Raw genomic sequence first — 69,145 nt, 5'->3', positions numbered from 1 at the left:
GAGTCCATTGTTGTTAAGAGATATTAAGGAATAGTGATTGCTGCTTTCTGTTATTTTTTATGTTATTTTTATGTTTGTGTGGGTATCTTCTTTTGGGTTTGTTAGAAGAAGATTACTTTCTTACTTTTTCTAGGGTGTAGTTTTCCTCTTTGTGTTGGCATTTCCAACAATTATCCTTTGTAAGGCTGGATTTGTGGACAGATATTGTACAAATTGGTTTTGTCATATAATATCTTGGTATCTCCATCTTTGATTATTGAGAGTTTTGCTGGGTATAGCAGCCTGGGCTGTCATTTGTGTTCTCTTAGGGTCTGTATGAAGTCTGCCCAGGATCTTCTAGCTTTCATAGTCTCTAGTGAGAAGTCTGGTGTGATTCTGATAGGTCTGCCTTTATAAGTTACTTGCCCTTTTCCCCTTACTGCTTTTAATATTCTTTCTTTGTTTAGTAAATTTGATGTTTCAATTATTATGTGCTGGGAGGATTTTCTGTTCTGGTCCAGTCTGTTTGGAGTTCTGAAGGCTGGATGTTCATGGGCATCTCTTTCTCTAGGTTAGGAAAGTTTTCTTCTACAATTTTCTTGAGGATATTTACTGGGCCTTTAAGATGTAAATCCTCGCTCTTGTCTATACCTATAATCCTTAGGTTTGGTCTTCTCATTGTGTCCTGGAGTTCCTGGATGTTTTGAGTTACCAGCTTTATTCATTTTGCATTTTCTTTGAGTCAATGTTTCCTATGGTATCTTCAGCACCTGAGGTTCTTTCTTCTATTTCTTGTATTCTGTTGATGTTTGCATCTATGACTCCTGGATTGATTCTTTCCAAGTTTTCTATCTCCAGAGATGTCTCACTTTGTGATTTCCTTATTGTTTCTACTTCCACTTTTAGATCTTGGATGGTTTTGTTCATTTCCTTCACTTGATTGTTTGTGTTTTCCTGTAATTTTTTTAGGGATTTTTGTGTTTCTTCTTTAAGGGCTTCTGTCTGTTGACTCATGATCTCCTGTATTTCTTTAAGGGTGTTTTGTGTTTCCTCTTTAAGGGCTTTTACCTGTTGACCTATGTTCTCCTGTATTTCTTTAAGGGAGTTATTTAAGTCTTTCTTGAAGCACTCTATCAGCATCATGAGATACGATTTTAGATCCAACTCTTGATTTTCCGGTGTGTTCGGGTATCCGGGACTTGCTGTGGAGGGAGAACTAGGTTCTGATGTTGCCACGTGGCCTAGGTTTTTGTTGGTAGGGTTCTTGTGCTTGCCTTTTGCATCTGGTGCTAGTTGGTATCGTCTCTGGCTGGAGTTTGTTCCTCCTGTGGGCCTGTAAACCTGTGTCTTTACTCCTCTGAGCTCAAATTGAAAGCACTGTTGGGAGATCTCTCTCTCTCTCTCTCTCTCTCTCTCTCTCTCTCTCTCTCTCTCTCTCTCTCTCTCTCTCTCTCTCTCTCTCTCCCCTGGCGGGCTATGCACAGAAGACTGTGGAGTCTCCCATCTCTCTGGTGCAAATGGTGGCAGGCAGGAAGACTTCCATCCCAGATGCTCACTGATCTTAGGCCCTGTGTGCTCCTAGCTGGATCCCTTTCAGAGAGAAGGTAGAGATCTCACCTCTGTGCTCAAAAATGAAAGCCTGCTGGGAGATCACTCCCTCTCGGAGGGCTATGCACAGAAGGCTGTGGAGTCTCCCGGCTCCCTAGTGCAAATGGCAGCAGGAAGACTTTCATCCCAGCTGCTTCACTGATCACAGAAGGCTGTGGAGTCTCCTGGCTCCCTGGTCCAAATGGAGGTGGGTGGGAAGACTTCTGTCCCAGCTGCTCCACTGATCTTAGGCCCTTTGTGCTCCTAGCTGGGTCCCCTCCATCGAGAAGGTGTAGATCTCACCTCTGCACTCAAAAGTGAAAGCCTGCTGGAAATCACTCCCTCCTGGCAGGCTATGCATCAAAACATGGTTTATTCATGCATATTATACACATATGTTATCTTACTCTAGTCATCTTATTCATCCCCCTCACTTACTGCCATCACATATTACCCAAGCTACCATTGTCCTGATACTCTCCTCCAAATAGCCCCTCAATCTGTTTCTGTCATATGTATTCTGATACTCATTTTCCCTCACTGTCTCCTCACTTTATACCTCATAGTATAGATAGGTAGGCAGATGATAGAGATAGATAGATATATAATAGATAGATAGATAGATAGATAGATAGGCAGAGAAACAGAGACATTGAGATTGCACATGGTATTGAATTTTTGCCTTATTGTGTCTAATTTCATTAAGGTAGTGATCTACAGATAAAACCATTAGTTTTTAGATGCTATTATTTGTTTTTCTTATCACTGCATAAAATTAAATATGATTGTGTACCATATCTTGTGTCATTTTACTTGTTCATGGACATATAGGCTAAATCTGTGTTTAGGTCTTATGAATACTTTAGCAATGAATATGAATTACAAGATTACAATGTTTATCCAGCCATTAAGAAAGGGTTCTTTACTGAAATGTTTAACAACATAAGTCATGAGGGAAACACCAATCCAAAGTACTTGAACGTCTCATTCTACACACAGCAGAGTGGTTAATATCAATAAAGTAAGTAAGATCTCACACTGGCAAGGATATAAAGTAAGGGGAACACTCGTTCATTGATTGCAGGAATGCAAACTTGGACAGCCACTATGGAAATGAGTGCAGTAGTACCTCAGGAAGTTGGGACCTAATCTACATTAAGATACAGCTAAACCACTCTTGGGTATATACTCAAAAGATGCTTCATCCAATGACAGAGACAATTGCCCAAACATGTTTATCTCTGCTCTATTCTTAATAGCCAGAAAATGGAAATAACCTAGATGTCCCTCAACAGAAGAATGGATAAAGAAAATATGGTATATTTACAAAGTGAAAGCTATTTTTATAGAAATGAAATTATGAAATTTACAGAGAAATTTATGGAAAATCATCCCGAGAGAAGTATCACAGATCCAGAAAGACAAATCTGTTATATGGGGATATTAACTTTTAAGTCAATGAAAATCAAGCTGCAATCTAAAGAACCACAGAGGTTATGTATAGAGTTAATAGACCAGGAATTACAGATAGATTTCCCCCAGAAAGTGAAATAGAATAGATAGTTATTGGTGGGAGAACTGGAAGGAGGATCAAGTGGGGAGGGAAAAAGGAAATAGCAATCAGTGAGGGCATACAAGGAGAGACAGCTAAAAGTAATGGCCATTTGAGGAGTAGTATGGAATCCTTAATAGAGTAGAAGCTTTCTAAAAATCTATATACATATAAAGGTGATCTAAATGAAATTGCCAAGATAGGGGAGATAGAGCCCTATCTTACCATCTCTTGGCATCAAATGAAGCTTCCAGTAATGGGACTGGTTACATCCAATTGATTTGCTGGCTAAAGGTGTTCCATGGGAATTCCCAAACAACCCAGTCTACAAACTGTTGTTAAGGCTTCATTGCTGAAGATAACACCTACACAACTCATTAAGTATGGAGAAGTAGAACTGGTGCCTACATAGAACATTACTCCTGACATTCTAGTCCTTTAGTACAGGAAGATTTACTCTACAACTACCAAGATAGAAACATCAACACAAAACTACCAGCCATAGAAAGAAAGAAACTGTTCTTAAAGACTTCTTGCTTGGTTGCTCTCTTTCTCTTTCTTTCTTCCTTCCTTCTTTCTTTCCTTCATTCCTTCCTTCTTTCTTTCCTTCATTCCTTCCCTCTTTTTTTCTTTCTTTCCTTCCTTCCTTCTTTATTTCTCTCTTTATTTCCATCTCAAATTGTTCACACTCAGCGACTAGAAACAATGAATTCACAAAATTTTTAGGCAAATGGTTTGATCTGGAAAATATCATCCTAAGTGAGGTAACCCAATCACAAAAGAATACACATGGAATGCAATCTCTGATAGTGGATATTAATTAGCCCAGAAGCCCTGAATACCCAAGGCACAAATCGCATGACAAATGACTCCCATGAAGAAGTATGGAGAGGTCCTGATCCTGGAAAGGATTGATATAGCATTGGAGGGGAATACAAGGACAGAGAAAAAGGAGGGAGGTGATTGGAGAATGGATGGAGAGAAGAAGGTTTATGGGACATATGGGGAAGGGGGATCCGGGAAAGGGGAAATCATTTGGAATGTAAACAAAGAATATAGAAAATAAAAATATTTTAAAAAAGAAAAAAGTAAAAAAAAAAAAAGATTATAACAATTTAAAAAGTAGTCCAATGGAAGTATTAACTAGAAGCCTTTGAGAAAATTATTTTCTTTCATTAGATTCCAAAGTAGGAAGAGGCAAATGTTAGATTTAGTTGTTATATGAGCCATATATAGTAGAAAAAATTCTGCTATAAGATTTTACTTTCACACGTGTTTCAACAGTTTTTGCCACATAATGAGTTTAAAACCACCACTTTTTTCTTGGTAACTGTGCTGGCTAGTTTTACGTTAAAATGAAATAAGCTAGAGTTATCTGAAAGGTGGAATATCACTTGAGAAAATGCCTTTATAAGACCCAGCTGCAAGGCGTTTTCCTAATTAATGATTGATGGATGAGGGCCCAGTCCATTGTGGATGGTGCCACCCATGGACTGGTGGTCCTGGCTTCTATAAGAAAGCAGATGAGCTCACCAAGAGTAATAAGCCAGGGAGCAGCACCCCTCTGTGGCCTCTGCATCACTCCCTCCAGGTTCCTGACCTGTTTGAGTTCCTGTCCCGACATTCCAGAAGGATGGAGTATTACCTAGAAGTATAAGCCACATAAGACTTTTCCTCCACAACTTGCTTTTGGTCAATGTTTCATTACAGCCATAGAAAACCCTATCAAGTAACAATAACCAAACAATCAGGAACAAAAGTGCTGGTGACTTCTGAAACTGTAATAGCTTTGATCACCCATATCAAGTCATCGTTAATTATTACTTTGCATTTTTTCACTTGCCCTATCTGAAGCCCAGTTTTTATGCTGTTCCTGTACGACTATAATTGCTTGATTTTTTCCACAAAAAGTGCAGTTCTGATTTTACTATTATGTCAACAAGACCATTTTTTCCAATGTAGTCAGCAGCATACTGTTTGGGTGTGCTTACATTTCCCCAAAACCCTGTCATGAGATTGACAGTCATATCTCACTAGAATATAGTGATTAACAAGAAAATCAATTAGCTACTCTGAAGTGCATGAAGCCATGAGACCATTATTTATGAAGAACTATGATTTTATGTGTTAAACAGAAGAAAACGTTGAGGAAACAGAAGAGAATCTTACAGTCAATCTGTAAATGTTGGAAATTAGACCAATGGCACCTAAACTAAACAAACTTAACAAAATTTTAAGAATTTAGGCTGCTAAATAAACATATTTTGACTGGATTACTTTCCATTTTGTCCCTCCTTTCCTCATTCCTGACCTCTCTCCCTGCTTCCCATTTTCCCTCAACGGAGGAATGGATATCGAAAATGAGGTATATTTACACTATGGAATACTACTCAGCTATTAAGAACAATGAATTCATTCTTAGGCAAATGGGTGAAATTGGAAAATATCATCCTAAGTGAGGTAACACAATCACAAAAGAACACATATGGTATGCACTCACTGATAAGTGGATATTAGCCCAGAAGCTCTGAATACCCAAGACACAATTCACATATCAAATGATGTCGAAGAAGTAGGAAGGAGGGGCCCCTGGTCCTGGAATGACTTGATGCAGCAATGTAGGGGACTATCAGAACAAGGAAGGAGTAGGAGTTGATTGGGGAACAGGGGGAGAAAAGAGGGCTTATGGGACTTTCGGGGCGGGGGAAACCTGGAAAGGGGAAATCATTTTAAATGTAAATAAAGAATATATCAAATAATAAAAATAAAAAATAAACAACAACAACAAAAAAATGAGGGTGCCCTTGTGTTTGGAGCATAGATGTTCAGAATTGAGAGTTCTTCTTAGGTGTATTTTTCCTTTGATGAGTGTAAAGTGTCCTTCTGTGCCTTTTTTTGATGACTTTTAGCAAGAAGTCAATTTTATCCGATATTAGAATGGCTATTCCAGCTCGTTTCCTGGAACCATTTGCTTGGAAAATTGTTTTACAGCCTTTTACTCTGAGGTATTATTTGTCTTTAACATTGAGGTTCGTTTCCTGTATGCAGCAAAATGCTGGGTCCTGTTTATGAATCCAGTCTGTTAGTCTACATCTTTTTATTGGGGAATTGAGTCCATTGATGTTAAGAGATATTAAGAAATAGTGATCGTTGCTTCCTGTTATTTTTGATGTTATTTTTATGTTTGGTGGTTGTCTTCTTTTGGGTTTATTAAAAGATTACTGTCTTGCTTTTTCTAGGGTGTAATTTCCCTCCTTGTATTGGTGTTTTCCATCTATTATCCTTTGTAGGGCTGGATTTGTGAAACAATATTGTGTAAATTTGATTTTATCATAGAATATCTTGGTTTCTTCATCTATGGTGATTGAGAGTTTTGCTGGGTATAGTAGTCTAGGCTGGCATTTGTGTTCTCTTAGGGTCTGTATGAGATCTGCCCAGGATCTTCTTGCTTTCATGGTCTCTGGTGAGAAATCTGGTGTAATTCTCATAGGTCGTCCTTTATATGTTACTTGGCCTTTTTCCCTTACTGCTTTTAATATTCTTTCTTTGTTTAGTACATTTGGTGTTTTGATTATTATGTGATAGGAGGAATTTCTGTTCTGGTCCAGTCTATTTGGAGTTATGTAGGCTTCTTGTATGTTCATGGGCATCTCTCTCTTTAGGTTAGGGAAGTTTTCTTATGTAATTTTGTTGAAGATATTTACTAGTCCTTTAAGTTGTAGATCTTCGCTCCCTTCTATACCTATAATCCTTAGGTTCGGTCTTCTCATTGTGTCCTGGAGTTCCTGGATGTTTTGGGTTACATACTTTTTGCATTTTGCATTTTATTTGACTGTTGAATCAATACTTTCTATGGTATCTTCAGCACCTGAGGTTCTTTCTTCTTCTCTTATATTCTGTTATTGATATTTGCATCTATGACTCTTAATTTCTTTCCAAGGTTTTCTATCTCCAAAGTTGTCTCCCTTTGTGATTTGTTGTTTCTACTTCCATTTTTTATATCCTGGAGGGTTTCATTCATTTCCTTCACGTGTTTGTTTGTGTTTTCCTATAATTCTTTAAGGTATTTTTGTGTTTCCTCTTTAAGGGCTTCTATCTGTTGACCAATGTTCTCCTGTATTTCCTTAAGGGAGTTATTTATGTCCTTCTTGAAATCCCCTATCAGCATCATAAGATGTGATTTTAAATCCAGATCTTGCTTTTCTGGTGCATTGGGGTATCCAGGACTTGCTGTTGTTAGAGAACTTGGTTCAGAAGGTGCCATGTTGCCTTGGTTTCTGTTGGTAATATTCTTGTGTTTGTCTCTTGCCATCTGTTTATCTCTGGTGTTAGCTGGAGTTACTGTCTCTGACGGTGGCTTGTCTGTCAAGCAATCCTCAGTATCTGTGCTCCTGGGAGACCAGTTCTGTGTACACAGGTATGTAAGTACTCCTGTGAGACCCGTTCTCTTGTGGTTGTTTTGGGGTGTGTAGATCTGTGGCCCCAATCAGTTCTGGGTGTATGTGGAAAACAGAAGACTCATGTCCCAGCTTGCTCTTAGGTTCTTGTGTCCTCGGGGCTCATGGGTTCCTGTTACTTCCTCTGAGCAGCAGGGCAAAGTCTCACCTGTGCTGACTGTCCTCTCTGCACTGATGGGTGGTTAGCTATGTTCCTGCACCACTTGGAGATGGGGAGCTGTGGCAGAGGATATTCCCAAGCAGGAGATAGAAACCAGAAGTCTTCTGCCAGAAGGTTCTGGACAGGATCCTCTGAGCTGCAGGGCAGGTCTCACCTGTGCTGTCTTCTCTGCACTGATGGGTGGTTAGCTACCTTCCTAAACCACTTGGAGATCGGGTTTTATTTTTCTAAGGTCTGGAAATAAGGTGGCATGTGTCCTAGCCTATCTTTGTACTTACTGACTTTCCAACTATTTCTTTTATGATGAACAGACTGATGAGTTCACTGCATGACTGAAAATCCTGGGAAATCCTATGCATGTTCACCAGGAAATTTCTTTAGCTTCAGATCCAACCCCACCTAAAAAGATGCAGGATGCAGCACAAAAGACACATATCATAACCAGACATGGTGGTGTAAGCTGCAAGCCCAACATTGGAACTGAGATATCCAGAAATGGGTGCCAGTCCAAAGGACTTCCAGTTTAGGACAATGAAAGCAATAGTGGAGAAGTTGGTGTGTGTGTGTGTGTGTGTGTGTGTGTGAGAGAGAGAGAGAGAGAGAGAGAGAGAGAGAGAGAGAGAGAGAGAGTGGAGAGAGGCAGGCAGAGAGGAAGAGGAGAGGAGAGGAGAGGAGAGGAGAGGAGAGGAGAGGGGAGGGGAGGGGAGGGGAGGGGAGGAGAGGGGAGGGGAGGGGAGGGGAGGGGAGGGGAGGAGAGGAGAGGGGAGGGGAGGGGAGGGGAGGGGAGGGGAGGAGAGGAGAGGAGAGGAAAAAGAATGTGATAGTTCTGGTAGAGTAATGGTTTGAAATTACTAAAATAGATTCTTTGAAGGTCAGGATTTCATACATAAAGATTCAATGGGAACAAAAGCAACTTAAAACTCTAGTTAAGTAGACTGAATGAATTAGATATAGCATGAGGTTCACCAAGCCAAGGGGATTAGTTCTGTATCAACACAAGATGGATACATAAACTTATAAACAGACTGTGTATAAAATTACTGTCATTCTGGAGTTTGTGAAGAAGGAGGATATTTAAAGCAACTACACTTATGGCGTGCTTCTTTATTGTCCTGTATAAATGGGAAATCAAATAAAACTTTCAACCTAATAAAGCATACCCCCTATTAAGTATAGCAAACTACAAGTAAGGCTTATATTTCTCTTGAAAGAAATAAAATATAAATGTCTTTGCAAAGGCATAATGAGCAATAGTGATTAAACTAATCATTCTTGTCATCAGAAATGGGGCTACTGACAAAATTCAGTCAACAATTTTCCCACTGCGTGATATGGGACACCCTCCCAAAGCAACTATATCCATAAGTCTTAACAATTAATAAAAATTTTCTGTGTAAGAAGTCTTCCAGTGTACTAAACTCATACTATGAAGCACTCAGGTGCCTCCAACTCTCTCACTGTCCACTTGTATTAGAGAGATATGGGGTTAATGGTACAACTGATGGAAACTACGTATGCCACGAACAAATGATTGCCCTAGAAGGACCAGAAAGTAAAACATCCCTGTATGGTAAAACTTTGACAAGACCTCAAAATCTGCAACATTAAAGACCAAAGAGGCACCACTGGTTCCAGAGAATATCAAGTCCTAGGAGAATGAGGAACCGTTTTGCTCATCCTTTTTTTTTTGTTTTGTTTTTGTTTTTTGTTTTGTTTTGTTTTGTTTGGATTTGGTTTTTTCAAGACAGGGTTTCTCTTTATAGGCTCGGCTGTCCTGGAGTTCACTCTGTAGACCAGGCTGGCCTCGAACTCAGAAATCCACCTGCCTCTGCCTCTGCCTCCCAGAGTGCTGAGATTACAGGCGTGCACCACCACCGCCCGGCTAGTTTCGCTCATCTTTAAATCGTTAACCTCAGGCAGGGTGAAAAGAAATAACCCTGCATGACTATTCGGAAATAAGGAAGGTCAGTAAGTGTGTGATGAAACTAGGATTCTGAAAAAAATAGAGAAAAGCAGTGCAGAAACTGGCAGCTACCAGCATTTCCAGGCTCTTCAGCAGCAGCAGGATGGAAGGACGAATAGAAGTGGCTTCACGTAGGATGGGAATCTCATTGGGCTTACTGTTCCTGTGCCACCTAATAGTGCTCACCTATGGTAAGGCAGAACATTGATACATCATTGTTACCTCTTCTCCCTCTGGCAAAAATGTGAATGTAGACTTTGAGTGTTTACTGAGAAAAACTTATTTCTCATGGGTAGTCACAGTTACTTGCAATTCTGCAGGCTTTCTGAATGTTGGGCAGAAGGGGGAAGCAATTAAAGTCTGGTAAAGATTCCAGAAACTGTCTTGGATAGAAATTGAAAGGGTTCTTCTCTTAGAAAGTATCTGTATGACTTTCCAATATTTCAGGAATGTCAGAGGACTCCAGTGTCATGCAAACCTCCCATATTTTCCTTTTCCCTTGAAATTCTATAATTATGACTAACTTTCCATTTCGAAACTTTGATTCTTGCTACAATATACACCTCCCCAATGAATAAATGTTGTTGTGTAAATAGATGTGACCTTACAAGTAACCTGTAGCTAAGGATGGTAGAACAACTTTAATCCTAACTGTTGAGAGGTAGTGGCACTCTGATCTCTGTGATGTCAGGGAAGCTTTCATCTACATAGAAAGTTCCAGGACATGTAGGTTTACATGGTAAGACTCAGTTTGTAAATAAATAGATAAAAGTAACACATACCACTGATTAGAATTATTTACAAGTGCTCGGCACTTGATATTCATACAGTTTTAGAACACAGACATTTACTGATATCCGTGCTACTCTAGGACTTCTCACAATCAACCTAGAACACATTCCTTTTTTCATGTCAGCACTTCAAACATCTGAAGAATGGAAGGAACTTTGTCCTTTTAACTTTCTTCTCTAAGCTAAATATCTCTAACTTCTTTAGCTAAAGGATGTGGTACATTACTAGCTGCTGGGATACCTTACTTCTGTGTGGACATAATAGCCTAGTTGTAGGGTCTGTTTGCAAGAATCTAATTCTAGATACATAGCCCAGCAGAGTCAATGATATCTCATAGAAGCATTATTTCTGTGACTCTTCTTCCACATTAATTTACTATTCAAGGAAATGAAATGCCTTTTCAGGAAACTAAGTACAAGTTAATAACTACTTAAGAGTAAGTATAGGGTAAAAGGGATTCTTGCTGGATTTCTACTTGCTTCGTCTTCCTATGAGGTGACATTGGCTCAAACATACTTCGAAGTATTCAGCAATGCTAGGCTATGTTAATTTGCTTATTTTTACTGAAGTTGGCCTCTCTAATGGTTTAAATGTTACATGTGTATTCCAAGAGTTCCTGGGGAGACAAAGACCATAGATTCAACTTCAGTGTCCTCATTAGTAGATGTTCTGGTATTTAGCAGTGTATCCTGGAAGTTGGATAACATAACCTTACTCCATGCACCAGGCATCATATTCTACCTGATTAACTGAAATATATACTAAATAAAAAAGATTTAGTTGGTATTACCTTGCATTTTGAAACTGTATCTACCAGAAAAGACATCGCCAAAAAATGTCTGGCCCTGGCCCCGGTTGAATAAAATACAAAGCCATCAAGACTTACATATGAAAAACTCTAATGCACTGGGCCCCCCATATCTTTTCGCCTTTGGACTCCCTGCAAGTCCTCAGCACATCAAGAGACAATTTTCTTCGTTTTCACTTCACAATAACTAGTATAACCTGTGCTAAAGGGTTACTCGCATTCTTTCCTTTTCCAGACAATGCATGGATGAAATCTTTTCCCCCTCAGGATATCATTTTCTAATATCTTTATGATAAGAACTAAAGGAAATGAAAAACAAAGAGAAAAGAGAAATAAAGATAAAAGTCAGCTAGACTTACTTGCAAAGTACATGTTCCAAATCTAATAGCTAATGACTTGGTTAAATAGGAATATATCCAGAATTTTTGCTTCATCCTATGTTTCACCTTTAGCGTCTTCTATTGCTCATCTCTTTTATCCTGCCAGAAAAGAACTTCATTTTATGTCCCAATCCCTGAGCCTTTCTCTGGAGTGAGTCTCTTTCAAGCAGCAAGCTGCAGAAAATGAAGTACTTCAGTTTCCACTATTGACCATTTTTTCCTGCATTTCATTTGAAAATAGTGAAAGAAAATATTACAAATAGAATATTATAGAATTCCTAAAGATTAGTCTATCCTAACTCTACATAATATTTGTGGGAAAAATGGATCCTTCATGTTGGTAGTGACTTACCGAGGGTCACCTCCTAGTAACACAGTGACATAAAAGGAGCTTGAAAGCACTAGAGCTAAAGATTGGTAAAGTATTTGTCCTAGGGACTGAATCACATTGATGGGAAGGTTAATAGACCAAAAGAGCACAGGGATGGAGAGAGTGTGATGGAAGAAAGGGTGTTTCCCAGAAACCTGTTGAGCCTGTCACTCACACCCTCACTTGTCTGTGTTTGTTTTTTTGACTTTGTTCCCTGTCTTTAGGCCATCCCACCCTAAAAACGCCAGAGAGTGTGACAGGGACCTGGAAAGGAGATGTGAAGATTCAGTGCCTCTATGATCCCCTGAGTGGCTACAGGCAAGTTTTGGTAAAATGGCTGGTACAGCGCGACTCTAACCCTGTCACCATCTTCCTACGTGACTCCACTGGGGACCATATCCAGCAGGCAAAATACCGAGGCCGCCTGCAAGTGAGCCAAGAAGTTCCTGGAGATGTGTCCCTCCAACTGAATACCCTACAGATGGATGACAGGAATCACTACACGTGTGAGGTCACCTGGCAGACTCCTGATGGAAACCAAATAATGAGAGATAAGATCATTGAGCTCCGTGTTCAGAAATGTAAGTCACTGTGAAAGTAGAAATGCATTGGTAGCCGGGCGGTGGTGGTGCACTCCTTTAATCCCAGGACTCTGGGAGGCCGAGGCAGGTGGATTTCTGAGTTCAAGGCCAGCCTGGTCTACAGAGTGAGTTCCAGGACAGCCAGGGCTATACAGAGAAACTCTGTCTCGAAAAAACCAACAAAAAAGAAAAAGAAAAGAAAAGAAATACATTGGTAAGCAAAGAGATAGAGTAGTGTAATCCTAGACACCTCTGAGAAATTGAGTGGCCTTGGTTTCTATGTATATGGGTTTTCTGTAATTCTATTTGCTAATCACAGGCACCTTGGGGTCAGTACCTCATTAGAAATTTAAAAAGTGTTGAAAATACAACTGCATTGCCTTTTAAAATGCCACCCTATCTCTCCCATATTCACTAAATTCTTTCTTTCTTTCCTTCCTTCCTTCCTTCCTTCCTTCCTTCTTTCTTTCTTTCTTTATTTATTTATTTATTTATTTTTGAGGGACATAGTTCCCACCAACTGCACTTCCCAATTTACCACAAAACTTTGCAAACAGGAAAGAGCATTATCATCTACATAACAAAAGCTAAACTCTATCCATTTATACCCAACCATATGAAATTTTCTATAGCAGCTAACCCTGCTGCCCTTTCCTTTCTCTTTCTTTTAACCACTTTTACTTGGGTTTTCTACAGTTTGTCTGCATGTCTATTCCTAGATTACTTTGCTGACTCTTATTCACTACTTTAAGTGTTCTCGAAGTTTCTATTACTGCTGTTGTACACCTAGAGTACACGACTTTGTTCACTTCACCCAGCTTGAATATTTTCATTTCTGATCTTCTAGTCTACAGGCTGTCTCTCTCTTCTCTCTTTACTTATTTCTTTTCCAATACAGATACTTTTTAGTTGGATGTAATACCAATGAGAATTTAATGATTTCTTTCTGTGTGTTTTTGAGGTTGTTACCAGAAAATTATTACCTCTACTCATATATTGAAGCATTTCCCTGTGCTTGTTTCTAATAGATTCAGAGTTTCCAATCTCACATTGAAGTTCTGAATCCACTTTGGTTGATTTTTACACAGGATAATAGAGGTCAGGTTTGAATATTAGTCATATCCACTTTCCCCAGTACCATTTATTGAAAAGGCTATTGTTTGGTGTGATTTTGTACATTTACAAGTAATTACTTGGTTTCATACATGTTAGTTTATTTCCAGGACTCTGTTTTACTGACCTGTGTCTTTTTATAGCAGTATTGTGCTGGTTTTGCTTATTGTATGTCTGTGAAATGTTCCAAAATCAGATACTGTAATGACTTCAGCCTTCTATGATAATTGTACATCTAAATACTTTAGACATTTCAAAATTACATTCATCGAATTAATCTTGAGTTATGAGTGTAAATTGTTTATTTGGAATACTATAGTCTTATGAAATACATTATTTGTAAGTATTTCTCCATTATTCATATTGCCTTTTTATAATTTTTTTAGATTTATTTTTATGTGCTTGTTTTGACTACATGTATGTCCACATGTATGTCTGGTGCCTAAAGAAGTCTGCAGAGTGATCAAATGCTCTCTATCTGGAGTTATAAATGTTTGTGAGCCATCATGTGGGTGTTGAGAAGCAAATCCAGGCCCTCTACAAGAGCAGAGAGTGCTCTGGACTATTAAGCTATCTCTCCAACCCAAGATGTTGTCTCTTTATTTTCATGATAGTATTCTTTAAGGCCCTAAAGTTTCTAATTTTATTGAAGCCTAAACTATTTTTATCTTAGTACTTGTGTTTTGTAGCATGTCCCATCAATCATTTCTTAACATGAATAAAATCTGGCAGAACTGAGTAGTGGAGGCACTTGGGCTTGACCTTTTCTTTGTTAGCAGTTGTTTTTTTTTTTCTATTCTTTTTTTTTATTTTCTATATTCTTTGTTTACATTCCAAATGATTTCCCCTTTCCAAGTTCCCCCCTCCCCATATGTCCCATAAGCCTTCTTCTCTCCACCCATTCTCCAATCACCTCCCTCCTTTTTCTCTGTCCTGGTACTCCCCTACAATGCTAGATCAAGCCTTTCCTGGATCAGGGCCCTCTCCTTACTTCTTCATGGGAGTCATTTGTTATGCTAATTGTGTATTGGGCATTCAGAGCATCTGGACTAATTATTTATATATAATTAATTATATATAATTAATTAACAGTTGTTTAATTAGCAATCCAAATGTTTTTTTTATTTGTTTAAATTCTGTAATTGTATTTCTTGGTTCATCTTTAAAAATTAACATTTCTGTTTTTAAAGATTTATCATTTTATATATATGAGTGTTTTACCATCATGTATGTATGTCTTAGTTACTTTTTATTGCTATGATAAAGTAACAAACTTATGAAGTAAATAGTTTGAGCTTACAAGTTCTTTTTTTCACTAATTTCTTAATTATTTTATTTATTTACATGCCAAATGTATTTTATTTATTTACATGCCCCCTCCTGCAACATTTGTTGTACCTCCTCCCAGATCTTTTTACCCCATCCCCTTTGCCTCTGAGAGAGTGCTCCCCCCCAGCCCTGGGTATCCCTCTTCCCTGGATTAGAGTCCATGATAACAAAAGCAAAGGCATGCTGCAGTAACAGCGAAAATCTCATATCTTAATCTGAAAGCAGGAGTCTAAGAGAGAGAACATGGGGAATGGCACAAGTCTTTTGAAACTTCAAAGCCCACCCCCAGAGATATATTTCTTCCAACAAGTTCACACATTCTAATCCTTCCCAAGCTATTGCACCAACTAGCAATCACGTTTTCAAATATATGAGACCACAGGAACCATTTCCATTCAAACCACCATAATATGCAGGTACCAAGTGTCTGCCTGGGACCTAGATTCCCTGGAATTTGATCTATATATTGTGATGTGTACTTATGTCCATGCTGGAAGCCAAAACCAGGTCCTCTGCAATAACAAAACTCTTTTTTTTTTCATTCGATATATTCGTTATTTACATTTCAAGTGTTTTTCTCTTTCCTGGATGCCCCCTTCCTGAAAGTCCCATAAGCCCTCTTCCTTCCCCCTCTTCCCCAGTCCACCCCTCTAGAAGCTTGGAATACCCAAGACACAATTCACATAGCAAAAAGAACTCTTAACCGCTGAGACAGCAGTCCAGGCCTTACTTGTAGTATCATTTTATTCAGTTGGAAAGGATGCATTATTTCAGATAGTTTTACATTTTACTGGGATTTGTTTTATACAGAGAATATGGTCTTTTTTGAGTAATTCTCCATGTGCAATTGAGAATAGTATCTACTTTGCTATTATTATATCAAATGTTCTATATATGCCACTGTAGGTTAACAGTGATGTTCAAACATTGAGCCTGTTTCTCATAGTTATACACATACTTAAAGAGAGATATTGAATTCAAATTATTAGTAGTTAATTAACTATGTCTCCCTCCTATTCTACTAATCATTTCTTCATAAATTTTGGGGGCTGTATTAATACCAGCATATATTTACAAGTGAATATTCTCCTTCATAAAAAGAAACTTTTAGGATTACAAATTGGATTTCTTTGTACCTAATAGTGTTTTTGTCAAATTCAATTTATCTTGTATCAGTATAATTATTCTATCTATATCTTGTCTAAAGACTGCATGATACGCTTTTTGACATTCTTTTACTTTAAAACCTTTTTTCCTTTGCGCGCTAAGCAAGGATATTATATAGCTGGATATGATTTGAGATTCTGTGTTTAAATCTGAGATTTTCTACTTATATTTAATCTAATTATTAATAAAGTAGTATTTTGGTTACAATTTTCTATTTGTAATCATTATTCTTCATATTTATTTCTTTATTTCTCCATTGCTTCTACATTTGATGTTTAAGAGATAATTTCTTTTATACATATATTCTTTGTTTACATTCCAAATGATTTTCCCTTTCCTGGTTCCTCCCTCCCCATAAGTCCCATAAGCCCCCTTCCCTCTGCCCATTCTCCAATCAAGCCCTTCCATCTTCTCTGTCCTCTCCCCTACAATGCTACACCAAGCCTTTCCAGGACCAGGGACCTCTCCTTCCATCTTCTTGGGAATCATTTGCTATGCAAATTGTATTGGATATTCAGAGATTCTGGGCTAATATCCACTTATCAGTGACTGCATTCCATGTGTGTTCTTTTGTGAATGAGTTACCTCACTTAGAATGATATTTTCCAGTTCCAACCTTTTGCATAAGAATTTCATGAATTCATTGTTATTAATTGCTGGGTAGTATTCCATTGTGTAAATATACCAAATTTTCTGTATCCATTCCTCCATTGAGGGACATCTGGGTACTTTCCAGCTTCTGGCTATTATAAATAAAGCTGCTATGAACATAGTGGAGCATGTGTACTTATTGCATGCCGAGGAATCCTCTGGGTATATGACCAGGAGTGGTATAGCAGGGTCCTCCGGAAGTGTCATGTCCACTCTGTCCTTCACTCTGGTGTCCTCTGTGTACCTGGCTGAGCTGGCTGCTTTGTCACTGGATCCAAGATGGTGGCAACCTCGGACCAAGGCTCCATCTAACCACGGGACTCCCTGCAGGTCAGATGCTTCCCTGCAAGATATGTGCCCAGACAGCTGTAGAGCTGCACAGCTCCCGCGCACAGAAGGACCCAAGAGATAATTTCTAGTGTACATAGTTCAATTATTTTTTTAGTTTACTGTGCTGGATAGTTTTATATCAACTTCATACAATCTAGTCATTTTGTATGAGGGAAAATTAATTGAGAAAATGTCCCCAATAGAATGAATGATCTGTGAAGCCTGTGGTGTATTTTCTTGGTTGATGATTGATGTGAGAGGACTCAATTCACCACAGACAGTACCAGCCCCTGGGTTGATGGTCCTGAATCCTGTAAGAAAGTGGGTTGAGTAAGCAACATTCTTCTATGGATTCCACTTCAATTCTTACCTCTAGGTTCCTAACATGAGTCCCTGCCATGACTTCTCTAAGTGATATAGTATGACCTGGGGCTTGTAAACTAAAATAAACCCCTTATGCTCCAAGTTGCTTTAAGTCATAGTATTTAATCACAATATAAATCCTAACTAAGATATTTACTAAGTATTTTCATTATTTTCTCTCAGTGGGATATCAATACTTAATTTATTGGGTTTATTCCACTTTAGTTTTATAATATACAAAAGATTGTTTCTGTTCAGCTCAATTTCTTATCCTTTAATTCTACCATTACTGCAAATTACATCTTAGTGTATTATAATGGTATAAGTATTGGTTTTGAATTATTGTTTTGTAAAATATTTTTTAAGTTGGGTTACAAAAGTTGATTTAGACTCAACACTTAACTGTATATTATCTCTATTGGTGCTTTTTTATTTATCATCTTCCCTCAAAGTGATATCCATTGTTTTAGGCATCTGTGTGACAAGTATTCTCCTAGCCATAGGGAAAGACATTTTACTATAGGTGCTAAACAAAACAAACCTTTGAATTCATGAGATTTTTTTCTTCATATTAGTTTTAGATATCATCCACTGTCCCTTTTTATAGCTTAAAGAATGACTTTTTACATATTTTATGGGTTCAATCTATTAGAGAATATTCTCAAGCACATTATTTATGAAATATTTTTATTTTTTCCTCCATTTTCATCTGGTGTTTGTTTGTGTTTTGGATGGATTTTTTTTCTATGCTGCCCAAAGTAAATTCATACTTGCAGATAGAACTATAAGCACATGTTCGTCTTGTCTGTTTTTTGTTTGTTTAATTGACTGGATGATCAATTGATTGTTCAGAACTTAGTGATTTTTTTTATACATGAGCACCATATTTGCATCATAGAAATACATTCTTTAGAAGTTGATCATGAGCCTGACATCTGTCAGTCATTGAACAGTGTAACTTGAGTACATTCTTGGGCCACTTAATTTCCATCCTATGTTAAAAGGACTAAGTGATATTTCCATCACTGGGAACAATCAACTGAGGAGATAGTTGAACATATTTTAGGCAATATATCACATGTAGTGTGCTCTGTATCATGAGTCACGCTTTACAGTTATACAACATCACCTATTTTCCATTCAGTTCTAATTCTGCCATTCATGTTACTCATTCTATTAGAAGATACAGAGATTCCTTCATCAGGCAGACTTAATGGGTACATGAATATGAAGACTGGGAAGATGACTTAGGACATAAAGTGCTAAACATACAAGCATGAGGAGCCGAATCAGATCCCAAGATGTCATGAGTATTCATTGTATTCATCGAATACATTGAATGCATTATGAAATTAATGTATTCATTGTCATGAGTAGACACTGAACTCACCATTTGATTAACTTAGAGATCAGTTAATGACTGATTAGAGATTTTCTTAATTTCCAGGAGCAAATAAATCATGTATTATTTACTGGAGAACAATGTTGCTTGTTTAGTTAAGATACCAGTGTATAGCCACTTTACAATTATGGTACTCTTTTATTTTATGCTAATATGAAACCTAAGACTAACTGTGTGTCCTTATGCCTCTCAAAACCCTTATCAAAGGGTATTTCATCCTTCGCTGTAGGAAGACTTTTCAAACTTCCTGGAGAATATCTATTTGTGAACATTTCCTTTAAAAATTCTTGGTATCATCTTCCCTCAAAGTGATATCCATTGTTTTAGGCATCTGTGTGACAAATATTCTCCTAGCTATAGGGAAAGACATTTTACTATAGGTGCTAAATAAAACAAACCTTTGAACTCATGAGGTTTTTTTTTCAGAAAATAGTTAAATAGGTCAAATAAAGATAGTATTTTTGGAATTAAATGTTTACTCTTGTATCTGGAATAGACTGTTAATTTTTATTACCTCCGAGGTAAATTGAAATGCCTCAAAGCTTCATGTTGTTAGAAAAACAGCTGTTTCTCTTTCATAAATACCCCATAAGTTCCCATAAACCAATTTCTAAAATTCTTGGGAAAATGACAAAATCAAAATATTTCAGATATGCTTTTATTTCTGTGAGGGGATGAATTTTTGTTTGTGTGTGTTCTTTCTGCCTTTCATTTTCTTTTCTTTTTCTTTTTTTTATTGGATATTTTCTTTATTTACATTTCAAATGTTTTCCCATTTCCAGGTCTCCCTTTTGGGAAACCCCCTATTCCATCTCTCCTCCCCCTGCCTCTGTGAGGCTGCTTCCCCCACCCACCCACCATTCCCATCTTCCCACCCTAGCATTTGCCTACACTGGGGCATCAAGCCTTCACAAGACCAAGGGCCTCTCCTCTCTGTGATGTCTGATGAGACCATCCTCTGCCACATGTGCAGTGAGAGCCATGGGTCCCTCCATGGCTCTTTGGTTAGTGGTCCAGTACCCAGGAGTTCTGGGGGGTCTGGCCTGAGGACACTGTTGCTTTCTCCATGGAAAGTTTCATATTACCATAAAATTAAAGAGTGCCATAATTGTAAAGTGGCTGTACACTGGTATCTTAAGTAAACAAGCAACATTTTTCTCCCATAAATAACACAATTTATTTGAAAACCCCCTCAGCTCCTTCAGTCCCTTCTCCAACTCCTCTACTGGGGACCTTGCACTCAGTCTGATGGTTGACTGTGAGGATCCGCCTCTGTATTTGTCAGGCTCTGACAGAGTCTCTCAAGAGACAGCCATATGAGGGGGTAATATTTTTAATGTCATTGCTTCACCATTTTCATTGAAGCCACCCACTAACGCCTCCTTTCTTAGCCTTCTGAAGTCTTTATCAAGAATGAATCATTACATTTTAGTTAAAAGTCAGTGAAAACTAAAATACATTTCTGCCAAATTTTCACACTCTCTCCAGTCTAGATTCTGGTTTATTGAAAGTCTATGAACCTTGGCTTATGAACCCAGGCTTGGAGTGATGTGCAATGAATAATGAACAGGCAATAGCACTTGCCAGCTTCATGAAGGGAGGACTGAGAGGTTCAACCATGAACCTGACTATGTTTACTTGAAATTCAATTTTTTTCTAGTATTTTCAACTGTTTATCTGAGGTTACCAGATTCCTTAACCAGGCTTCTTTTTTCCTTACAGACCCCTATAATCCACCTAGAATCAGTACTGAAGCACTTACAACCATGCACTCCTCTTTGGAAGGTAAGTTACTAGGGCTTTGTCATAGCAGTGCTTTAAAATGATGCATGAAAACTGAGGATATGAAATTCCACTGAATTTGGGCAAAGAGATTACTGTCTTACTCAGGTAGATCATGATGATGGTGATAAAAGAATATAGCAAGGAGAGTGAAGAAGTAGAATCATGAAGCAAAAAGAAAGCATCATGGCTCTGTAACTGTGGGCATATTAACATCCTTATCTGTGACCACCCTTATAGTAAGAAAGTGAAATGTTTCACCTCATAGTACAGTATAGATCAATAATATGTCTAGATACCCTGGAGGCCCAGAAGAGGTCTCCAACAAAGACATAAAACCTTTTCTACCATCTCCTACCCTCACAGCTCTTCAATGCAAGGCCTCTGACCCTCATTCTGTTTTCATAGCAACAACTATAATGAGATCAACATCCGACTCGACCGTTAATAGGACTGGAAAACCCAATACTGAAAGAACCATTACTGGCCCAGGTAAGAGTAACATTAGAAATTCCATCATTTGACTTTGACTCTGAACATTGTGACTCATAAACTCTATGTGGAATTAAGCTCCACAAATCATCAATGAAGAGCCCAGAGCTGAATTAGGTAGGTAGAGTAGAAAGGGGAAGATAAAGCTACAAGAACAAAATGTCAGATTGTGGCCAAAGAAAGTAATAAATGTATCCTTAGTTTGTTTTCTATTGCCATGGCAATTTACTTCTCAGATACTGGAAAAAACAGAACTAGGGTTATGAACTCCTCCAGTTCTCCTAAAGAGACAGGAAATGGAATGGGTAAAGATTAAAGCAACCTCCCTCTCCCGCTACTTTAACTCTTGGTGAAAGACTTTTACAGCGGCTCATAGCTAACCATTATTCCTTAAAAGTTTCAAATATTCCCAAGCCAGGAACACAGGCATTAAAATCTCAGAAAAAAAATATTATGTACTTCATCACAAACAGATACTCAGGTAATTTACAATGGCATACCTAGATTGATTCTTAAAATAATGAACTTTTTCATAGTCTTAGAACCAGTTGTTAGTTCTAGATATACTACAAAACATATATGATTCCCGGTACCTATCACGTGTCTATTTTGATTATTCAGTGTGAAATACTTTGATAACTATAATTCATTCTTTCATGCTCTGCCTTTGTATCATTGAAGGCATATTTCTTTTTGTTATGCTGGGTATTGAACCAGTGATCTCAAACATGCTAAGCAAATGCTCTATTAATAAATATAATAAAATGTACAACAGAAAGCATCATAAACAGATAAGACAAGACAGAAGAATGAATTTCAAGGATGGATGACAAGGTAAAGAAAATAAAACATAATGATATACATAAAGAAAACATTAATGAATATGACTAAAATATTTGAGAAGTCATAGATACATTTAAGAGACATAAACTTAATAGTCCATACAGTAAAAGAAGGAGCAGAAATAAGTCAAAAGGCTCAGATCAATTAAAAATGATTAAATACTATATTCAATGAAATTATAGACAAATTTTTTCCAAACCTAGAAAAAGAAATATACATCCAAATAAAGTGCTAACTAAAAGAGTACATGGAAAATGCTACCTCACATACCTCAGTTTGAAGCATTGAGGCATAAATGTCAAGCATAACAACAGATCACTCATCAACAACACTAAAATCCAGAACACAGAATGATAAATTTTGGGCTCCAAAAATAATCACTGCCAATTGAGATAGGTGTAATCAGCAAGTTATATCTTACACTTGTTTGAAAATAAAAGATCCTAAGACCAGGAAATGGGTTGGCAGGGCAGTGCCTAAGGGGGTAACATGAATAGCCTAAGGGGGTAACATGTCCCCAAAATTACATTGTCTAATGCTATAAAAATGGAGCCTAAATGGTAATGGATACCCCGAGATGTTGGTGATGATAGAGCCATGAAGCACCTTCCAAGAAGAGCATCAGAGAAGTGTTCACAGTCCAAGAATGGAATGCCTGTGGCAGGGTCAGATAACCCCTGTGGCACCAGAAACAAGGCCAAACGATTTGCTATTTGCCCTGCTGTGTTTTAATCTTTGGTCCATTATTTTCTCACTATGCCCCAGCTCTTCCCTTTTGGAATATTAATGAGGATTCTGTGCCATTTTATGTTAAAAGTTTGTGATATATTTGATTTTACAAGAAGCTACAGTTAAGATTTTTTTTCTCAAGTCAAGACTGTCACATATTGTGAGAATTTGAAAATTTGACTAAGCAAATTTTATACTATGATGTGCCTTGAAATAAATCAGGGTCAGAGAGTGGAATGTGGTAGCTTGAATGTCAATGTTCCCCAGAGGTTTATTATTGTAGTTTTTGGTTCCCAGTTTTCTTTTTTTATTCGATGTATTCTTTATTTACATTTCAAGTGATTTCCCATTTTCTGGGTACCCACTCCCCGCAAGTCCCATAAGCCCTCTTCCCTCTCCCTGTTCCTGCATCAACTCCTTCCCACTTCCCTATTCTGGTATTCCCCTATATTGTTGCATTGAGTCTTTCCAGAACCAGGGGCCACTCCTCTGTTCTTTTTGGACATCATTTAATATGTGGATTATTTCTTGGGTATTCCAAGTTTCTAGGTTATTATCCACTTATCTTGATTGCACTATTTAGAGAAATGGTGTGATCTTTCTAGAGGAAGCAAACCACATTTCGAGTTTATAGCCTCAGCACAGTTCCAGATTTCTTTGTCTGCATTCTGCTTGGTGTGGAAGGATGTGATCTAACAGGTTCCTGCCCCTGCTACCAATGCTTGTTACAATGCTCCCTGCTGTGACAGTCTCTTTTCCTCTGGAACCATAAGCTACATTAAACTCCTGGTTCTGAGAATTGCCTTTGGTCATGGTGTTTTATCACAGCCAAGAGAAAAGTAACTATTAAAATAAGTCAACTGTATCTGTAAACTAATCAATTTTTTAATGTTTTCCAGTTTTTTATATCATCTAATGATCCTGATTTCATTGAAGTCTTTTTTTAATCATTAATTTTATTAATTTGAAACTTCTTTCTCTTTCTTTTGATTTGCTTAACCTAGCTTATTAATCTTAATCTGTTATAAACCAACTCTTTGGTTAATGCTGTATATTGTTCTTTCATTCTTTGTTTCATCTATTTAAGTACCTAATATTTATTATTTTTTGTTATATACTCGGTATGGGATTGACCTTTTGTTTCCCTAGAGCCTTGATGTATGTATCAGTTTTCTCTTAATAAGATGAAACATCATGGCCAAGCTAACTTACAGAAGGAAAGTTATAGTTTGAGATTACAGTTTTAATGGGTTAAAGTCTATACTAGTGGAATGGAGCCAGTAGCATACAGCAGGCAGTTGAGAGCACATCAGTCCAACCAAACAAGAAGCCAAGAGAATACTCTAGAGGTAGCACATGGCTTTTGAAACCTCAAAGCCCATCCCCAGTGGCATACTTCCTCCAATAGGACCATCCCTTCTAATATCACCCAAATAGCACCCAATTAAGGAACAAGTATTCCTATTCCCAAGTCTCATGGGGAACACCTCACTCAAGCCACCATATTCTACTCCACAGTCTTCATAGCCTGTTGGCCACATCATAATGCAAAAATTCATTTAGTACAACTTCCAAAGTCCCCATTGCCTTGAACAGTTAGAACACTATTTAAAAGTCCAAAGTCTCGTCTGAGACTTAAGGCAATCTCTCAATTATAATGCTCTATAAAATCAATATACAATAGCACATAATGATATATCTGCCCCTTGAGAGGCTCTACCAGAGCCTGACTGATACAGATGCAGATGCTTGCAGCCAGCCATCAGACTGAGCACAGGGACCTCAATGGAGGAGTTAGGCCAGGACTGGAGTAGCTGAAGGCATTTGCAACCCCATAGGAAAAACAATAACAACCAACAAGACGACCCAGAGATCCCGGGAACTAAACCACCAACCAATGAGAACCCATGGCTCCAGCTGCATATGTAGCTGGAGGATGGCCTTATCTGGTATCAATGTGAGGGTTGGCCCTTGGTCCTGTGAAGGCTCGATGCCCCAGTGTAGGGTAATGAGGTAGGAGTGGGTAGGAGAGTGCCTAGGAGAGAATCCTTTTGGAAGCAAGGAGGGTGGAGAGGATAGGATGGGGGTTTCCAGAAGAGGGGAAACTGGGAAAGTGGATAACAGTTGAAATGTAAATAAATCAAATATCCTATTAATTAAAAAAAAACAAAAGCAATTTTATCTGATATACAATAGAACATAATATAGATTACCATTATAAAAGTGAGAAATGGGGCAAAATAAGGAAATACTAGGCCAAAGAAAAATTGAAACCCAGAAGAATAAACTCCAAAATTCTGTAATTCCAAAGCTCCGTGTCTGATGTCAAAGGGTTTGCATGGCTCTACCAATACATGAGTATCTTTAGTGAAGAATTGCAAGGCAGAGTAAACCAAACCAATCAAGCTCCCAGTTTCTGTGGGGTCATAGTTATATTCCTTCATTACACATCTTTTCACGTACCTGTTATAGCAAAATATCCTTTTACCTGTGTCTGTTTCAGAAAAATATTCTTTCATATGTCTGTTTTAGCAAAAACATTCTTTTACATATATACCCCAACAAATCATTTGACATAACTGACTGTCCAAAGAAACAAGAAGTTTCCACTTCAAAGGCTAATGAGACAGAAAAGCAGGTGTGTGTGTGTGTGTGTGTGTGTGTGTGTGTGTGTGTGTGGTGTTTGCATGTATGTGTTTAGTATAATATACATGTATATGCACATAATGCACATGTTTGCCTGTATGTGCTCATATGGAGACAAAAGGTCTTCTTTAGATATACCTTCTATTGTTCTCTACCTTATTTTTTGAGGCAGAGTCTCTTATTGGCCTGGAGCTTACCATCTTGACTAGACTGACTGGCCAACAAGACCAGAGGATTCATGTGTCTCTGTCCCTGAACACTGTGGTTACAGATTCTCCTGACTATGTCTGATTTTTATGTGGGTGATGAGGATGTGAACTCTGGTATTGCTTAAATACTAAATATATTAACCACTAAGCCATCTCCCTAACCCCCACCCTTAAAAAAACAAGAAAACAAAAAAAATTACACTAGTTTAAGGAAGGAGGTAAGGAGGAAGTACAACACATGTGACATGAAATAGGAACTAGGAGGGGAGGGTACAAGTGGCAAGAAGGCAGCAGGCAGTGATGGAGAAAAAATCAATCAAAACAAAATATGATGAATCTGTTATTTTGAATGCTGATTATAACTAAATTAAAGTAAAAAAACAAAGTATATTGGATATCATTCAATGTGGCATTTAAGTTATGAGGAAACTAAATTCCAGTGACACTTAATGATTTGACTAAATTCACTGCATTAAGTTTCCTGTGACAGATGTAAAGCCTTACCTCAAATATTGTATATTAAAATAACAGAAATATGTTATCATATACATATGGTAGTTAAAAGTCTGACATAATTATTAGTGAGACAAAATCAGGTGCCAGGAGTACAATATTACTTCTGAAAGAATTGTGAAAGGATCCATTCCCTAATACTTTCCACTATGCGGAAGCTACTCACATTCCTTGGTTCATGACCTCTTTTATCTATTTTCAAAATTACCAATATAATGGTTCAAGTCTCGCTCTGAGGCTCACCTTCTCTCGCGTCTCCTACCTCCACTCTTAAATTGATCCTTATAATTACATTGAGCCCATCAGAACTATTAATAATAATAATCTCCCATTTTAACTGCAGATAGCTATCAACTTTAATCCTGCCTTTAACCTTAATTATTTTTCATATTTCATACAATTCTAGAAATTGGAGTGCAAACACCTTTGAAGGAAGGGCCATTATCTTGCCTATATGATCATACAAGAAGTAAAAAAGACCTAGAACTGGAATCTTTACACAGTATATTCCATCAACTATTTCTGCACCTGTATTAAGTTACTTACCTCATTTCCACAACAAAGGACTTGATGAAAGCTGCTTAAGGGAGGAAAGGTTTGTCTGGGCTCCTAGCTCAAAGGTTCAGTCTGTCATGGCAAGAAGTCATGGTAGATTAGCACATCAGATCCACAGCCAGGCAGCAGAGAATGCTGGTGTTCAGCTAGCTGGCTTGCTCCTTTTTTCAGTTCACTCTGCCAGGCTCTGGAAAAATGATGCCCACAGTTAAGATAATGCCAAGAGGCTTCCCGATGCATCTAGATTTTTTTCAGATTGACAGGATTAACTCTACAGGTGCCCTAGATTTCTGAGTGGAAATATTTTTTGAGAAAAGAGGAAGCTGGGAATTGGGCTGAGGAGTACTATCAAGAAGTCTTTATGGCTTAAAACCAGAATTACACAAATACAGCATTTTTGAAAAGCTGGTGACAGAATCACACCAACACAGCATTTTTGAAAAGCTGGTGAATCAGAATACTATTTTTTTCTTCTTAAGGCAAGGTAAAAGAAAACCCCCTATCTTGGCCCCATGAAAAGCATGGAAATCTAGCTATAGCCAAAACACACACACACACACACACACATACACATACATACACACACACAAACCAAGAGGTATACAAGAAATTGTTCTGACATTGTTATCACTGATCATTTATATAGATTTTCTTTTTATTAATTATTTTATTTATTTACATCCCAGCCTTTCTCTCCCCCCCCTTTGGTCCCCCTCCCATAGTTCCTCATCCCATTCCCCCTGTAAGATGGTGCTCCCCCTCCCACCACTGAGAATTCCTCTTCCCTGGGGTCTCAAATCTCTCAAGGATTAGGTGCATCTTCTCCCACTGAGGCCGGATAAGGCAGTCCTCTGCTATATGTGCCACAGGCCTTGGACCAGCACGTGTATGCTGCCTGGTTGGTGCCTCAGTCTCTGGGAGCTTCCAGGAGTCCAGGTTAGTTGATGCTGCTGGTCTTCCTATGGGGTCACCCTCCTCCTCAGTGTCTTCAATCCTTCCCCTAATTCAACCCTAGGGAGTTATTTATATCTTCCTTAAGGGCTCTATTATCTTCATAAAATCAGATTTTAGGTCAGAATCTTGCTTTTCAGGTATGTTAGTGTATCCAGGACTCGTTGTGGTGGGAAACTGAATTCTGATGGTGCCGACTCAAAATGGCTTCTGTAACTTATGTTCTTGTACTTTCCTCTTGTTATCTGGTTGTCTCTGGTGTAAACTGGCCTAGAAGTCTCTGACTGGAGCCTGCCTCCTTGGAAGTAGGTAGAGCTCTGTGACCTGGGGTTGAGCTAGCCTCCTGTGAGGTAGGCAGTGCTGTCTCTGGTTGTGGGGGGTAGGGAGGGGGCCTTTGTATACCCGATTAAGGTAAACCTCCTGGGAGATAGGCAGGCTGTGTCCCTGGTTACTGCACACCTCTGGGAAACAGGCAGGCTGTGGGGTGTGGCAGGGTATCAACCAACTGATCTCTCATCTAGATTTTCTTTTTTTTTTAATTTTTTTATTAGATATATTCTTTATTTACATTTCGAATGTTATCCCCTTTCTCAGTTCCCCCACTCCTGAGTAGCCCCTATCCTATCCTCCCTCCCCCTATTTCTTTTGTTTGTTTGTTTGTTTGTTTGTTTGTTTGTTTTGAGACAGGGTCTCTCTGTGTAGCCCTGGCTGTCCTGGAACTCACTCTGTAGACCAGGCTGCGCTTGAACTCAGAAATCTGCCTCTGCCTCCCAAGTGCTGGGATTACAGGAGTGAGCCACCACCGCCCGGCCCTCCCCCTATTTCTATGAGGCTATTCTTCCACCCTCCGCCTCCCACCTCCCCCCACTCAATTCCCCTACACTGGGGCATCTATTGAGCCTTCATAGGACCAAGGACCTCTCCTCCCATTGGTGCCTGACAAAGCCATCCTTTGCTACATATGCAGCTGGAGCCATGTGTACTCCTTAGTCCCTAGGAGCTCTGGGGGGGGGGGGGTCTGGTTGGTTCATATTGTTCCTCCTATGAGGTTGCAACCTCCTTCAGCTCCTTCAGTCCTTTCACTAACTACTCTATTGGGGACCCTGTGCTCAGCCCAATGGTTGGCTGTGGTCATCTGCCTCTGTATTTGTAAGGCTCTGAAAGGACATCTCAGGAGACAGCCATATCAGGCTCCTTTCAGCAAGCATTTCTTGGCACCCACAATAGTGTCAGGGTATGGTTACTGTATATGGGAGGAATCCCCACGTGGGATGGCCTTTGCTTCAGTCTCTGCTCTACACTTTATCTCCATATTTACTCCTGTGAATATTTTGTTCCCCTTCTCAAAAGAACCAAAGCATTCACACCTTGGTCTTCCTTCTTCTTGAGATTCATGTGAAGCGTGGGAATTTGTTTTTCTTTTGGCTCACTCAGAACCTCAAGAAACTCTAGGATGAAACTTAGAATTTCCCCAGGACCCAACTTTTTTTTTTTTTTTTTTTTTTTATTATTCGATATAATTTATTTACATTTCAAATGATTTCCCCTTTTCTAGCCCCCCCACTCCCCGAAAGTTCCGCAAGCCCCCTTCTCTTCCCCTGTCCTCCCACCCACCCCTTCCCACTTCCCCGTTCTGGTTTTGCTGAATACTGTTTCACTGAGTCTTTCCAGAACCAGGGGCCACTCCTCCTTTCTTCTTGTACCTCATTTGATGTGTGGATTATGTTTTGGGTATTCCAGTTTTCTAGGTTAATATCCACTTATTAGTGAGTGCATACCATGATTCACCTTTTGAGTCTGGGTTACCTCACTTAGTATGATATTCTCTAGCTCCATCCATTTGCCTAAGAATTTCATGAATTCATTGTTTCTAATGGCTGAATAGTACTCCATTGTGTAGATATACCACATTTTTTGCATCCACTCTTCTGTTGAGGGATACCTGGGTTCTTTCCAGCATCTGGCAATTACAAATAGGGCTGCTATGAACATAGTAGAACATGTATCCTTATTACATGGTGGGGAGTCTTCTGGGTATATGCCCAGGAGTGGTATAGCAGGATCTTCTGGAAGTAAGGTGCCCAGTTTTCGGAGGAACCGCCAGACTGATTTCCAGAGTGGTTGTACCAATTTGCAACCCCACCAGCAGTGGAGGAGTGTTCCTCTTTCTCCACACCCTCTCCAACACCTGCTGTCTCCTGAATTTTTAATCTTAGCCATTCTGACTGGTGTAAGATGAAATCTTAGGGTTGTTTTGATTTGCATTTCCCTAATGACTAATGAAGTTGAGCATTTTTTAAGATGCTTCTCCGCCATCCGAAGTTCTTCAGGTGAGAATTCTTTGTTTAACTCTGTACCCCATTTTTTAATAGGGTTGTTTGGTTTTCTGGAGTCTAACTTCTTGAGTTCTTTATATATATTGGATATTAGCCCTCTATCTGATGTAGGATTGGTGAAGATCTTTTCCCAATTTGTTGGTTGCCGATTTGTCCTCTTGATGGTGTCCTTTGCCTTACAGAAACTTTGTAATTTTATGAGGTCCCATTTGTCAATTCTTGCTCTTAGAGCATACGCTATTGGTGTTCTGTTCAGAAACTTTCTCCCTGTACCGATGTCCTCAAGGGTCTTCCCCAGTTTTTTTTCTATTAGCTTCAGAGTGTCTGGCTTTATGTGGAGGTCCTTGATCCATTTGGATTTGAGCTTAGTACAAGGAGACAAGGATGGATCAATTCGCATTCTTCTGCATGCTGACCTCCAGTTGAACCAGCACCATTTGTTGAAAAGGCTATCTTTTTTCCATTGGATGTTTTCAGCCTCTTTGTCGAGGATCAAGTGGCCATAGGTGTGTGGGTTCATTTCTGGATCTTCAATCCTGTTCCATTGATCCTCCTGTCTGTCACTGTACCAATACCATGCAGTTTTTAACACTATTGCTCTGTAGTATTGCTTGAGGTCAGGGATACTGATTCCCCCAGATTTCCTTTTGTTGCTGAGAATAGTTTTAGCTATCCTGGGTTTTTTGTTGTTCCAGATGAATTTGATAATTGCTCTTTCTAGCTCTGTGAAGAATTGAGTTGGGATTTTGATGGGTATTGCATTGAATCTGTATAGTGCTTTAGGCAAAATGGCCATTTTAACTATATTGATTCTGCCGATCCATGAGCATGGGAGGTTTTCCCATTTTTTGAGGTCTTCTTCCATTTCCTTCTTCAGAGTCTTGAAGTTCTTGTCATACAGATCTTTCACATGTTTGGTAAGAGTCACCCCAAGATACTTTATACTGTTTGTGGCTATTGTGAAGGGGGTCATTTCCCTAATTTCTTTCTCAGCCTGCTTATCCTTTGAGTATAGGAAGGCCACTGATTTGCTTGAGTTGATTTTATAACCTGCCACTTTGCTGAAGTTGTTTATCAGCTGTAGGAGCTCTCTAGTGGAGTTCTTTGGGTCACTTAGGTAGACGATCATGTCGTCTGCAAATAATGATAGTTTGACTTCTTCCTTTCCAATTTGTATCCCTTTGACCTCCTTATGTTGTCGAATTGCCCGAGCTAGTACCTCAAGTACAATATTGAAAAGATAAGGAGAAAGGGGGCAGCCTTGTCTGGTCCCTGATTTCAGTGGGATTGCTTCAAGTTTCTCTCCATTTAGTTTGATGCTGGCTACCGGTTTGCTGTATATTGCTTTTACTATGTTTAGGTATGGGCCTTGAATTCCTGTTCTCTCCAAGACTTTAAGCATGAAGGGATGCTGAATTTTGTCAAATGCTTTTTCAGCATCCAATGAAATGACCATGTGGTTTTGTTCTTTGAGTTTGTTTATGTAGTGGATTGTATTGATGGATTTCCGTATATTGAACCAACCCTGCATTCCTGGGATAAAGCCTACTTGATCATGGTGGATGATCGTTTTGATGTGTTCTTGGATTCGGTTGGCAAGAATTTTATTGAGTATTTTTGCATCGATGTTCATAAGGGAAATTGGTCTGAAGTTCTCTTTCTTTGTTGGATCTTTGTGTGGCTTTGGTATCAGCGTAATTGTGGCTTCGTAGAAGGAATTGGGTAGTGTTCCTTCTGTTTCTATTTTGTGGAATAGTTTGAAGAGTATTGGTGTTAACTCTTCTTTGAAGGTCTGGTAGAATTCTGCACTGAAGCCATCTGGTCCTGTGCTTTTTTTGGTTGGAAGACTTTCTATGACTCCTTCTATTTCTTTAGGCATTATGGGACTGTTTAGATGGTCTAGTTGGTCCTGATTTAATTTTGGTATTTGGTATCTGTCAAGGAAATTGTCCATTTCCTCCAGATTCTCCAGTTGTGTTGAGTATAGGCTCTTGTAGTAGGATCTGATGATTTTTTGGATTTCCTCAGTTTCCGTTGTTATATCTCCCTTTTCATTTCTAAGTTTGTTAATTTGGATACTTTCTCTGTGCCCTTTGGTCATTCTGGCTAAGGGTTTATCTATCTTGTTGATTTTCTCAAAGAACCAGCTCCTGGTATTGTTGATTTTTTGTATGGTTCTCTTTGTTTCTACTTGATTGATTTCGGCCCTGAGTTTGATGATTTCCTGCCTTCTACTCCTCCTGGGCGAAATAGCTTCTTTTTGTTCCAGGGCTTTCAGGTGTGTCATTAAGCTGGTAATGTATGCTCTCTCCATTTTCTTTTTGGAGGCACTCAGGGCTATGAGTTTTCCTCTTAGCACTGCTTTCATTGTGTCCCATAGATTTGGGTATGTTGTGTTTTCATTTTCATTGTGTTCTAAAAAGTCTTTAATTTCTTTCTTTATTTCTTCCTTGATCAAGGTATCATTGAGTAGAGTATTGTTCAGTTTCCACGTGTATGTGGGCTTTCTGTTGTTTCTGTTGCTATTGAAGACCACTTTTACTCCATAGTGATCAGATAGGAGGCATGGGATTAGTTCGATCTTCTTATATTTGTTGAGGTCTGTCTTGTGACCAATTATATGGTCGATTTTGGAGAAGGTACCATGAGGTGCTGAGAAAAAGGTATATTCTTTTGTTTTAGGATAGAATGTTCTATATATATCTGTTAAATCTAATTGGTCCAAAGCTTCAATTAGTTTCATTGTGTCCCTGTTTAGTTTCTGTTTTCCTGATCGGTCCATTGAGGAAAGTGCAGTGTTGAAGTCACCCACAATTATTGTGTTAGGTGCAATGTGTGCTTTTAGTTTTAATAAAGTTTCTTTTACAAAAGAGGGTGCCCTTACATTTGGGGCATAGATGTTCAGGATTGTCAGTTCTTCTTTTTGTATTTTTCCTTTGACCAGCAAGAAGTGTCCCTCAGGGTCTCTTTTGATGACTTTGGGTTGAAAGTCAATTTTATCTGATATTAAAATGGCTACTCCAGCTTGTTTCCTGAGACCATTTGCTTGTAAAATTGTCTTCCAGCCTTTTACTCTAAGGTAGTGTTTGTCTTTGACCCTGAGGTGTGTTTCCTGTAAGCAGCAAAATGTAGGGTCCTGTTTACGTATCCATTCAGTTAGTCTGTGTCTTTTTATTGGGGTATTAAGTCCATTGATGTTAAGAGATATTAAGGAATAGTGATTGTTACTTCCTATCATTTTTGACGTTATTTTTTAAATTTGAATGCTTAACTTCTTTTGGGTTTGATGAAAGGTTACTATCTTGCTTTTTCCAGGGTGAAGTTTCCCTCCTTGTATTGGTGTTGTCCTCCTATTATCCTTTTTAGGGCCGGGTTTGTGGATAGATATTGGGTAAACTTGGTTTTGTCATGAAATATCTTAGTTTCTCCATCTATGGTGATTGAGAGTTTTGCTGGATATAGTAGTTTTGGTTGGCATTTGTGTTCTCTTAGAGTCTGCATGAGATCTGCCCAGGACCTTCTAGCCTTCATAGTCTCAGGTGAAAAGTCTGCTGTGATTCTGATAGGTCTTCCTTTATATGTTACTTGGCCTTTTTCTCTTACTGCCTTTAGTATTCTTTCTTTGTTTAGAACATTTGGTGTTTTGATTATTATGTGACGGGAAGTATTTCTGTTCTGGTCCAGTCTGTTTGGAGTTCTGTAGGCTTCTTGTATATTCATGGGCATCTCTCTCTTTAGGTTAGGGAAGTTTTCTTCCATAATTTTATTGAAGATATTTGCTGGCCCTTTAAGTTGTAAATCTTCACTCTCCTCTATGCCTATAATCCTTAGGTTTGGTCTTCTCATTGTGTCCTGGATTTCCTGGATATTTTGGGTTACAAGCTTTTTGCATTTTGCATTTTCTTTAACTGTTGAGTCCATGGTTTCTATGGAATCTTCAGCATCTGAGATTCTTTCTTCTATCTCTTGTATTCTGTTGTTGATATTTGTATCTCTGTCCCCTGATTTCTTCCCAAGGCTTTCTATCTCCAAAGTTGTCTCCCTTTGAGTTTTCTTAGTTGTTTCTACTTCTGATTTTAGATCCTGGATGGTTTTGCTTAGCTCCTTCACTTGCATGTTTGTGTTTTCCTGTAATTCTTTAAGAGATTTTTGTGTTTTCTCTTTCATGAGCTCAGCCTGTTGACCAAAGATCTCCTGTATTTCTTTAAGAGATTTTTGTGTTTCGTCTTTCATGACCTCAGCCTGTTGAGCAAAGTTCTCCTGTATTTCTTTAAGTGTTTTTTGCATTTCCTCCTTGTTGGCTTTTGTATTCTCCTGGATTTCTTTCAATGATTTTTGTGTTTCCCTTGCAAGGGCTTCTACCTTTTGATCCATTGTCTCCTGAATTTCTTTATGTATGACCTTCATGTGTTCCTGTACCAGCATCATGACCAGTGATTTTAAATCCAAATCTTGTTTTACTGGTGTGATGGGGTATCCAGGACATGTTGGTAGAGGAGAATTGGGTTCAGATGTTGCCATATTGCCTTGATTTCTGTTAGTGACGTTCCTGCGTTTGCCTTTTGCCATCTAGATCTCACTGGTGTTAGTTTATCTTGTCAGTGCTGGACTCACCAGTGCAAGCTGCCCCTTCCCAGTTGGCCTCTGGTGCACAGCTTACCTCCTGCACTGCTTGTAGACAGTGTGCTGCTGCCCAGGCTGTTCAGATCCCAAAGCAGGCACCTGAAGGCTCCCGCTGGGGCCCGCTGGATTCACTGGAGCACACTGACTTCTCCCAGCTGGCCGCCCGGAAGCCCAGCTAGCCACTTGCAGGACTTGGAGATGTAATGCTGCCGCCCAGACTGATCTGGATCCGGAAGCGGAGAGAGTAGAGCTAAGGGCTTCTGCCTGAGGCCTTGCCCCAGATTGTGTCTGTGGAGCAGATGGAGTCCGTGTGCACTCCCAGGGAGTGCCGACGGTGTATGCTAGTGTGACCTCCCCTGAGTTCCGCTCACTCCGCTGGGCAGCCGAACTGCCAACCGGGCTATCGCACACAAGGTTAGCCTGGCCGCCCAGTCCCTGAGTCCAGGCAAAAGCCTGGGAGGCCAAGGTCCGAGCAAAGTTCCCCTATGGCTTTGACTGTTAATTGGGTTTGCCAGGTGACTAGGATGGCGGGCGTGTGCGCCCGCGCTCCCTGAAAGCGCCGGGAGAGTCTGCTTTGCTAACAATCACCTGGGCGGGTTGACTCACAGATGGCCCACCAAGCCGCCCAGTTCTTGGGGTCAGTCCTGTGCCTTTTGGGGCCTGGACCCCCGCTTTGTTAGCCCTAGGCTATGCCTGTTACAGGTCTGCCCGCCTGAGCTCTCTGTTGTCCTGCAGGCAAAATGGCGGCGGCGCGCTCGCAGGCCTGGGCAAAAAACCTCCTGGTTGGGTTGGCACCCCGATGGCCCCCCGACCCGCCCAGGGCCTGGGTGCAGGCCAACGCCCGTCGGGCTCAGACCACCGCGGTGTTGGCCTTGGATTATGTTTGTGTACCTCAATCTGTCCGATTCCTGGAGTACGGAACCAAGATGGATCCTCCTCTCCTGACTGGTGGGAGGCCGAGTTCTGAAGTGGCCTCCGTGCAGGAAAGGCGCCGCACAACTGCAGCTGCTTGCTGTCCGGCTGGTCAGCGAAGGTCAGTGGTCGTGGGCGCAGGGCCTAACTGGTCCCTGTGACGCCTTGGTTCCACTGCTGATGGCCCTTCAGCTGGAGCAGCCACTGCTGCCGCTGCTGCCGCCGCCGCCGCCGCCCGAATCTTTTCAGGACCCAACTTTTATTCATTTATTTGGCTGGCTTTTTAAATTACTAAACTTTTACTGAAAATAATAATAATAATAATAATAATAATGAATTATTAATAATATGTAGCTAGATTAATATTTAAAATTTGAAAAGATATGCATACTTCACAACCATAATTCCTGCTGCCTAATTCTCACCAAAATACTTATTTTCCTAGTCACTATTGCCAAGTGTTAGTTTAAGCTATTTTGTACTCTTATAAAGAAATAAAATAATGCTTCTTTTTCTCAGGGTGTTTGTCAGAGTCAGTGGTAGTCTCATATGATTATATACATATATATTATATGCAAATATATTTCCATTGCTAGGTAATTGGTGTATGTATATATGTTTAACAATACATTCATTTATTTTATTCTTGAATGTTAACTACAAAACTTCCTATTTTGACCATATTAATAATTCTTGGATAAACAATATTGCATTATTGAAACATTATATAGCACTAGCTGTCCATGAACCAGCTATGTAGAGGAGTCTAAACTCAGACTCTCCCTCCCAAATGCCATGATTAAACAGGTACACCACAATTTCCACTAAATTTTGTATTTTAAAAAATATTATATAAGCATTCAATACTTTTAGTACAATTTCTTTATTCTTGATAAGTTCATATGTGTATAAAATGAAATGTGACCATATATACCTCTCATTTCTCTTTTCCAATTCCAACAAATACTCTACAACCTTCTTTCCCCTAATTTCATGACTTCTTTTAGATAACTTACTAAAGGTTATGTGTTTGGAGCCATCCAGTGGGAGTATGGGAAACCTCTCAGTGGGATCACACTGACAGAAGAATGAACTTCTCTCCTCCAGAAGCTATCAATTGTCAGTAGCTCTTCAATAAGGTGTATGACCTGAAGATCACCTCTACTATCTGTGGTTTGATCTTATGTCCATCTTGAGCATGTAATCCCAGCTACTATAAATCCATGGATGCAATATCCCTTTCATGTCCATAAAACAGCATTTCAACATACTTCTCATTGTCTGGCTCTTAACCTTTCTCTTTTATGATGTTCTCTAAACCCCCTTCCCCTACCCCCTCTCTATGTGATAACTAAGATATACCATTTTCCAATGAGCACCCAGTCTCTTCTCCGCACTTTTACCAGTTACGCATTTCTAGATTGATTGCTATCCAATGAAAAATAAGCTTCTCTGTCCAATATTGAGAGAAGCTATGGCTATGGGTATAAGTATAAATTTTCAAATAACAAATTGACTATTTATAAAAACAAAGCAAGTTCTATTCTACTGTCTACGACAGTCCCAGCCATGTATTTTGACCAGGATTACAGTAATAGGTATGATATTCCATCCTGCAGAGTAGTTCTCAATTCCAATCAGAAAGCTGTTAGTTATCCTATAATGGTCTTTCTACTATCATACCCGAAGCACATCCTGCCTGGTATGTTGGTATTATGACACGCAAGGTCCATCCAGCAGTGAATAAGACCACTGACTGTTATAATATTTAAGCAAAAAGCACTTAGTCTTATTTTATCTTTTAGGAAGGAACCTGCCAATCTTTGCCATAATCTTCATCATCTCCCTTTGCTGCATAGTAGCTATCACCATACCTTATATCATGTTCCGCCGCAAGACATTCCAACAAGGTAAGTGATAAGTAAGTGATAAGGGTTGGGTTTTTCCTTGTTCATTCTTTTCAATATTACATTGGTCAACATCCTGATGATGGTCTATGTCTAACATTCCAATGAGCTTGAAGACCAGTTTAAAAGTAATGATAGAGATAAAAAGAGATGGATGTTAATTGTCCCTGCAAACAATGATGTAAGATTTATGGAACAGAATATAAAAGTTCAGTGTACCCAACCAAGTACAATTATCTTTGTAAGTCACATTATAAGAATGCAAGAGAAGCTCCCCTCGTTTCTTGGCATTTATGTGTGGATTTCCAGGTTGAAGCATAGAAGTTATCAATAGCACACATAGCAGAAAGAGTAATGATCCAAAATTAAAAGAAGAAAATATTGAACAAAAACTGAAGAGAAGTCAAAGCTGGAATAATCAACAAAGTCTTTCAGAAGGTCTGAGTAGAACTAGGTCATATTAAATGAAAGCAATGTGTGAAGGAACAGTATTCCAGGAAAGTGAATCCACGTGAAGGTATGTACAAAGGTCTAAATTGCAAATGAGTGTGGATTATCATAAAGAAAAATGATAACAAAATACAGGGGAGAATAAAAGTTCCTTTCTAATTATAGCAGGTTTTAAATTCCAGCCTAAAGAATTTCTTCACTGGGCTCTGCAACATTTCTAAGATTAACAATTGTTTTCATCAGGGAAATGGCATGATGAAGAAACTATTGTCAAAGTTATTTACTGAGTATGGAAAACACAGGGTTGAGGGATATTGGAATGTTTGTTTCTAAGTCTACCTTCTTTTTAAGAGAGATAGCTTCAGTGCAGTAATTCAATTTAGTCTGGAGTTACTGAGAATAGTTTGTATTATAGGCTCTGATTACATGAAGACAAAAAGAACAGATGTGATGTACTGAATTTCCCAATCAGTGGGGAAGACAAAACATGGGAATACTTTGCATTGTTAGCTTCTTGTAATTTAGTGCATGAATTTCTAGTTGCTACTCTGTAAGATTATAATCATCTATATGGCAGATTGAGATATCAAAAAATGGCCATCTTTGTGCCAAGCTTATCCTATGGAATTAGAGGACAGTTCTCCATAGACACTAAGGAGCAATGATTATCTAATTAGAGCCCTTTTAGCTTTAAGATTTTATGTAGTTATATGTTATTAATTCAATGAAACCTCAACTTTTCCATATATGATATATATGTAACAGCAGGTTAATAATAGGTGAACATTAGTGCATTTGAAAATGGGTGGGGCTATGGTCCCTGACATGAAACCAAATTCAATTCATTTTTCCTGAGCTGTGACTGGGCAGTCAAGTTTCCCACAGAATTTTCTGAGAATCTTTGATGTCTACTGGGTGAAGAGCAGGTCTAGCATTCCCCCTTTATCAACATTAAGCAACATCTTAGGCCTGGTGTTCTGAGTCAGAAATGCCAAAGGGGGTGGAAATCAAGCATGTATACCTTCCACTTCTCCAACAAATCTACATCTCTGTATTTCAACTCATGACAAAAACACTCCCAATATTAAAAAGATGATGCTTAGAATTCTCTTCTGTTTCCTCCCTCATCTTTGAACATATACTCAGATTTCATGATTAGATCTGGTACACTCTCCATATAAGTTTCTGACATGAATCTTCCTTACTTTTTAGAGTATGTCTATGGAGTGAGCAGGTAAGTTGCCATCTCCTTTTTCTAACTTATTAACCATTACATGCCCTCAATTCTGTTGGCCATTGGCAGAAAACCTGGAAACTAATCCTAACAGAATCTTTCAGGGTCAGAAAATATTTCACCCGCTCAGATAAAAGTCCTCATATTGTGCCCTAGATCAGTGAACACACAAGATGATTTAAGTATACCAACTTTCTGTTCTCACAATCCCTGTCTAGCAGGATCCTGAGATTCAGTGAATAAGAACATAGGTGGTGGAATGCTAGAAAACCAGGATCTAAGCCCTAAAATCTTTCTCATGGGTAACTGGGTCTTGTTTCCTAGGGTGTTTTCCAGGGAGACAAGCAACTCTCAAGAAACCACAAGGGTGACTACCATTGCAAGTGAGTACTTCAATAATGAACCAGATTCCCAGGCTCTGATCAATGACTACTCTGATGATCCTTGCCTCAGCAAATAACCACCAGATCAATGATGACTACTCCTGCCTGCTGAACACAGTTCCCAGAAACTAAGAAGTTCTTGCTACTGAAGAAAATAACATCTGCTAAAATGCCCCCATTAAGTCAAGGTCTACTGGCATAATTATCTGTGACTTATTCCGTTCTTGCCTTCAACTGGCTTTCACCCTGGCTTCCTCTCTTCCTAGAAAACCTGAAGTATCTATCAAGTCTACCAATCCTGGGGCCATTGAGAAGTCCTGGGTTTGGCTAAGAATATACTATGTGCACCTTAGAAATCTAGATTCTGGGCTTGGCCCAGGATACCTTTCTTTCTGGGGCCTTCACAACTCCTCTCCAAACACCAGAGAAATTCCATAGCAGTAGAAGTTCTTTATTATGCCTCCAGGCATCACCAGAAGAAATAAAATCAGATGAGTCTCAGTCCTACCAACTCAGGCAAACACCTAACCAGGATTACTTCCCTTTCTCTGGGGCCAGATGACTTTTAATTGATATTACTATTGCTACACTATGAATCTAATGCACTGTATTCTTTGATGTTAATAAATGTTTAACCATGACAGCAACTTCAGTTGTATTGGTCTTCTCTCAATGCATGGTAGGACCTATCCAAAATTATTAAAATGAAACTAAAATGGTAAGAACCCCTAGGAATATAGATCACACACTTTGCTTCTCTCTCTCTCTCTCTCTCTCTCTCTCTCTCTCTCTCTCTCTCTCTCTCTCTCTCTCTCTCTTTGTGTGTGTGTGTGTGTGCACGTGCGTGCGTGCGTGCGTGTGTGTGTGTGTGTGTGTGTGTGTGTGTGTGTGTGTGTGTGTGGTGTGTTACAGGAAATTTAACCCAGGGTTAATCAGCTACTATCCCACTGAACTAAACTATTGTACTATATTTACTTCTTATCTTGATGATATCACACTAACCTATCCAGTCTTGCCTTTATTTCACCCTCTAAAGTAGATATAGGTTTTGAACTTGCCACCTGCCTTAGTCTCCCAAGTAATTGGAATGATAGGTCTGTAACACTAAGCCAAGCTTTAGTCTTTGTTGTTGTCTGTTTCTTGGTTGGTCTTTCACCTTTCGAGTCATACCACTTCCCTTCTCATACCATGGATAGCCCTATCTAAAGCAAATCAATTGTTGCTTAAACAGTATTCTATATAACATTCATTCTCCATTCCATCTTTCTTTCAGCTCTGCTTTGTGACTCTTCTCAGGGCAACAGAAATTTTGTCAAGAAGCATCTCTTCTTTATCAAAGCACTATGAATGTATACAGACTTTGAAAAGACAGAAACTACTTCATATGTACATTCATAGTGCTTTGAGAACAAACAGGAGGGGAAGGGAAAGGAGAGAAGGAACTCTTTATGTATTTTGGAATGAAACTCTCTTGTAAAGAAATTGTTTGGGGCCGGATTTGCATTGCTTCCTTTCCCCCATGTATTTAATGTCAAATCAGTTTCCTTATGTCTCATGAGAACTACCATGTTGCCTATGAAAGTATGTATGAATACCTATGAATTCCTACTTTCTCAGATCAGGTTTCAACAAGAGGTATTCCCACTTTGAAATGGCTGCAAAAGTCAAAATAGTACATAAACATGATTGACAGTTCTCCCTATTTCACCCCCACTGATGTTGCCAAGTCCATGATAAAAACCTCAGCATTTTCTTCTTTGAAAACTGCTAGCTATACATAATTAGTGACAGAGACGACTTCTTCTTCTCCACCTCACTTACACGCCTCCAAAACCTGGGTCCCACCCAGTAGAAACCTCAGCTTCCTTCATGAAACAGCTGTGAGTCCAGCCCTGCAAGTCCTGAAAACGATATATATCTTATTTTGCTCTTTAGAATTAACCCCTGGGCTTGAGGAGAGACTGTTTATTGAAATTGCCCTAGTAAAGTGAGTCACAAATTCAGGGAACCCCCCTACACTAGAACCACCAGGTATGTCTCCTATTCCTGCATGTGAAAATGTTTACAGATTGCTTATCTGAGCATTCACATACCACAAGTTGGGAAATGAAGCCCAGAAAGAAATGATGGTTTGCCAAAAGAAACATACATCAAGTCAATGGCAGAACGAAAACTGGAAGTTTAGCATGGAGTTTTAGCAGTATATCTTCTGAAGATGGTCTTTGCCCCTAAAGTACAAAGTTTTTCCATGCAAGTCATCCCTAGATAGAGATGCACCCCTCAGACAATTCTGAGAAAAACTGAAGTAACAACATGGCTCTTGTTATTTAGGTCACTTATTGGTGGGTAAAATATTGAAGAATGAAAGTAGGTATCTCTAGAACCAAAGGAGGATATGGAATTTCTCTAAAGAAGCTTGCCAAAACATATGTTATGAAATGTTAGATTCTGGAGAGAGATACTGGAGATGCTTCATTCTATAGTGCTGTATTAGAGGTTTATCCCAGTGCATCATTAGAATATTAAAGGCCCAGAAAATTCTATTTTAAGAGACCTGTGTAAACCAATAATTCCAAAATTTATTTCCCTCTGAGTTTTTTTTTCTTTTTGCCCTCCTGCCCCAGACCTAAATCTTATTTCTCAGAGGAAAAAAATCTATTTTGGTTACCACCATCTATAGTATTGTAATAGCCACAGTTTGATTTATTTTTTTTTCACAAAAGCCTGGTTGGTATTTGATCTGTATAGCAAAAGGTTACAGACTAGTAAAAAAAAATCAATTAACTGGTAAACCTTTATTAAATAATTAAAATGTTGTACAATGGTAGGAGAGACAGCATTCAAGCAAGTATAATAAGCTCTAGACTCTTACAATAAAATAGGAAATTCAAGAACAAACCCTGGAAAAATTCATTGACAACTTTAGAAGATATATTTAGTGGTAGGACATAAAAGAGCACATACTAGTATGTGGTTAGGCAATGAGTAAAGAAAAGTATAGGTTAATTTTCAATAGTGCCAAGAGAAATTGGAATTTGGTAAGGTCTGAAAGTCCAGTGAAGAGAAATAAGAAGGCTGTTTTAAAGAGGATAAAAGCAAAGAGGAAAAGAGAAAATGTAGGTAAGGCTAATAATATGTCCTCCGAAGGGCAGACAGTGGGTATTTATTTCCTACTTTCTCAAAGAATTTGTGATGCTTGTATGTCCTGGCTGCAAGAAGAGGAATGGGAAACAAGACATTAATAATAAATCAAATAATACTCTCATTCTCAGTATCCCTTATGCATTTTCAAGACCACTGTGCAGTCCATGGCATTTTCAGAATGTATACAGAAGCATACCAGACTTGTAGGCCCCAGAGCTGCATCGTTTCTACTCTAATGTCCTCTGAATAAATGCTATAGTTCCCTCAAAGCCATGCAATAACTCCAGAGTGCTTCATGTTTCATAAACATTCATATATAGCCAGCAGGTTATTTGCTCTGTCCTGGACCCGGAGCTGATAGGCATGAGCCACACTTGGGGTATTTGACAAACTGACACTCTACCACACAGAGTGTCCAACTCAGCTTGTCAAATACACGGAGCGTGACACTGCAGAAGTCCAGATCAGGAGCCTCCACTGGGCAGCAAGAACATGCTGGAAGATGTGCACCTGGAAAGAGAAAAAATAGGGTAATTATGTCTTACCCTGAGCGTGAGACAAATGGCAGACACTAATGTGACCAGCTAAGACACCAAAAGAGGAAAGTGAACAAAATAGGCTAAGGCTCCAAACCAAAAGACGGATCCTGAGGCCCAAACCTCACTTAACTCTTCTATTCAGCTGAAACAGGGAAATTTTGTCATTCTGCCGACAGGATGTGAAAAACCTCAGAGACAATATCTGTGCTCCATTCTCCTATCAACATCTTTTATGCTAGGTTTATCCCAATTATGTACCTAGATGTTGATTTTTACAACTGGACTTGAATTCTACCTCTACCATTAACTAGCTTAACACCTTAAATAAATGATTTTATGCCCCTGAAGCCTAGTTTTTTATAGCTACAAAAATGTGTATGAAATCAGTGCGAGAATGCATATGAAGCCATTTATTTGGTATTTCTTACCTAACAAATGCTCAAAAATTGGGGCTATAGCCAGGTATGATAGTACATGGGTGAATATGAGCTTTCATAGACAGAGGTAGGAGAACCTCAGATTTATAGTCAATTTGGGCTGTGTAATCTGACCCTTTCCCAAACAAAAAAGAAAACAATTAAGGTCTAGGGATAAAACTCAGTGGCAGAATATTTACCTGAAATGTACAATATTCTGTATTTGATACCCTGTACATAAAGAAAAAAGACTAAAATGTGTTTTAAAATGAAAATAAACAAATAAGATAGATACTAACAAGGGAAAAGATTGATAATTTAGTTAACAGAATCAAAACAGTAATTTCTTCTGGCCTTTGCCAACTTTGTATAACTTGGTTGCCTTTTTTCATAAATAGTAAAGAATTAATACTATTAAAATGCCTTTATAAGTCATCTAGTTTTACCCCATTCAAGATTATAAATGAGAAAATGAAGTCTGGTGTTTAGGGAAAGACTTTCAAAAGGTCATAAAATAAGTTGTTTACAGTTTGGGAGTTATATCATCCATCAGCTCATTGTGTCCCTTGGCTGTCCACCCCACCACTTTTTCTTGTCTGCCTTTTATATTCCCCTGAAAAAAGGGAGAGGAACAGTGACAAAGAGGAAAACAGGCAGTGGATTTTGCAGGGCAGCATTAGGATGTTTGAACTCATAGCTACCAGGGCAGCTGCCAGAAGAGCCAATCCATCTCAATTTATTTGATATTTTGTTTAGCATCATGATCCTGTTACTCAAAATGCTTGGCAGTATCAAATTTTGTCCTTGCCAGGTCTAAAGTTTTCTTAGGCTTCAATTGTCTTCTCTAGAAATGAAGACAGAAGTCTTACATCTCAAGGTGCTTGGAAAATGTTGGATGAGATTTCCAGAGCTTTTTATAAGGGTGCTTAAAGAGACCTTATTTCAATCTCTGGAGCTAGTAAAAGCCAAGGAAAGTGATGAAAAGAGAAAGGAGTAATGGACTATTGGTTTTGGCTTTTCTGTCTCCATCTCTGCTTATCACCTGATGTAAGAAGAGCTAGACACTTTAGAGGTATCTGTGGCCTCTCATTGTCCTATCTGATCTTATATGCCCCAAGAGGACTGGAAAAGCACTATGAAAGGGGCTAAACAGTCCTAGTGCACTGACTTAAAAGATTATTATAAATACTGTTTTCCAGGATTGATGGATGAGTCCGTCCTTAAGCTGGATATGGGTCTGTTTCATTTTCATTCTTCATGTTCCAGTTCACATCTATTCAGAGGAATACATAGAAGAAAAGCAAGTTTAGTTGATTATGATTAGTCAGAAACAGAATGAAGACATAGATGGCTACATGGGGTGATAATTGGAGGACTCCATACTCATTATTCTGGTTTGAAATAGCATCATTTATTCCCACAAGAGTGCAAAGTCTTCCATTAAATAGCTCCACAAAGCTGCTACTAATAAGAACTAGAGTAGTCAGTCTTCATGAAGGAAATTGGAAGATATAAGTATGGTAAAAGAGGTGTAAGATTTTACAAAAAAAATCTATAAATGTCCAGAATAAGCTACATATCAGAAAGAATATTTGGTGATAAAAAAGCACTCAGAATCATGTCCAAATATCCATATTTCTTCCAACATAAGGAGAGTCACCTGCCTCAGTTGCAGGATACCCATTATTTCTTGGTATCTCAGTCCTCCTAAAGCAAAAGGAAAAGAGTACTGGCCTGAGCTTAGCCTAAGCTCTGATACAGGGTTTCTGTGTGGCCTTGGTAAACTACCTTTTCCTCTCTCTGGACCTCTGTTCCTCACATATATATTTGTTCTCTTTCTACTTCAAAACTTTATTTTATGTGATTTTTAAATTCTGAAATTGGAGTCATGACTTATGATACTAGAAAAAAAAGAACCTTTCATCTGTCATTCACACCCTTCAGACCACCAGCAGTTTTCTAAGAGATATTTAGTTTCTGCCTAGAGGTATAAATTCAAGCAGTAGTCTCATCTCGTTTCCCAACCAAAGGTTGGTAACCTTCAAAATAAGAGACAAAGAGACTAAGACATTAGACAGCATCTCACTTTGTCTTTCTCTTCTCAGCAAAAGAGACTCAAACACTGAGAGCTAGACTGCAGAAACAACTCATCCCAAGAAAAGTAACAGATAGAGGACAAAATTAAAAATGCTATTTAGAACTCCTAACTCCTGGCTCTGATGAGCATTTAACTTCTACATGACTATCTTCTAAAAGTCATCATTTGTTAGAAATTGTTGTGTCCCTTCTCTCTATCACATGCTCTAGGATAGAAAGCCAATAGAAAACTTCATCAGTCTTATCTTTGACCCTTTATCAACAACTAGGATCTGAGAGTCAGTTAGGCATATCCAGAACACTGTTAACTGTTGTGGGCACTGTTTCAGCATGGGAATCTAAGAAATCAAGTAGATACTATACCTGTTGTTGAAGTGTTGCCTTTGTCTTGGATGGGACGAACTATAGAGGCCACAGAAAGCTGAGTTTTATGTTGTGAGCAGGAAGGTCACATGTTCTGAAGGACTCTTGGTGTCATGAAGAGGAAACAGAAATGAGGAAGATAAAGTTGAGGCTAACCAACGGAAATCTGGGTACAAAATGACAAAACAGAGCTATTGTGAAAGGAGTAGTTGCTAATGCAGCAAGAGTCCCTACTGCTCTATCTCCACCCATTCTCAACCAACCTCCAAAAACACTGACTTCCCATGCTACAGAGTGGGAAATCAGGAAGTTACAAGTTGCCTTTGGGTTCTGCCCATGAAGCAAGGAAGTTTCCCTAGAGCAATTGAGGAAATCTTCAAATATTGGAGCTATGTTACCTAATGAAAATATATTGTCAAAATGTAAAAATGGAAGCAAATTTGTGGCAAATCTGAAATTTGATACTCCAGCATTTCTATCAAACCTATGTTGAATCTTTATTCTGTGAACATGCCTTCTGGTCCTGGAACAGCACTTTGTGACTTCTCTTATGACAAACAGAATCAGCTACATAATTGCCAAGGCCTAGCACAAACTAAATATAATAAATTCACTCCCAACTCCTTTTAAAAACAAGCTAGTTTTCTTCAGGGCATGACTATTCTTCCCATGATTCTAGATCCCCAAATACAGAAAAATTTAAAAAGATTAACGAATAGAGAATGTAGAAGCGTTTGGTTCTTTATCTCCAGAAATAGGAGTTCCTGCTTACTCCATCTTTGCAACAGTACCTTTGTGGAAGTTAATACCAGGCCACATCTAGATGGGAACCAACCCAGCATATCCCTGAGTTCATCACAAAGGGGCAGTTCTCCTGAGAAGCCAGCACCTACTGAGCCATCTTGAAGATGATCTAATTTAGGATGTGTCTGTCCACTATAGAAGTAACTGAGCTCTCAACATCAGAGCTAAACCTCTCAACACTAACTGGAATGTTTTTCCAGTATGCAGCTTGATCTGAAGGTATTAAGAATTGTTGATAGTGTCTTGTTCCCTCCCTGTGAAGGCTCAGAGAGTCTGCATTCTCACTCTGAGTACCATACCACAGGGGCACAAGCCACATTCTAAGTAAGTTATTGTAGTGAATATGCTGGTTAGACTCTGACACAAGGGGTGGGTGGGAGGACAGGGGGAGAGAAGGGGGCTTACGGGACTTTCGGGGAGTGGGGGGACTAGAAAAGGGGAAATCATTTGAAATGCAAATAAAAAATATATCGAAAAAAACTGCTTGTCTAAGCAAACAACACCAGGAACTAATGGGGTAGGCAGAATTTTCATGGAATTATTGCTCTAGATGTTAGGATGATTTAAAATGTATTTCATTAACCACAGAGAAGGAAAGAAGGTAACTAAAATAAAAGATAATTATACATCCTTAAGTCAATGTGACCTTCAGGATGACAAAGGGAACTAAAGAATTTGGGAAGACAATGAGGTAATTGTATGCTAAAGCTCCGTGTTTACAATCCCAGGGAAGTCTTCATTCTCAATCCAACCAGAAAGATGATGGCCTCCTATTTAGGTCCTTCAACCTTGAATTCCAACAACATAAAGGCTAAAAGATGGTAGCAGATCCTGTGATGTTTTCAAATTCTACTTGAAATAAGATTAAATATTTGCAGTGCTTGAATTATAACCTTCAACCTAAACAAGTGGAAATAAGAACCTGGGTAATATTCAAGCTTTTGTAAATCTGTTCATGCCATATAAAGGTTTGTAAATTCGAATTCGATCAAAAAGAGCCCATCCTAAGACTTAGCAGTGTGATGACTTAGTCTCAACTCTGTTTTTGTTTTTCTCTAAACAGTGAGGTGGGAGTCATTGTGCTCAGCCTCTCCAACTCGAGCATTCCAAGGTTGCTTTATTAATGACAGTATCCTTGATTCTCTTTATTCATTGTATACTCTATTGCCATTACAGTTCCTAAGATACTGAGGATACCCTACAATAAGGATCAATTCACGTTAACACTATTTTGCAAATAACTTCCTTTCATCAAAATAATTTATTAACTTAGGCCCTGAAACTAATGTCTCCAGATTTGGGGTTCAAGAATGATTTGACTCCAGTTTCTTTTGGGTTTCTGATTAAGTTTTGAAGTAGAAGGAAAGCAATAAAGCAGTTTTCTAAGAAAGGAATATGTTCAACTAATTCTGGAAAAATGAAGTTCAGCAATTCATTCCTTTTATATGCCCCCAGTTAAAATATTCTAGTAGCTATTCTGTCTTTTTTTTTCCCTTGTAGTGTTGACGATTAATGCCCAGGTTTCTCACATGCTTAAAAATGCTCAAACTGTTTGCGCTACATTCCCATCCATCTCCACTGATTTTTAAACAAGAATCTTCTGGAGACAATGGCTCTACTAAAGGAATAATTAATGGTGTCCATTTTCAGCACCATAGAAGGTCCAGGAAAGATACTACTAGGGGACGAATAGGTTAAAAACAAAAAGCCATCTATAACAAGAATGTAAATTAGGAAAAAGGGTACTGAAGGCCTGAGAGTTCCTCTTATTCCACAAGCACAAAATATATTGGTTAGAACCAAACTTGCAACAACAGTACAAAAGGGCAGTAAATATTTTTGTGAGACAAAGTCTCCCTTTAAATCTCAGTCTTTCAGAACCTTTATCAGACTAACCTTAAATTCAAACAGCAGCAATCTCCTGCCTCAGACACACAAATGCTAGGATTACTTGGATATGTCACCACACCCAGTGAAGGTGTCCTCATTTATTATGCTTGTCGTCCACACTTTTTCAGAGCAGTGAACAGTCAAGCAGATTCCTATTTGAGATTCTTTCCTCCGTAGCTGTGTTTGGGAAGAAAGGAAAATGAGGAAAAAAGAGAGGACAGTAAGAAGGAGAATTTACTCAATGTTCTTCCCCAGTTTCTTTTCTATTAGTTTCAGTGTATCTGGTTTTATGTGGAGTTGAGCTTAGTACAAGGAGATAAAATTGGATCAATTCGCATTCTTCTGCATGCTGACCTCCAGTTGAACCAGCACCATTTGTTGAAAAGGCTATCTTTTTTGCACTGGATGGTTTCAGCTCCTTTGTCAAAGATCAAGTGACCATACATGTATGGGTTCATTTCTGGATCTTCAATCCTAGTCCATTGATCTGCCTGCCTGTCACTATACCAATACCATGCAGTTTTTAACACTATTGCTCTGTAGTACTGCTTGAGGTCTGGGATACTGATTCCCCCAGAAGTTCTTTTACTGTTGAGAATAGTTTTAGCTATCCTGGGTTTTTTTGTTATTCCAGATAAATTTGAAAATTGTTCTTTCTAACTCTATGAAGAACTGAGTTGGAATTTTTATGAGGATTGCATTGAATCTATAAATTGCTTTTGGCAAGATGGTCAATTTTACTATATTAATCCTGCCTATCCACGAACATGGAAGGTTTTTTTTCCATTTTCTGAGGTCTTCTTCAATTTCCTTCTTCAGAGACAAGAAGTTCTTGTCATACAGATCTTTCACTTGTTTGGTTAGAGTCACACCAAGATACTTTATATTGTTTGTGGCTATTGTGAAAAATGTCATTTCCCTAATTTTTTTCTCAGCCCACTTATCCTTTGAATATAGGAAGGCTACTTATTTGCTTGAGTTGATTTTATAACCAGCCACTTTGCTGAAGTTGTTTGGACATATACCCAGAGGATTCCCTGGCATGTAATAAGGACACATGCTCCACTATATTCATAGCAGCCTTATTTATAATAGCCAAAAGCTGGAAAGAACCCAGATGTCCCTCAATGGAGGAATGGATACAGAAAATGTGGTATATTTACACAACGGAATACTACTCAGCAATTAAAAACAATGAATTCATGAAATTCTTAGGCAAATGGTTGGATCTGGAAAATATCATCCCAAGTGAGGTAACTCATTCACAAAAGAACACACATGAAATGCAGTCATTGATGAATGGATATTAGCCCAGAATCTGTGAATATCCAAGACACAACTTACATATCAAATTATTCCCAAGAAGAAGAAAGGAGAGGGCCCTAGTCCTAGAGAGACTTGATGCAGCATTGTAGGGGATTACCAGGACAGAGAAGTGGAAGGGGGTTGATTAGGGAAGGGGCAGAGGGAAGAGGACTTATGGGACTTATGGGGAGGTGGGAACCAGGAAAGTGAATATTATTTGAAATGTAAACAAAGAATATAGAAAAAAGGAGAATTTACAGGTTGTGATAAGGACCCATTCTGTATATATGTTCATATACTCATTTGGTGCTAGATAAGAAATAATACTGAAACAGACTCCTTCACCTCAACACTGTGATTCATTAACTATGTGACATTAAATAAGCTTTTGCTTATTTAGATAGGAAGATTCTCAGAGTATAGGAAAGGGGGAAACACAAATGCATGACAGAAACTGGTAGTCTATAGAATATGACAAATTATTGGATAAAGGTACAAAGTGTCATCAGAAGAAGTATAGATAGAAATACATAATTCTTCCAGGATAAGAGATAATGAGTTGACAAATTAGACAGATTTTTTAGAAGATTAAGGTTTATCTATGTCTTAAAAGATAGAGAGATTAAACTGATGCTGTTTTTCCTTAGAAAAATGAAAAACCTTCAATTACTTCCAGCAAAATCGGCAGTTTTCTCCACTGCCCTTAAGCATCCGTTTTTATTAGGAACTCGAAGTAAGGACTACTTCTAATCCTTTACTCTCTTCCCAAAGCAATGGTTTCCCCAGCACTATCAAGTGATTAAATGAATGACTAAGTGCATAAGCAAATGAGGAAGACCTCCTAGCCTTAACTCCCTAAGATACTTGGCTTATTTACATGTATGTGGGAACCAGGAAAGCACCTTTTTAACTTTGAGTTCATTTCCTTGGGCCTTTGTCTCCATGTACTTTGAGAAACCTTTGCACACAAAGTCATTTGCAATGTTATAGCCACTTCCTGTGCAAGAGATGAATGATGTCCACATACACCGCCCCAACCTTGATGATTGCTCTATCCAGGATTGCACTGGACTTCCTGTGAGAGGAAACCTACAGGCTGATGCAATGTGTAAGGCACACTCAGATCAGAATTAAAGAACTTCTTTTACACCTGAGTCTGGGGGCAGAGGTTTCACTGAGGGTCCATACACAGTCAGTGGTACCAATAAAATTAATTTCAGCATTTACTCATCAACAACAACTGAAATTTATTCAAATAACACACAACAGTAGAAATATAGAATTTCTACTATATTCTAAATATAGTAGAAACAGGCAATGATTTACTAGAAATATATAATATACACTATTATATGCTAATAACCACACCTTTTTTCGTTTTGTGAGACAGGATTTTTCTTTGTAGCCCCGGCTGTCCTTCCTAGAACTCACTCTATAGACCAGGCTGGGTTTGAACTCAGAAATCTGCCTACTTCTGCCTCCTGAGTGCTGGGAGTAAAAGCGTGCACTACCACCACATGCTATTTTTAATATGCATGTGAGGGTTGAGGGTTGTAGCTTCATTGCTTTCTTAGCACAACCAATACCCTGGGTTCTAGCCAAAGCACCAAAAATGAAAAATTACCTTTATAGAATGACTAGCTTATGTGAGTAAAAGAGCTACCGATACCTATAGACATATTAGAATAATGAAGAACTGACTAAAAGAGAATGTAATACAACCATATTTCTTGATAAAACTAAGTAAATCATTGGATATGCCAAAATAATTATTTTAAACTATAGTCACAATAATGAACAAATTTTGTGAGCTCATTACATCAGACAGACAGGCAGGCAGACAGACAGACAGACAGACAGACAGATAGATAGATAGATAGATAGATAGATAGATAGATAGATAGATAGATATTAGTCGAATACAATCTTTACCATAGCTTTTTGAGAGTAATATGGTAATCATCCCTTTAAAATATATTTATTATTTGTTTAAGAATTTCACACAATGTGTTTGACCATTTTCACTCCCTTTCTGTAGCTCCTTTCAGATCTACCCCACCTTACTACTATTATTTAATGGATGAGGTAAGTAATGTCACTAGCAAATGGAAGAAGCAGGATTTCAATGGTTTGTGTCAATCCATGAAAGAAAAGAATCTTACAACAATGTAATATACATATCTGTAAATGTAATATATAGATATGTATATTAGCTATAGCTAAGAAATGTTAAACTAGGGTCAGTTATCCTTTTACCTTACAAACACGATCAAGTACTGAAAGTCTCACTAATTTATGATTGTTAGGCTAAGAACTTTGCTAGAGCTCATCTTTACCTAGCTTCATAAAAGGACAAAACTAATGAAGCAAATAAAATGGGTTCTTAAGAACTGTGATTATTGTGCAGTATTAGAGCACTTGCCTAGTATGTGAAAATCCCTGAGCTCAATGCTCAACACTGTAAAAAAGAAAGAAAGAAAAGAAAAAGAAACAAAGAAAGAAAGGATGAAAGAAAGAAAAGAAAAAGGGTCCAGAGAATTATTTAAACATGAAAAATGAATTAACTATACTCTTCTCTCCCCATATTCTTGGTCAGAGTCCCAGCCAAACAGGCTTATCTGTCTCTTACAAAGATCCACCAAAGGGCCTTTATCAGGGAAGGAAGGAAAACCAACATGCAATGACCTATGCAAATATTTCAAGAGGAAAATTGCATTTCTTTTTAATTCTGTATTTTAATTAATTCTTTGAGAATTTCATGCATGCATACAATGGATTTTGACCATATTTACTTCCCACAGCTCACCCCAACTCCACCAACTCCACCCCACCTGCCCACTCCCAACTTTCTCTCTCTGTCTCTGTCTCTATTTCTCTCTGTTTATTTGCATGTCTCTCTGTCTCTCTCTGTATCTCTGTTTCTGTGTCGCTGTCTCTCTCTGTCTCTGTCTTTGTCTCTCTGTCTCTGTCTCTGTCTCGCTGTCTCTGTCTTTGTCTCTCTCTCTCTCTCTCTCTCTCTCTCTCTCTCTCTCTCTCTCTCTCTCTCTCTCTCTCTTTCTTTCTCTGATTCCATTTTCTGCTGCTCACAGACTCAGATTTAGGGCTATCCATCAAAGCATAGTAGACCCAAATAGAGTCACACTCTTAAAGACAAACTGACTCTCCCTCCTCAAGTGTCTATCAACTGTCAATAGCTGCTCACCTAGGAGTGGCAACTCTTAGGCTGCTCAGCCCCTCAAAAATTGCATTACTTAAAAAAAATTGCATTACTTCAAAATATATATTCCTACTACTCAACCTTAAAAATCCCATTATTTACAACACATAGTATTAAAAACGTATGCCAAATGAAATGCACCAGGCACAGAAAGACAACTACTTTATGTTCTCACATCTCTTTAGCATCTGGAGCAATCAAATTCAAAAGCACAAAGTAGAATGATGTTTACAGAGTCTGGGCTTGTGTGATGAGAATAAAATAGTCAAAATACACTAAGTCTCAAAGGAATGGATGTAAATGCAGTTAAATATAGTATATTGTGTTTCTCAAAATTACAAAGATCAAATGTCAAATCACATAGTCAAAAAGTAAATATTTGAGGTAATAAATATGATAGGCTGATTGAATTATTCTACAGAGTTTTCATAAATTATCACATTATTTTATCCCTACAATACATAAAATTATGAATTTACAGTAAAAGTACTGTGTGTGTGTGTGTGTGTGTGTGTGTGTGTGTGTGTGTTCACTAATTCAGATAGGGATTAATGCCCTTTGTATCAATGAGTTAATACAGATTATTTTCTCTCTCTTGTATCCCTCTTACTGAAAGAGGGGAAAGAGTAGCACCTTTGAGGGAACAGAAGGAAAAAACAGAATGCACCCTTGAGTTTTTAACTAACCATTGCTAGAATTCGATTTGGCACTGATTTGGGAAGCAATTAATTCCAAATAAGCAGGTGTTTGGGGGTGTGTCAGTTATTTTTGCCAATTTAACACGAGCCAGGGCCATCTGGAAAGAAAAATCTCAACTGAGTAAAACACCTCTGTGTTAGAGTGTCTATTGCTGTAACAAAACACAATAACTATAAACAACTTGCAGAGAGTGTTTATTTTCACTTACATATCCTGGGGACACATTCTATGGCTAAAGGAAGTCAGCACAGGAACTCAAACAGGCCAGGTACCTGAATGCAAGAGCTGAGGCAGAAGCCCTGGAGGACTACTAATGACTGGTTTATTTCTCCTGACTTGCTCGACTATTTTCTTATATACTCAGGATCACCAGCCCAGAAGTGTCACTGCCCATAGTGAGGTTGGCTCTACCACATCAAGCATCAGTCAAGAAAATGTACCATAGGTTTGCCCACAGGCAAATCTGAAAGCATTATTTTCTCAATTGAGGTTCCCTCTTCCAAAATAAATCCAGCTTGTTTTACATTGGCATAAAAACCAGCTAGCACAATTTACCCTTTGTCAATACTACACATAAATACATTACTGTCAAACAATAACCTTTACATACTTCTTTATCCCCAAGATATCATGTTTAATATTAATATACCAATATAAAACATTCTAATAGTTTGAAGTTCCATGGCCTTTACAAATTCAAACACTTTAAAAGTTCAATCACCAGCCCAAAATGCATTTTTAAAAATTCAATGAATGATTTTTTTTCTTCCTTGTTTTGGTATAGTTTGTTTTCAGATAGTCTCATATGGCCCCAACTAGCCTCAAACTTGTTGTGTAGCTGGGGGTGACTGTTTCTTCCCTCTTGCCTCCACCTCTCAAATGGTGGATCATAGGTATGCTTCTCTCACATGGTTTATCAGTATATTTTTTGAAGACCATTTCTTTCAGTACATACATGTCAGTCTACATTATGTTTTAAATGAATGTCTTATATTACATTGACTTTATACATCATAGATAATTTAACTAGTTTCCTACCAAAAGAAAAAAATCAATTTCTCTAAATCATCCAAAGTCTCATTCTACTTTCAAGCCTTCCTAAAATAGCTAAAGAATCCAAAGTATCCAAAGACTACATTTTTACCAATAGTCTCTCCTGGGTTCTCTTCATGGCCAGATGACCCTGCCAAGCTTCAGCTACTCGCTGTGACCCCTTCATACCTAAAACAACAGTACCACCTGGGTGACTCTTACACTACCAAGTTTGGCTGTCATCATGGCATACAGCTTTGGCCACCTTTGGAACATAGCTTCTGTGTGCTAACTCTGAGGAAATACTCCCCAGAAGGCTTCACCTTATTCTTCAGCCCCAGCTGACTACTATCAACTGTCCCAGTAAAGAAAAGGTTTCAATTTAGGAGTTTGTCATTCAATGACCCCAACAGAATCTTTAAGGCACTCTCAAAACTTCCCATGCTCACAAAATCTCAGTTTCTAACCCATAATTTATCTTCAAAATTTTCCATTCTTCCTATTAACATGAAAGGTCCTGTATGCATTAGCTACTGTATTTAGTAGCCATGTCTTAAACTCAGGCATTTTTACTGTGAGCTTTCTAAAGACTTAAAAAATAAACAAACTGTAACATGTTGGCCAAAGATATGGCTCAGAAAGTGAAGACACTGGCTCTCAAGTCTGATGACCTTAGTTCAGTCTAGTGTCCCATAGGGTTGAAGGAGAGAATTGACTCCTGCACATTGTGTTGCTACATGAATGTTCTGGTATGTGTGTACACAATTGAGCACACAAATGAGAAAACACACAGACAGACAGACAGACAGACACACACACACACACATACACACACACACACACACAAAGAGACAGAGAGACAGCGAGACAGAGAGAGAAAAGGTTTTCTAAGTTGGACTTGATGTTTGCAGATTATGCTAGACAGGCTGACCAGAGAGCTCCAGGGATCTATTTATCTCTAAGAGTGTATTCCACCACATCTTATGTTTTATGTGTGTGGGGGTGGGGTAAACTCACATCCACGTGCTTGTGTGACTAGCACTGAACCAAGTGAACCATCTCTCAGCCCCTTGAAAATAACACCAACTATATGGTAGAAATACCACATGATTAAGTGTGGTAAGGCGTGTCCTGTGTGCCATGATTATATTGAATATAAAATAATGGAAGACTATGGGGAAATGTTTACAGCAGTAACCACTGGTGAATCTTGCAGGTGCACAGAGGCATTCTCAGCCATTCCTGCTACTTTTGGTGAGACTAAAATGAAAAGGAAAGGGAGAAGAACCACTGCTCTTTTGTCAGCTCTGTCCTGTTTTCCACATTTGCTGACACGGTACCTATAGTTGCCTACTAACTTGCTTTTAAATTCAGCTGTAAAAATAAATAAATAAATAAATAAATAAATAAATAAATAAATAAATAAATAAAATAAAATAAAATAAATCTTACTCCTGAACCTTCACAAGCCAGGCCTCCACCATCTGTATCACTGTCCTCATGCTTATCTTCCGAGCTCACACAGAACACCCAACGGATATTTGATCATTCAATGGCTTTTCTAGCCCCAAATCTGAAGTCTTCCAGAATTCTTTCCAAAATACATGGTCAGGTTTGTCCCCAAAAATGTCCCTGTGATGATAGACATGTGAGGCATTTTCTGGATTAATTATTGACATTGGAGGGGCTACCTCTCTGTGGACAATGACATTCCCTGGGGCCAGTCTTGGGTCCTATAAGAAATATGGCTGAGAAGGCCATGGGGAGCAAGCCAGTAAGCATCAATCCATCATAATCTCTGCTTCAATTCCTGCCTCCAGTTTCCTGCTTTGATGTCCTATCCTGGTTTCCTTCAATAACAGACTGTGATGTGGAAGCATAGGATAAAATAAACCCTTTCCTCACCAAGTTGCTTTTAGCCATGCTGTTCATCACAGCCAAAGAAAGCAAACTAATATAATGGAATTTCAAAAAAAAAGAATAAAATTATTTTTTCACCAACAAATATTAACTGAGAATCTACTATAGGGGAAGCAATAGTAGGCACAAAGCATACTGTTGTGAATAAGATAAAAAAAAAATAATTGGGGCTGCAAATATGTTTCAGTGCTTAATAGCTCCTGCTGCTCTTGCTGTTCTTCCAGAGGAGTCAAGAGTGATTCTCAACACCCATGTCAAATGACTCACAGCCTCCTCAAACTCAAGCTCCACAGAATCTTATGCCTCTGGTCTCTGAAAACTCGTCATGTGCACATGCTGCACACAGACAGGTACACAAACACATAACTCAAAACAAAGTAAATCTATCTTAAAAATCGATTTAAAAAAAATCATTGCCCTCAATGATGTTGTTTGTAGTAGAGGACATACAGAACACCCAGAAATATACAACTAGAAGCAAAGGCATAAGGGAAGTGACAGGTGATAGAAATATCTCTACATACAATGGGACCTTCTCGTTAATGAAGAATGAAAATCTATTTGGAAAAAGAATTAACACCTCAAAGAGAAACTGAGCTTTACAGACACCATCCTTGCCCTCTGAGAGTTTGTACCTAGTGAAAGAGTTCCCTTCCTTAAAGAGTTGCCCTAAAGCTCAGTAAGTAGCTGAACTAAAGGATTTAAAGGACTTTTCCTCCAAAACAATATCTCATTAGGTAGCTCTTTCCATACCATCTTGGCCTTTTCAATAAGAACAACTGTATATAGAGTATGAGAAGACCTTAATTCTAGGTCTCATCTATGTCATGGCTTATAGAATGAAATTTGAAAAGTCCCTTCTGTGTTCTAGATACACAGACTCCATATGTAAATGTATATGTGTGTATAAGATATATATATATACATATATACATATATGTATATATATATCAGACTGAAAAGTATTTAAAAGTCTTCCTCTCCCATTCACGGATTTGTCAATCAATCTGAGTGATGTAGATACCAAAGACAACAAGCACAATCAGAATTCTGGCTTCTAGAATCCATATTTAAATGAGGAAAAGAAACAGATACCAAATAATTTCGCAATAGAAATGTGTTATATAGACTAACTATAGAATGTTACAAGAGAAATAATAATAAATTTAATATAATGCATGAGTTTAGGAAAGTCTTTTTCCAAATATTTAAAACTCAGACTTGAAAGTTGAGCCAGAGTAAGTAATTTCTCTGAACCTTGTATGAGTCTGCAAGATGATATGCATATAAAACATTAATATTAATTATATTCATTTATCTTTTTCATATATGCTATTTCTTTTTGTAATTATAATAAATAGTATTGCTTCATTTCTATATAGTTAATAATTATATTATAAACTTTCCTTATTTTAAATACATACCTAACATTTGTGAAAAAGTTTTCAAGGTTATAAAAATATTACACAATTTTGAGGGATATTTTATCTTGTATTTTGGGTCACATCTAGATTTGTTTAGTGTATTTCACTGATAGCCCTCATCGAAGAGATCTTGGTGGCTAGGCCTAAGCCTGAATCGCTGTGCACATGGGAATTATACAAAAATCTACCAGTTTACTTAGTCATATATCCCTAATGAGGAAAATTAAGTTTCAGGATATAGCAAAGCCTATAACCACACATTAGGCATGTGATTCATTGATGCTCCGGGGTGTCTTGTATGTTTTCTGGTGCATCCTCAAAGCTTAGCAGTAGATGCAGAAAGAGAAAGAGAAATCTTTGTAGGACTGTCTGGTAAGCACGAGTCTACCTTGGAGATTGTTATCTCTTAGACAATACGAATCTCTGGCATCCGTAAGTCCATGAATTTCCCTTAATCTATTAATAATCTTAAATAGAAAAAGAGGTCAGCTAGAGGCCAGGGACAGCTAGAGGTTTCATGACCCAGTGTATCTAGAACTAGAGAAACAAAAGAAGAAAAAGGAGCCAACAATTAAAGAGTGGCTGCATGTCAGGCACAGTGCTGTATGGTTTATGTGATCCTCTTTTGCAATCTTCAAAGCCCCTCTAGGAGATAAGTATTATTATGACCTTTTTTACAGATCATGAAACAGAATTTCAGAGTACCGAAGTGAAAACACATTTCAAGTGTTTCAACAGTCACCAGAGCTGGATTTCAAATCATCTCTTTTGTTGTTCTTTATACCATATACCAAAGACCACGATTCCTTTCCACTATCCCCATTTGAGACCTTAGCAAGTTCTTTTCAAAAGCAGAATTGATTCTAAGTTTGGGGTGGAGATCATAAATAATGAGATTCTCTCACTTCTCTTTCTATGAGCCATGTTCTGCTGGCAGGAAGCTGATCCTCACATCTTATCTGAACCATGCCTGTTGTGGTTTAAGTCAATTTCCTCTCCCTTAATCCTACTTCTCCAAATGTTCTTCCCTGAGTGGCAAGCTGTAACCTCAAGACTCTAGTGCCTCTTATGAACCTCTCAGATCATCATAATTGAATCAAAAAAGAGTATCAGGACTGGAAATCACCACTCTCACATAATTTTATTTCAATACTCCACGCTGGGTTCTCACAAATTTTATCAATGCAAATGCCCTTCGAAGACATCAACCTATTTTGTCCTTCATCTGTTGATATTTCAGAGTATAAGTACACTCTAACTATAAACAGCTTTTAAAAAATTCCTTTCCTTACAATGCCCATGTTATTTTTCAGATAATTCATTATCATTGTTTAGAAAAGAAAACAAGTTCCATAGATTGCCTCATTGTCACACATTCTAATGTACCATAATATAGTTATTATGTGTTATCTGCATGTATTTATGAATTGACTCTTCATTCTAGTATCATTGAATTATCACACAACTCCTCATAAGGAAACATAATTGCCCCTTCACATCTCTCTTGATGTCTCAATTAACTACTATTTCTTTATGTATTATGTTTACACTTACAAATAGGATACAGTATAACAATTTGATACATGTGTACAAATACAATGTGTAATGATACAATAACCAATATTTCTTGAGGGCATCACCCCTCCTCAGACTCAATTTCATCATCAAAAGCCAAATGAATATCACTAGAATATGGTATAAGCATCATTGCCAAAGAACAATAGTTCATTTCAGATGGAATAGCTTTCAGTGAAACTGTTGAATTTGTGTAACTAGAGTTTCCATAGTCACCTATCTCCCTAACCATTTTGTCCCCTTACTTCTTATTAATGTTGCTGCTTAACATGATTCTATATTTTTGCCTTGTTGTTTCTCATCATTCTGAATGCTTACTGACTCCCTTCCTTTTTGTTCAGAATGTTTTTCAAAACATCAACAGACAGAGGGATAGTTCTATGATGCCCAAATCATGAGTCCATACCCCAAATGATCCAAGTCCTCAAATCCTTAAGAAAATAAACAAACCTACTTATCATCATGTGTGTCTTATCTCTATGGAAGGAAAGTATGTTATAAATGTTATATTTTATTGTCATTAAATATTTTAATTCTCGGGTTATAACTCTTACTGCCTTGTCACATGATATTTTATGTCCTCACTTTTTCCTCATTAGTAGTAGCCTGGAGCTCTTTCAAGAACTTTGAAGATCTTCTTTTACTCAGAATAATTATCTAGAGAATATTAATAAGTGATAATGATGTAAGTTCCAGAATGCTTTATAGAGATAGCAAAATTATATGGTTTTAATAACAAAAATATAAATTAAAGGAAAATAGTATTATAATATTCATTTTATACAACAAAGTATATTTTGGTTTTTTGTTTTTGTTTTTGTTTTTTACTTTTTTCCCATTTTTTATTGGGAATTTATTATTTACATTTCAAATGTTTTCCCCGTTCCAGGTCTTCCCTTTGGAAACCCCCTATCCCATCCTTTCTCCCCTGCCTCTATAAGGGTGGGACCCAACCACCCACTCCAGTCTTCCTGCCCTGGCATTCCCCTACACTGGGGCATTGAACACCCTCAGGCCCAAGGGCATCTCCTCCCACTTATGCCAAAAAGGCCATTCTCTGCCACATGTGGCTGGAACCAACTGGTACCTCCATGTGTAATCTTTGGTTGGTGGTACAGTGCCTCAGAGCTCCAGGGAGTCTGGGCGGTTGACACTGTTGCTCCCTCCATGGGGCTGCAACTCCCAACCCTCCAGGTCCTTCATTCCCTTCTCCAACTTCTCCATTGGGAACCTGGTCCTCAGTCCAATGGTTGGCTTCAAGCATTCTCCTCAGTATTTGCCAGGCTCTGGCAGAGTCTCTCAGGAGACAGCCATATCAGGGTCCTGTCAGCAAGCACTTCCTGGCATCCACAATAGCATCCTGGTTTGGTGACTATATATGGGATGGCTAATATCCACTTAGCAGTGCATGCATATCCTGTGTGTTCTTTTGTGGCTGGGTTTCCTCACTCAGGATATTTTCAAGTTCCATCCATTTGCCTGTGAATTTTATGAAGTCATTGTTTTTAATAGATAAGTAGTATTCCACTGTGTAAATGTACCACATTTTCTGTATCTATTCCTCTGTTGAGGGATATCTGGGTTGTTTCCAGCATCTGGGTATTCTAAATATGGCTGCTATGAACATAGGGGAGTATGTGTTCTTATGACATGTTGGAGCATCTTCTGGGTATATGCCAAGAAGATGTCTGGTTCCTCAGGCAGTACTATGCCCAGTTCTTCGGGGGAACAGCCAGACTGATTTCCAGAGTGGTTGTACCAGATTGCAATCCCACAAGCAATTTCCACATCCTAGCCAGCATCTGCTGTCTCCTGAGTTTTTGGTCTTGGCCATTCTGACTGGTGTGAGATAGAATCTCAGGGTTGTTTTGATTTGCATTTCCCTGATGACTAAGGATGTTGAACATTTCTTTAGGTGCTTCTTGACCATTTGAGTTTCCTCATTTGAGAACTCTATTTAGCTCTGTTCCCCATTTTTAATAGGGTTATTTGGTTCTCTGGAGTCTTTACTTCTTGAGTTCTTTGTATATATTGGATATTAGCCTTCTATAGGATGTAGGATTGATAAAGATCTTTTCCCAATCTGTTGATTATTGTTTTGTCCTATTGACAATGTCCTTTGCCTTACTTTGTTTTGCAATTCTATGAGGTTCCATTTGCCTATTGTTGATCTTAGAGCATAAGCCACTGGTGTTCTGTTCAGGAACTTTCCCCTTGTGCCCATGTGTTTGAGACTTTTACTTTCTCTTCTATTAGATTCAGTGTATTTAGTTTTATGTGGAGGTACTTGATCCAACTTGAGGTATTCGTACAGTGACAGGCAGGTAGATCAGTGGAGTAGAATTAAAGACCCAGAAATGAACTCACACACCTATAGTCACTTGATCTTTGACAAAGGAGCTAAAACCATCCAGTGGAAAAAAGACAGCATTTTCATCAAATGGTGCTGGTTTGGGTGGCAGTCAATATGTAGAAGAATGCAAATTGATCCATTCTTATCTCCCGATATGAAGTTCAAATACTTTGCTGCCTGCTTTTCTGCTCCTCTTGTCTTTCCCCAAGTACTTATACATCCACAGATATATACATGCAGGGACATGTGTGCACACAAATAGCAGAGAAGTCTGAACATATTTTTTCTAACATTATAGTATCAAGAGTAATGTGAAAAGAGAAATGGAGTGAATCTCTTGAAAAGTTTGCTCTACTCCCTTACACTGATGACCAAAGGTTATGAAGTTAAAAGAGTTAGAACATGCTTCATTTCCTTCATTGTATATTTCTGGCCTCTTTATCAAAAATTGGATGTCCACAGATGTGGATTTATGTCTGGGTCTCTGATTTGATTCCATTAATCAATCTGTCTGTTTTTATGCAAATACTATGCAGTTTATACTACTACTATTCTACAGTAAAAATTGAATCAAGGATGGTGATAAGACCAGAAGTTCTTATCAGCACTGTTTAATCTGTCCTGAATTTTTTTGTTGTTGTTTTTGTTTTTTCCACATGAGGTTGAGTATTCTTTCAAGGTCTGTAAAGAATTGTAATGCAATTTTGATACAGATTACATTGGATATGTAGATAGCTTTGTACAGGATGGACATTTTTGCATATTTACAATCCATGAGGATGGGAAACCTTTACATCTTCTGTTGTTCTTCAATTTCCTTCTCCAAGACTTGAAGCTTTCTCATGTACATCTTTTACTTACTTGGTTAGACAAATGTCACACGTACTCATTTATGAGTAGATATTGGCTGTAGGGAAAAAGAGAATCATAAGTCCATAGACATAGAGATGCTAAGTAACAAGAACAGCTAAGGAGGGTATGCAAGGATTTTCCTAAAATGGGGAAATTGAAGAGAGTAATCCCATTTATTGCCAGAGTGTTTTTAATTAATCTTTTTTTCTGTTTTTTTTTTTGGGGGGGGGGGTTGGGTTTTTTGTTTTTTTGGGTTTTTTTTTTTTTTTTTTTTTTTTTGGTTTTTTGGATTTGGTTTTTTTCTACACAGGGTTTCTCTGTATAGCTCTGGCTGTCCTGGAACTCACTCTGTAGACCAGGCTGGCCTCGAACTCAGAAATCCGCCTGCCTCTGCCTCCCAGAGTGCTGGGATTACAGGCGTGAGCCACCACCACCCGGCTAATCATTTTATTTTTTTACAGTTCAAATGTTAGTTATCTTCTTTCCCAGTCTCCGCTCCACAAACTCCCCACCTCATACCCCTCCCCTTTGCCTCTAAGTGGTTGCTCCTTCACCTACCCACTCACTCCCACCTCACCTCTCTAGCATCTGCCTTCTCTGGGGCATCAAGCCTCCACAGGACCAAACGCCTCTCCTCCCACTGATGCCAAATGAGGCAGTTTTCTGCTACATATTTAGCAGAAGCCATGGACCAGCCCATGTATACTCTGGTTGGTGGTTTAGTACTTGGGAGCTCGCGGGGGGGGGGGGGTCTAATTGGTTGGTATTTTTAATCTTCCTATAGAGTTGCAATCCCCTTCAACTCCTTTAGTCCTTCCCCTAAGTCTTCCATTGGGGTCCCTGGACTCAGTCCGATGGTTGGCTGTGAGTATCTGCATCTGTCTTTAGTCAAGTGCTGGCAGAACCTCTCAGAGGACAGCCATACCAGGCTCCTGTCAGCAAGTGTTTCTTGGCATCAGCCACATAATTCTAATGGTGTAATTACACTGGTTAAAAAGGATCAGTGGCTGTCAAATTGTCAGACTAAATTTGTCAGTCTAGTGACTGGGGTTTTTCACAACATTACCACAAACTATATGTTTATCTGTCTCTACTTATTTTATATCCCAGCTACTACATGGCATATATGTTAGTAGATATCTAGCCTTCACATGCACATCTCTGAATCTGGAGAGCTTCCTGGTTCATTTGCAGCTATCTTGTCATGAGATATTGAATTTATGCTTCAAGCCAAGTTCGATTATTGTTTCAATTACTTGTCATCTAGGAACTTTTATCCCTTCTCTCCTTTACTTTGCAGGAAACCTAAATTAAAGCCTGACAAGATTGAATTTATGCTAGCTGATTACATGGCAAGAAGATGACCAGAGACCCTCCTTGATTTACTCATTTTGGGGGTTCCAGAGCTTAAAGTAATCACCAGTGTGAAGCAGACACTCTATACATATTAGTTAAATCTAACTAAAATGCTTGTTAAATGAACTGCTTTCTATAACTTGTCTCCACCTTGGTTCACAAATGATTTTCATCCATGTTAAACTAATAATTCCAATTCTACTGAAGTAAAAATAATAGTCTTTAAATGGCAAGAGTTTCTTTCTGTAGAGTTTACACACAGAATATAGGAAGTTCTTAGTGAACGATCCATAATTAAGATCTAGCTGGAAATGAAGTGAAGCAGCTGTTGAGGAGTAACTTCTTTTCTCTGCTTTCTTCCAGTGAACTTGAGACACATTACAAAGAAGGACAAATGTATCTTTAACCAGAGTTACATTCTTATCATCCTTAGTGATGAAAAGAACAAAATCAAAACCAAAGAGAAAATGGGAAAAATTGACTGGGTGAAAGAAAAGAAATCTATCATCTGAAGTCAAAGCAAAGTGCAATTATATCTTAGTCTCTTAGAAAGATGCTAGAAACTTAAATCCAATTGATTTATAATATCACCTGCATATCTCTATTCTCCTAACTAGGAAAGATGAAATAGGAGGATAACTTTGAGACCTGTCTACACTACATAGCAAGACTCTACTCCCAACCCCAAAATAAAATAAATAAGTAAGCAAACATGATTTTTTTCAGAGAGCTTATAGAACTACTGATTCTCAATTAGGACTTAAGACAGATTGCAGAATCCAGCCACAGAATTGACTAAAATAAGTCTAGGACAACTCTGGGCTCTGTTCTGACATGCTATGAAACCTCTTTAGGCTTCATTTTCCAAATCTGAAAGTAAAAGGCATAGCTACTTGACATCAGAGAGAGTTTGTTCTTTCCTGTTTGGATTAGTGAGGCTTCCTATCTCTTTCAGGTCTTTTCCAGATAACTAAGCTATTATATGAATGAAGCTCATTCTCTGGGTGGGGGTGATAAATGGCAGGATGATCTCAGTCACCAGCTGGCCCAGGTACCAAGAGCTCTGGTGGCTCCTCTGGCTTTGAGATCCTAGAAGATTGATTCAAAGACTTTGCAGGCTATTCACTGAGAAAATGAATTTGATTATCTTATTTGCATGATTTTCCATATCAAGGTTAAATGGGTTAAATGTTATTCTGTGAAGAGTTCTTTGGACTTTAGAGAAATGGCATAGTGAGGTAGGATTGGTGGCCAAAAAGAGAGGTTACCTTTTCCTTTCCTCTCATTTCAAATTTTCTCTCTCTTCACAATTCATTTCTGTCCTACCTTGTCCTCATTTTCTCCATTTTCTCTCTTCCTCTCCTTTACCTGCTTCTCTCCTCTCTTTCAATCCAGCTCAATATTAGCATGACTGTTAGGCTGCAGCTGAGCCTCAGCCTAGAGTTATATTTAGTATAGCTTCCATGATTTTTTCTTTTCTTTTATTAGATATTTTTTTTATTTACATTTCAAACATTATCCCCTTTCCTGGTTTCCCCTCCAGAAACCCCCTATCCCAACCCTCCTCCCCCTGTTTCTATGATGGTGCTCCCCCACCTATCGACTCCTGCCTCCTGTTCTGGCATTCCCCTACACTGGAACATCAAGCCTTCACAGGAACAAGGGCCTCTCTTCCCATTGATACCCCATGAGGCCATCCTCTGCTACATATGCAGCTGGAGCCATGGGTCCTTCCACGTGTACTCTTTGGTTGGTAGTTTAGTCCCTGGGAGCTCTGGGGGTTCTGGTAGGTTGATATTAGAAAATTAAAAAGTAGGGCAGGCTTACTTTAATCAGGAGTAGCAAAGTGGCTATTTAAAAAATTTAAAATGTGTTTGAAATATCAAGTTTCCTGCCATATATTGGACTTCATAATTAATCCCACTTCAAGGTATCTTTTCCCAACAAAATAGGGTTTATCTAGCCACAACTCTATGCTGCAATTTCTACTCTTCCTGGAAACATCTGTTGCCAAGAGCTGTTTTCTCTAGCTAAAGAAGCAACCATAGTATCAAAATGTCTCAACAAATAATGTCTTCACTCTGTGTTCACAAAATCCCTTCAACCATAACTTTAGAATTTCTACCAGGTAAGTGTTAATGGTTCACTTAAATTTTAGTTTGGATTACTATGTTTCATCCTATTCTAGTTGCATATGCCTAGATTTGAAAACTGATTATAGAAAATAACTAGATCCACACTAGTACATAAAGATGAACAATAAATTCCAGTTCCTTTCCATGACACTTAAAGAGTTCTTAGCAGGTTGGGTCTATATATATACAGTATTTTTGCGTCAGCTATGTGTATTATTAACTCATTCCTACCTCCAGGGCCTTTGAAATTCTCTGCAACCTATGTTCAACCCATGCTTATTTCTTCTCATCATTTAGATCTTAGTATCTTCTCCATGGCATGTCTTCACTGCAAAACCCAATTAAAATGATTTCCTTATCATTTTTCTTGCATCTGCTTATAATCTACTGCTTTACTTCAGTGCAATTCTTACTGTTTATAATAATTTATTGCAGCTTGAAAGATGGCTTAATGGCTAAGCAATTACTTCTCTTGAAGATGATCTACGTTTGATTCCCACCATCCATGTCAAGTGGTTCACATCTGCTGTAGCTTCAGCTCCAGGTGATCAATTACCCTCCTCTTGCCTCTGAAGGCACTCATACTCACATCACAAACACAATACACATAAATAATGAAAAATAAATAAATAAGAGGCTGGTTCAAAGCACTTGCTATTTTTGCAGAAGGCTGGAATTTAGTTCCTAGCACCAAAATTAAGTACTTCACAACCTTCTGTATCCCCAGTTTATAGGGAATCTGATGCATCTCGTATGGGCTCCACTGGTGCCTACACAACAGTTATGCACATATATACATTCAGGCATATGCATATACACATAAAAATATAAATTTTAAAATTATTTTTGGTTAATTTAAGTGTTCTTTTACTGTCACCTCTCTAGTTCTAGAGACAATGTATTTGCAAATGGAAATTTTATGTGACCAACAGAGACTAGGTTTTATGCATTAATGGATCAAATGACACTTAGAATAGTATATGGTACATGGTAGATTACAGTGAATAAATGTGGGTAAATGGCTTGGACTAAGGAATACTGAAGCCAATGTTAAGGTTTTGCAACAATGGAAAAGTTGAATGTATGGAAAGACCAAGGATGTGTGAAGTTGCACAACATGATATTTCAGTCAGAGCAGACCTCAAGCTTTGAACATGGAAGGTCCACAAGGTAAGAGAAAATGACAAGCTAAGTGTGAAGAATTAAGAAATAACATCCTCAAGTGTAAAATGGATCATAATCCCTGCTGTGCCTGCAATGCAAAGCTATTATAAGCTTTGATGTAAGAATATATAAAAAAAGGATGGGGTAGAAACTCATGGATATGTGGCTTACCTGCAACTATTCCTAGCAGAGTTTTGGTGCCAAGAGGCTCAGTAACCGCCTTTCTACCCTCTAGACTGCAGAGTCATTGTTGAAAGGAAGTCTGAGCAGCAACTGTCTGGACTTCTAGCCCATACCTCTTCAGTTACTCAAGAATGACAGTTGGCTTTTGCATCAGCTCTCCTGCCCCATCCCACCCTCCACACTATCTTCTCAGAGTCTATATGTGGCAATTTCCATGCTAGCATTTCCTCATCAATGTGGCAATGTTCAAGCCTCTTGGCCTCTCTTTGGAGATCCTACGGGTAGTGACCATCTCATAAAAGAAAATATATTTTCTTGATATTTTTAACATAGTATCTAATATGTCCAGAGATATGTCTGTCAGTACATTTTCCCTCTTTTAAAATTAGTTATTTCTTTGGGGTGTTGTTATAACAAGTAAGACTACTCTTATTGAGGACCTAGTTTGGAAATTTGGCTCATATTAGATTAGCTCCTACAACTGAAGCCTAGGTCAAGCTGCAAGAACTAAATGTTGAACCACATTTCTTCCATCTCACCATCTCAATCATAGAAATTATGTAGATAATGTTGGTAGTTAAGAAGGGTTAGACATTGATCTTTGGCAATGCCTCATTCTTTAATTTACTCATTTGACATGCATGATAACCTACCCTGAGTCAGGTTCCCTACCTGGAACAATGGAGTATTCCAATTAATCCAAATTTCTCACTACTGTAATGTGTTCAAACACATAGGGTAGGACCAGCTTTACAAGATTTGAACTGAGACACGAAAGACAAATAAGAAGATAGCATGCATATTACAAGTAATGATGTGAAGAACAGGAAGGGAGTCCTAAAACACTTTATGCAACGATATGGATACATGAAGCAGATGGCAACTTTTTTGTGGCTAAGATCTTATGTTGTCTGAGTGTAGGAACTGTATTGAGGAGTAACAAACAGAAGATGAGGCTGGATAGCTAAGCTGAGAATTCTTAATGGTGTGATCCCAAACAATGGACATTTTTAAGATAATAATAAAATCCATTTCTCACCCTCCAAAACTATATTATCTGGGCTTAGGTTAGAAAACTCAGACTGATAAATTTATGTGTACTTACTGGAAGAGCATGACCAAGAATTT

At 38.4% G+C, this 69,145-nt stretch overlaps 1 protein-coding gene and 1 long non-coding RNA gene across 4 annotated transcripts; one reads left to right on the top strand and one right to left on the bottom strand.

Moving 5' to 3' along the window:
• The first annotated feature begins 9,630 nt into the window (after window positions 1-9,630).
• On the top strand, window positions 9,631-40,196 carry Vsig4 (V-set and immunoglobulin domain containing 4). Of its 3 annotated transcripts, XM_052170438.1 has the most exons (8): window positions 9,631-9,889; window positions 12,273-12,629; window positions 20,707-20,769; window positions 21,133-21,258; window positions 27,623-27,689; window positions 37,381-37,485; window positions 39,145-39,166; window positions 39,491-40,196. In XM_052170438.1, exons 1-8 carry the CDS (start codon window positions 9,802-9,804, stop codon window positions 39,551-39,553), a joined length of 891 nt encoding a protein of 296 aa, XP_052026398.1. In that variant the 5' UTR covers window positions 9,631-9,801; the 3' UTR covers window positions 39,554-40,196. The 3 variants fall into 3 exon arrangements, with proteins under 3 accessions (XP_052026398.1, XP_052026397.1, XP_052026399.1); XM_052170437.1 differs by lacking the exon at window positions 27,623-27,689 and having other exon boundaries at window positions 9,646-9,889; XM_052170439.1 differs by lacking the exon at window positions 27,623-27,689 and having other exon boundaries at window positions 9,655-9,889; window positions 21,175-21,258.
• Window positions 40,197-42,329: 2,133 nt separating this feature from the next.
• Window positions 42,330-46,222, bottom strand: LOC127675396 (uncharacterized). Its single transcript, XR_007975475.1, has 3 exons — window positions 46,109-46,222; window positions 44,817-44,921; window positions 42,330-43,203 (listed from the first exon to the last, which is right to left on the bottom strand). It is a non-coding gene; the product is annotated as an uncharacterized LOC127675396 (long non-coding RNA).
• Window positions 46,223-69,145: the final 22,923 nt, after the last annotated feature.

The sequence above is a fragment of the Apodemus sylvaticus genome, chromosome X (genome assembly GCF_947179515.1).
Source record: "Apodemus sylvaticus chromosome X, mApoSyl1.1, whole genome shotgun sequence".
NCBI lineage: Eukaryota > Metazoa > Chordata > Mammalia > Rodentia > Muridae > Apodemus > Apodemus sylvaticus.
Note: the sequence above shows the minus strand (reverse complement) of the source record. Positions and strands in the feature narration are given on the sequence as shown.

Bases quoted from the DNA above. Each gene is read 5' to 3' on its own strand.
- Vsig4 (XM_052170437.1), top strand. From the start codon at position 9,802: ATGGAAGGACGAATAGAAGTGGCTTCACGTAGGATGGGAATCTCATTG. The intron at 12,630-20,706 runs GTAAGTCACTGT...TTTTCCTTACAG, and splicing joins TGAGCTCCGTGTTCAGAAAT to ACCCCTATAATCCACCTAGA. The intron at 21,259-37,380 runs GTAAGAGTAACA...TTTATCTTTTAG, and splicing joins AAGAACCATTACTGGCCCAG to GAAGGAACCTGCCAATCTTT.